Genomic DNA, 50633 nt, shown 5'->3' on the forward strand with positions numbered 1-50633 from the left:
CCCCCCCCCCCCCCCACACACACATTCTCAGTTCCTTATTTGGTCCTCCCTCCCCTCCTCCCCACCCCCTGCCTCCATTGCCCTCCCCCGCTCCTGTCCTGCAGCCTTAAATACATCATTTAATCTACTCCACAATTTCAATTTCACACCATTGTCAGCTTGGATGTCTGACGAGGTGGTGAAGACCCCATAGGCAGCGGGCAGGGGTGACAGGCCACCAGGCTTCCTCTCCCCCCCCCCTCCTTTGAGCAGCTCCCAGCCCAGCCTGGGAGGGATTCCAGAGGGTTCTGTCTCCTCACGGCAACTGTCAGTCAGCCATGGAGATGTTTCTCTTGTCATCAGTGTGAAATTACCAGAGTGGCCTCATTATCCGCTTACTCCAAATTTGGAGGCAATATTTCTGTTTGATGGATAATAATCCCCCCTTCAAACAAAAATAACATCTCCTAGGTAGGGGAGGAGTCCGGGAAAGGAAGGTGACAGCTGGGGACAACCCAAGACGAAATGAATTACCTGGGTGTTTTGATCGAGACATAGATATGCAAAGTCCTTCGCTGACCTGACCTAACACAGAGCCTACCTTTCCTGAAAACTATTTAATTTTTTTTTTCCAGCTGGATCCGGGGGCAGGACCTTAAATACGCATTTCTTCCTCCGTCCCCATGTCCTTAATCTTACCTGAACCTCATTAGAGGCGTCGTTGCCATAACAAAAAAGTAATCGGATGAAATGGACAGGAAGGAGTACCAAAGCCTTAGGTTTATGCAGATTCAATTACCAGCGCTTCCCTCAGGCCCCGAAGGGGGTGTTGTCTGAACCCCATTAGCGATGGGGGACGTCGCCTGTTCTCACCAGTGGCATTGCAAAGCCACCTGACCCCCCCTCTCCATCCGCCCCTGTCATCACTGGAGAGTCAGTCCCCAGCTTTATTTATTTTTCTCAAATGGATCCAGAAATGGCTGGGGGAGCCACTTCCCAATAATTGAGCTCTGGTTTTGTCGGGAAAAGCCACACTCAGGGCTCCGAGTGTCCTCAGGCTGCTGTGGGTGGAATGAAGCCAAGATGAGTGTGTGTGTGTGCGCGCGCGCGTGTGTGTTTTAAAGAGAGAGAGACAGAGAGAGAGAGAGGGAACACTATACTGGGGAGGTGACACTTGAGACTAATCCCAGAGTAGGTTTTCTTACTGCTGTGTGACCTTAACTAAACCAGCAGCCTCTCTGAGCCTGAATCCCTTCATCTGCAAAACAAAACCTACCACACCCGCCTTGTGAGAATGGTATCACTAGAGTCCTTATGGGTAAAGTGATACAAAGCCGGGGACCCCCTTCATGCCCCCTCCCACCCTGCTGTGAACTTGGTGTCATCTTATCCTGGCCACCTGCTCTCCACACGGGGCCCCACCAATCTGCAGCGTGAGCTTGGTTTTGCCTCTTCTCTTAGTCTGTTTTCCCCTTAGCAAATGATGCAAAACGGGGCTGCCCGGGATCACTTGCGGGGTGCTGGGGAGCCCCCAGTGAAATGCGCCCTGTGTTTCCGGCTCTTTGCTCCTCGCCCCCACTTCCAAACTCCACCTTTCACCTCCAGGCACTGAAACCTTTCCTGGGGACGGTCTTTGCTAATGTAGCTTTCCAACTAGCTTTCCTGCTAAAAATAAAGTCGGTCTTGCATCTACAAGTTGAAGCGCGGTGTCTTTGAAGCCGGCTTCGTTGAAATTTGCATCTGTGTTGTGAATGGGTGTCCCGCACAAGACCCGGCGCATAGTAGGAACTCATTGAAACAATGAATGAATGAATGAATGGACGAACGAATGAATGGATGGATGGACGCTCTTGGCTCCCTGTGTGAACGAATGAATGATGAACGAACGAGTGAAAGCCTCGCCATCGGCAAACCGCCGCCTGGTCGTGATTTCCGTGGGACCCAGCTTTGCCTTCCCCACCGTGGTATTCTGAAGTCCCGGAACGCAGGCGCCGACAAGAGCCTGGGAAGAAAGGGGTTTGATCTGCACGCCGCAAACACCTCTTGCAAAAAGAGGAATAAAAAAAAAAAAAAAAAAAAAAAAGCCAGTTCCTTCTATGGGGGAAGTGAAGGCGTCACGGCATGTTAAATGTTTAGGAAGAAGGCGCCTGCTTGTTTTCCCTCCCGCCTTTTGCAGGCTGGAGGGGGGGGGTGCGGGGGGCGGCGGGGGGAGAGGTTCATTATTTCTCGGCGCTCTGAAGGCAGGTGAACGGGGAAAAGCAAACTGCAGCCTGGCACCCTGTTCCGCGGCTTTGAAAAATGTAGCGCTCTCAAGGCAAGGGAAGGGTTTGATGCAATTTAAAAAAGACAGACTCCCACACTCCTCAGATCCACACGTTCCCATTCAGACCTGGTTCCCCCTCCGAGGCAGCACTACGGGGGCTTTGCAGCCTGGCCTGGCTGTTCTGCTGACTCGAGGACCCCCGGCTCCCCATCCCCACCCCCGCCCCTGCCCCCACCCCGCTGGGGGGGGGGGTCAACCGGGCTGGGGCCGGCTGGGGGCACAGAGCAGTGACGCGGGGGCCCCGCCGCGCGTGTGCAGTTGGGTCGTCGCTCTCGGGGGGCAGGTAAGAAGCTGAAAACATAAATGCCAGGGAAGCAATAAAATGATGCACGTATGCGGGCCGAGCTAAAGAGGTCTGGGAATGAAAATGCCCATCCCTTCCCTCTGTAACGGGGCCGGTCCGCCAGTGGCTTGGGTTTTCTTTACCAGGTTGTATACCTCGTGTTACAAACAGGGGTGCGTGGCAAAGAGCCCGTTCTGGAACCGACGGAGTTTGGGAAACACTGGTTCATCTTCCCTCCCTCCCTCCAGCCCTCCCCCACCCTGCTTCATTCAACCGATAGTTTTTAAACACCCAGGAAGCATGCAGTTGTTAAGACAGACCCTATCCCTGCCCGCACGGTGTTTACCTTCTAAAGGGGAAGCCCTCAAACCAGAAAAACAAATGAACAAGTAAGATATGTTCCTCTAGTGACAAATGCCACGGAGTGGGAAAACCCAAGTGTGGAGCAGGGCGTGACACGTGAAGGTCGGGGAGGACCACTTTAGGGAAGGTCTGGTGAGGCCCTGATGCCGTGGTCCTGCCTGGGGAGGAGGAACCAGCCTTGCTTTAGGAAGCTGGAGCAGATTCAGTAAGGTTCTTGCCTGCAGGACTTGTCAGAGCCTTCAGTGCAGGGCAGCACCCAGTGTTCTGGACAGTGGGGAAACAGTGGTGTCTTTAGAAGCACTGTATTAAGGGAGCATCTGGAGGGCCTGTCTTGTATGGGATGCATGTGGGGACACCCCAGATGGGGGCTGGCAGCTTGGATCCCCTAAGAAGAGTGTGGTGGCTGTCGCGTTTCCATGGCTTGGCCCTCGAGTCCCTGAGCAGAAGGCCGTCTCCCATGCAGCTGAGTGAGTCCCTTACATCACCCTGAAACTCTGACCTGCAGCCCAGCACCAGCAAGCCCTCCGTTTGCTCCTTCCCGGCCAGTTCTCATGATGCACCGAGAGCGGAGCACCTGTAAACCCATTGTATTAACAAGACAACTGAGGCACCCCGGTCTCATGGACAGCCGGAGAATGAAGACCCATCTCTCTCCTCCAGCTGGCATGCTCACCTGGCCTCACCCTGTGCCCCTCTCCCCCTGCTCAGTGTGCTTCCCCGGGCCCATCCTCTTCTCCCTCCGGAACAGGACAAACTCCTTCTCACCCCCTCCTGGTACCACGTCATTTATCACGGCTTCACCTCCAACGTGACGGCCTCAGACAGACCCCCACCGGGCGCTGCGCCACCCCCCGTGGTTTTCCATCACCTTGCTGGGTTTCTGTTTACCCGAGCACCGATCACCTTTGGCAGTCACCTTCCTGGGCATCTGTGCAGGCCGCATCTGTTTGTCTGTGTCCCTCAACTGGGACGGGTGCTCCTGGGGAGCGGTGGTGGGCTCGGTGGCGTTAGCTTCTGGGGCGGTGTCCATCCGGCACGTGGCGGGGTGCCCTTGAGTCTCTGTGGACTTAAAAGAGGTTCAGAGAGGTTAAGGGCTTGCCCAAGAGCTTCCCGCTGGGAAAGCTGCACCCCCAGCCTTCCCTGCTACACAGCACACACAGCCTGCACTCCTTGTTATGCGGATGGGAAAACCCAAGACCAAGACCAGGGGCAAGAGCACGCCCCCAAGCCCCCTGCAAGGTCTCAGGTGCTCTTTGGGACTGAGCCTTCTGCCTGCCAGCTTCCCTCCTCCATCAGCAGAAACCTGATAAGCACTCCTCCGTCTGACTGCCTGAGCAGACCGGCCTTTGCGTCTGACAAGGAAGGCTCTGGAAACACCCCTCTAATTGCCAGGAGACCTCCAGGCAGGGATGGGGGGGCCGGACGTTGCATGGGCTTGCCTCAGTTTAGACACGCTCTCTCTGCCTCCTGGGCCCATGAACAAGATCAGAATGGAAGGGGAAAAGACATCACTCTGCATCACTTCAGACCTCCAATCTCTCTGCCCAAGCCTTCCCCCTACTCATAGGATTGATTTTCTCTGATGGCGGGAGGCTCAGGTGGGCCTGTGGGAAGGAAGGGCTTGGGGTTGACAGGCAGGAGGCTCTGCTCAGGGTCTGGGAACTTCCCTAGTCGTTTTTTTTTTTTTTTTTTTTTTCTCTTGCAGAATGGGGATCACGTTTCCTGCGTGCAAAGGCTTACACTCTGCCTATGCTCTGACTCAGTGATATTACTTAACAGGGGTGGGGTGGTGGGAGAAAAGGAGCATGAATATGTACCACAAGGATGTGGCTACAAGGAGGTTTAACACAGCATTACTTACATTAGGAGAAAACAGTTGGAAACAACCTAGCTGCCCAACACTCGGGGATTGGTTAGATACAATATGCATATGAATGGCACGGCACAAAACCATTTTGAGATTGGCTGTAGGAAATCATGGAATGACACGGACAGACGTTCTCCTTGTGTTGTGCCATGTTTTCCAAAGAGCCGGGTGCGCATCACGAAACCACAAACTATTTTTAGTTTCAAACAGACAGCACCTATTCACCAAAGGAAACACCTTGAATGATGTAAGTTGAACTGTAAACTTTGGATGTGTTGGGGGTGGGAACTGCACGTCATACAGATGTCCCGCTTGTCTGTATTTTTGATGCTTCGCTTGTGTGGTCATACAACACAGAAGGAAAGTTCCATGACATTCTCACCTCACCATGTTTTTTTTTTTTGAGAATCAGCATGAGTATGACACCCAAGCGCACTTACCTAGGCATAGTGTTGCCTATGGATTTGATGAATTATATATATAGCAACTTTCTCAAGGTTAGAAACAAGGGTGTTCTAATTTTGAGAAAATTTTTCGATTGGGGGTATTTCTAAGCGGCAAACTCCTACATACCTCACGAGGCCCAGCTCACATTGCCCTTCTTCAGGGAAGTCTTTCTACCCAGAATTCCTGGAGAGAAGGGAGTGGGCTCCTTCCTTTGTTTTCCCAAAGCATCAACTAACTCATGCTTAACCTGGAAAATTCATCTATTTATTTCTCTGCCTACCTTACCAGACCTGATGCCTCTTAAGGGCGGAGGCCATAACGTTTACCTCAGAATCATCAGCTTCCTACACAGCGCTTGGTATGTAGTAGGTGCTCAATAATTGCTTGTTGAAAACCTAGATGAATGAATGACGTTCATGCCAGCCAGCCTCCTTTACTCAAGTGAGGGCTTCTGAAAGCATGTGTGTAATCCCGAGCTATAAATTGAATTATATTTTTAAATGCGCTGGGGGACGTGCTATTTAAAGGAATTCTGATGTAAATCCTTTTTTATAAAATGAAGACATCTTGAGTAATGTGAATAATTGCTCCCTGACATATCTGTTTATAAGTTGAGATTTTTAAGGATCAGGAGACTGGTGCATTAAAAAAAAAAAATCATTTGACAAATATTTGCGAAGCACATAGTCTCTGCCAGGCTCTATGTTGGATGTGGGCATGACTGCCACAACTCTGGAAGACTCAACCTCCCTGGCAACACTCACTGGTATTGTCTCGGGGGCCCAGGGACCCAGCATCCACTGGCCATAAGTGGAATCCTACCTTCCCTACTTTCCGGCTGTGAGTCCCTCAGCCACTGACTTCCCCTCTCTGAACCTCAGCTACCACGTATGTGCGTGTACTAAAAGTACCTGCCTTCTAGCGGCCATGAAGATTCAAGAAGACAGTGCCTATAAACAGCTTAGAAGGTTGCCTGGCACAACACGTAGTTTCTGTTAGCACAAGAAGGCAAGGCAGAAAATGTTTATGTGGGGTGCCCACGGTGGGGAATCGGTAGCTGTTAGAGCCTCACAGATGTGTGTGCCTTTGCCTTTTCGTACCAGCTAGGGGATCGTGCGATTCTGTGTGTCCATCAGCAAAATGCAGGCAGTGATACTCACAAGACTGTTGAATTGGAAAAAAAAAAAAAAAAAGCAAGGTAAATGTTTCAGCAATAATTGAATGAATATGAACCTTCCTTGTGTGTTCAAGACACAAGATTCTTAACCTATACCTAGTCCATCGCCCTGTCGGGCCCCCGACCTCCTGCTCACGGAAAAGGATTCTAGCTCAGGAGGGTGCTGTTTCCCTCCTTCCCCGGGGGTGACTTCTCCAGCCGTGCTCAGCTCTGAGACTGAGCCCCGTGGTGCCCATGTCAAAGGAGTCATGGCCACGCGTACCATGTGCACGGACTAGGCACGCAGGGTAAGGTGGAGGCTTGTTAGCACTTGTCCTTACAGAAGATAGACGGCCCCAGTTGTAGACATAGGATAACCACGTCAGGTGGCGATAATGAGTTTCGCCCCCACTTTGTGGATGGGGAGACTGAGGTTCCATGTCAGAGAGCTGTTCAAAATATAGCAGAGCCACACTGATCAGCAGTGTAAGAAAACTCCAGTTTGGAAAACAGCACCGACAGGGGTTGCCTTTCTTTACAAAACCACGGCTGTCTTCAGGAAAAGTTTCGTTACAGGCCACGAAGGAGTCTACTTCCCACGGGCTGCCCCCTGAGAGCGAAGTATGGGCCTGGGGTCTGCAGAGGGGATGGGGTTTAGAAAGCCGGATAGCATCCCCCCGTGAGTCTCATTTCAGGGAGCTTCCCAAACAGTCCCGTTGTGCACTATAAATGGGAAAGTTATCGCCAGTCCGGTTTCTGGTCCCAGGCTGCTGGATGGACCCTACGAGATGGGGTCCCCTGAGGTCATCTGATCCAACCGTTCCCTCCAAACCCTCCCTCTGTCCCGATTTACAGATCATGGGCGAGACTGACTGGGGCCATCTATTCAGTGAGATGAGACACCAGGGCTCACACCTCGCTGGGTCTCCTTCCATCCTCATGAAGACTTGATACAATACTTGGGGTGAACCTAGGCCACGGTCATGTATTTCTCTAACGAACGCGGACAGAACATTTATCTGTGAGTTCTAGCGCTCTCCAGACAGTAGGTCACTTCATCCTGGTCACAGCAATCCTTACAAGTAGGTACCAATATTCTCCCCATTTCACAGATGCATAACTGAGGCATGGAGTTAAGTCCTTGGTCAAGGTCATACAGAGCCAGTGAGCCACAAGTGGCCGGCTCCACGGGTCTCCATCCAAACCTCCGTGCTGTGCGGTGCACAGCTTCTGATGCACAGAAAGAAACGCGTTCCGTTTTGACTTCCCTTTCATTTTCTTCTGACTTCACCAAAGGGAAAGTCTCGACTGGGTGTTACTCCATTGTTAACACCTCTCCGATGCTTACCAATATTTTTTAACAAAAAGAGGGCAGGCCTTAGGCTCAGTGCCTTTCCAGAAACTGTGCTTAACGGGAAGTGTTACTGAAGTGGTTATATCCGTGACTACATTTGTGAAACGCTACCCTTTGTAAAAACAGATTCTGAGGGATTTAGAGACTGGCTCCAGACCTCAGAAAAGTCAGGACGCTCAGCAAGAACTAAAAAAAAAAAAAAGGAATAAAATGGCGAGGGAGAGAGAGAGAGAGAGAAAGGTCTTTTGACCACCTGCCATCTTGGGCTTTTTCAATCCAATTCAGTTCAAAAAACGCTTCAACAACCAGCTTTAGAACGGCTAGCAAGAGGGATGAGAATATGTGAACACAGTGAGGATCTGAAGCGTCATATAAATGTGATGCGTCGGGATTTTATTACTATTATTGTTGTTTTTATCGGGGAGATGATTCCTTTCTCTAACCTTCTTTTCCCTCAGACACTTTATCCCGAAAGGGTTACAATCCCAAGAAAAGCTTTTTTCGTAAGCACAAAGAACTAATATTAGCAGATTGGGGTTTCTGTAAATATTCATTGTAATCTGTGACTTGGTGAGTCTCGTGTTCTACCCTCCTGAAAGCTGCACATTTATAACTTGTGAATTCATAAATATTTACGAATTCACACAATCATCCCTGACAAATTATTTCATCTGACAGCTCCACACAAGCTCTGCCTGGTTTCCTGAAATTCTGATCAAATCTCGCGGAAACTTCCCGGGTGACAAGCAGCGAGTGAGCACAGCTAGAATCACAACCAGATCCCGTGGACCTGAATGGGTCAGTCAGCGACATGCACACCCACCACCATGGCCACCACCACCTGGGCGAGAGAGATTTTGTCATCTGAGGGGCCGCCAGATGTTCTCAACAACTGCACGTGTATTTATGGCAACGCGTCTTCGGAGGTGTCAGAAAAAAACACACAAAAACCAAGACGGGACCTCGTCAGGAGGAGGGACGTGAACGCATGTGGGCGGAGAGAGGTGGGGTTGGGAGCCGGACAGTCTGGGTGTGAATCCACAGTCGGCCAGGGTCCGCCTGATCTCGAACAGGCTTCCGATCCTTGCCAGACTCAGTTTCCTAGATTCGAATTTGGGGTGATGAGAGCAGGGACACGACAGGGCTGTGGTACCAATGACAGATGCTGCTGGCATAGCCCCCATCCAGGGTCTGTCACGTAGCTTGGGGAGTCCATACATTTTGGTTTCATTATTACCCTTGCACGTAATGGTTCGAACAGCCACAATCTCCGGCATGACCACGTTCTCAGTGATGTTTGAAGGCACGCGAAGGAGGTCCTGCTCCAAAGCCCTTTTCCTGTGTCGTCACCTACGGGCGCCCGAGAGGGACACCCTGAGGACGAAATCACGTGACTGCCACACGTGGGCTGTGATCCGCCCACTGGCGTTTTCTTCCAGCCGCCCCATTTGCAAGGACGAAGAAATAACTTACCTCTTTTTTCTTTTTCTTTCTTTTTCTTTTTTTTGCCCCCTCCCTCTCCGATTTGATGATTGAATGGCATCCTATTAGATGTGAGTTGACCTCCATAGGAGTGGAAATACATCCCCACCGTCACCCCGGGAGGCCGAATCCGGGTGCCCGGAGGCGTGTCTGGATGAGAAGATCCAACTTTGGTGGCGGGAGCTGAGTCTGCCTTCTGCTGCTCCGTCTACACAGCTTACGCAGCTCATCCATTACAGTGATTACGGGTTTTGTTTGCACTCAAGGCCAGGCACAGAGCTCCAGCTGGGGCAGTTATAAAGGCTCTGTGAGGGGCGCCTGCATGGCTCAGTGGGTTAAGCGTCTGACTCTCGGTATGTCAAGATTCCTGAGTTGGAGCCCCGCCTGGGGCTCTGTGCTGACACTGTGGAGCCTGCTTGGGATCCTCTCCCCCCTTCCCTCTCTCTCCGTCCCTCCTGCACCCTATCTCTCGGAATAAATAAACTCTCCAGTATCTTCCTGCAGCACCCCGCAGGCCCTGTACTTCCCTGCAGCTGCCCTGATGCCTTCTAGTTCTGCCACAAACTGGAGCTCATTCCTGCCTCAGTGTTCTTGCACTACTGTTCCCTCTGCCTGGAATGCCTTTCCGTCCCGGGCTCCAGAGATCTGCCTCCTTCTTGCCATCGAGGTCTTCAGTGAACAGCCACCTCCTCAGAGAGCCCCTCCTCGCCCCCTTTCCACAGCCATCACGTTTCCCCAAATTTTCTACATAGCACTTATTAGTGATTACTGATTGTTGTTTTTTCTTACTTGCCATCTCTCTCCCCTTACTGTGAGGTCCACCAGGGCAAGATCTCCTCTGTCACCCACAGCCGTATCCCTACTGCCTAGAGCATCATCTGACATTTGCTGGGCACTCAATACATGTTTGTTTTATGGAACAGAGGAACACAGTTACAGATAGGACACCCACACCGGATTCGAACGATGACAGGTGAACTCAACTCTACCACATCCTGGTTTTGTGATCTCGGGCAACTTAAACCCCGATGAGCCTCAATATCTCCATCTGTCAAATGGGCATAGTACTTAGACTTCTCTCCTACCATTGTGGGATGTTAGAGGCTCCTGATGCGTAAAGGTAGACTAGCCCAGTGCCCGGCATGGGGAAATTCTATGTGGCTCATGATCTATTTGCAGTCCAAATTAATACTATGTAACCGATGGAGTCCCCAATCTAGGGACTCGAAGCATGGGGCCTTAAGGACTCTGTATTTGTTTTAGCCTCTCTGACCTCTCCCTGCCCATCAGGCTTCCAGAACCTTCCAAGTGTACTTCCGGGCCACGGTTTAGAGGAAACACATTTGCAAGTTAATTGCAATACCAGGGCTCCCACAGGTAGGGCGGTAGGGGTGGAGGGACATCACCACAGAGATGCCCGATGTGAACATTCCAACAGGAAGCCAACATTCCACAGGAAGACCGACTGTTGAGTTGAAGCTTCGCGCCCGAACTTTTCCAGCCGCAGACGGTCTCCGGGCGAGGCCATGGGTGTGCGCAGTCCCGAGCCGAAGTGCACAGGGGTGTGGGCGTGCATACATGCGTGCACACGCTCACACATTTCCCAGCATTACTTTTCAGCAAAAATTAAGGAACAGGAGATTCGTTTCTTCCTCAACTTCCGCCCTTTCAACATCTGCCTGTTTGGGTAAATTTGACAAGGATTATCTCTTTTGTTTTCTCTCTCCTTTATCGTCTCTTTCCCTCCCAAACCCAGAAATTCCGTGAGAAGTGTTTTTAAGAGCGCTGGCTGACAAGTGTATACACGCCGTCCGCAGCCAGGGAGCAAGCAGTGCAGTCTCTAACTTGTTAGACAGGAGCTAGATTACAATCATAAATAAATGATTTGCTGTCTCCTTGCATTCAGACTTGTAGCTTTTAAAGTGTGCCTGTCATCGTGGAATCAGATTTAGTCAAATGCTGTGTTACTGCAAAATTATCCTATCCTTACCTTTTTATTCTCCTTATAATGGACAGTTAAATTGGATTTTCAAATTTGAAGTGCATATGTTTTTCAAATCCCCAGAGGCTGTCTATTTTTTCATTTCTAAAGCAACTCACTAATGTTTATCATTACCACACAGAAATATTACAATTCTTAAGGGGCGCCTTACAAAATCAGCGCAGGAGAAATGCGTTTTATCGTCTCAAAATGAAACCAATTTCTCAGCTGATTTGCAATTTATTTACATGTTAGCATTTGATTTCCGGCTGATTTATAACCCCACATGGCTCTGTCTCGGGGTTTATTTAGAAAGCAGACAACGGTGGTCGGGGAAGGCTGCAGAGAGCTGCGTGGCGTGGGATGCCTGCTTCCCCCCCGGCAGGAGTCAGCGATGCCGGTCCTGAGTCTCGTGGCTTAGTTCCACCATTAGCAAATTCAGTGCCCCAGTATGTGCAAATGCACGGGGTTCTAGGCCCCGTGACTGCATGGAGATGAGAGGCTGAACGACAACCTTCCCAAAGGAATAGTTTTCTTCTTCTGCAGGGATCAGGGGTTAGGTGAAGGAAAAAGAAGGAAAAGGTTGGGATATAGCGGGTTTGCATTTCTTAGTTCATTCACATAACTCTCATGGCTAGGGAGGTGCCTGGATTCAAAGAAGTATTGTAACTTACAACAGGAAGTTTACTGGAGTTTATGACTTCATCTGTCTGATTATCCGTCCATTGATCCATTTTTCCATTCAGCTATCCAGCTATCCCTCCGTCTTTCCAACCATCCACACATCTCCTTTTCCATACTTCCCACCCCCACCCCACCATCCATCCATCCATCCGTTCATACATACATAGACCCCTCCCTTCACTTATTTCCACTCAATCCATCCATCCACCATCCACCCATCCACCTATCTATCCTCCCACCATCCATCCATCCATCCATCCATCCACCTGTCCCCCCACCCGCCCATCCAGCTATCCATCTGTCCATCCATTTACCTGTCCATCCATCCATCCATCCATCCATCCAACACACAGTTACAGCCTTCAAGCTGAGTGCGAGGGGTGTAGAGATGACTAAGAAACTTACAGGATCCTCACAGACCTCATGGTTAAGTAAGGGAGACAAACACATACTCCTCAGGATCATCATGAAGCTCAGATTACTTAACGGGCATAAAAGTGTGCCATAAACTCTAAGTCGCCTTAAAAAGCATAACCCACATGTGGAATGCTGTGATGTGCTAGAGCATGGTCTCTGGTCAGCCTGCTTCCTTCTAGCTGGGAAACCACTGGCAAACAACATGACCTCACCAATCCTTGGTTTCCTCATCTGTAAAATAGGAAGAGGGAGTAATAACAATGATGATCCCTACTTGGCAGGGGTGTTGGAATGATTTGATGAGACAAGCCAGATAAAGTGCTTAACGTAATGTTGCGGCCACCGTACTTCACAAATGGTCTTCTCTTTCTTCTTCTTCTGCTTATGATTATGACCTCATTATATTACATGATTACACAGTGTTGTATTTTATTATATTCAGGAGGAAAGAGTAATTATGTCTAACTGAGAGAAGATGAAGAAAGACGTTCCAGAAGAAATCACTTCTGAGTTGGGTCTATAGAAGAGGGAAGTTTTTCTCAGGTACCAGAGGGAGTGACATTTCCATCAGTGAGAATAGCACACTCAGAAGCCTTGTGATCTGAGGGTGCAGCTGGAGATTCAACAAAAGGGGAGAGATGCATGGCAGTAGCATGGGACCCTTGGGGGAGGAGAAGGGAGGAGGTAAGTCTGTTGAAGAGACCTCAAAGCCCCTGCATATTAGGATACAGAACTCGGTGTTGTCCTGAGAATGTCAGGCAGCCATTGCAAGGGCTCAGAGATTGGCATCTTAGGGAGCTCTGCCCTGCAGAGAATAAACTTGGAGGTAGGGATCCTGGGGTGGGGCCTGGAGAGATAGCCCCCTGGGAAACAAATGAGGCAGGACCCAATGGGCTGATGCAGGGCTGTTCAGAAGGGTGGGTTCGAGAGAGGTGGGTTTTTAAGTAGAATCATCTGGGATTTGGGGACCCATTGGAGAAAAGAGGAGGGATAATGGGGGTTTCACAGAGATCTCGAGGAACACCCTATCAGAGGCAAAATCCCTGGGACTGAGATGAATTTTCCTCCTCACTTTGCTTATATCTGCCCATGCCATGCAGAGCTACTCTGAATAAATTTGCATATATTTATGCTGCAGGCAGCCAGCACTCACTCCTGTAAAAGGAGCATCTCTTTCTCTCTCTCCCTCCCTTCTTCCCTCCCTTTCTCTCTGACTATGTGCACACATCCAACACAATTTCCCTTCTGGGCATAGAATGAGGAGCCAGGAACTTCCAGGGACTTCCTGAGTGAACTTGGACACATCTCTTAACTCTCCCGGCCTTGGACAGGAAAATCTTGTGTCTCTGGGGTCTCTAATTCTAGGATACCGGGAGGAGAGTGGGTTGACAGGAGACCTGGTTCCCAGTTTATAAGTTGTGTACCAATTAGGACAATGTGTGTTGCGAGTAATAGAAAACCTGATTCAAATGACCTTAGAAATGAAGAGTCCAGAGCTTATGTAATAGAAAAGTGAGAGGCTTCAGCTATTAAGTAAAGCTTGGTCCAGGAGCTCAGTGATGTCACTCATTAAGACCACTATTATTTTCTGTCTCTCATCTGTCTCTCATGGTGCCAGTTTCACTCCAACTCTGGTTTCTGCAGATCTCTTTGTAGAGCTCACAAGCAGATGCTTTTATGTTTCTCACCCAGCAAGAGGAAAGCCCTGAGATCCACTGATTGGACGGCTCCGTTCCTACGCCCACTTCTGAGCAAATCTCTGTGGTCAGAGGGAAGGAGCATTCTGATAGGTCCTCCTGAGTCACATGCTCATGAGTCTCCTCATGGAAGCCTATGCCTCCCAGAGCAGAAACCAGGGATTTCTGGGAAAGGAGGATTCTGGGACAGAATCAGCTCGTGTCCCAGGACACGTGTCACTGGGGAAAACTTTCTACCTTCTTTATTTCCCAAGGAAGGAGGAGATAACTTCAAAAACAGACATAGTCTCTGGCTGATTATCCATAAACTGAATGGGAAGAGTCAAATAATAGGGCTTTCCTCGGGAACTTTACGTGTGCAACGGCTTGCCTCAAGGCCAACTGCCTGTAAGAAAGTAAAAGGAGTCACTGTCCCTCCCAGGGATCTAGACTTTGTAGTGTCCACTTAGTGGTCTGGGTCGGACCCCTACTGACCCCCTATTGACCACTAGTATCAGCTATGAATGAGGGGCTCACAGATGGCCATGGGTGAGTGGGATTCAATGTTGGACATGTTAGCACAGGTCAGGTTGTGCTGCAGTAACAAATAATCCTCGGTCAGCGACCTGACAAAGTGAATGCTTGCTTCTTATTCTCGCGAAGTTTGTGGTGAGTTTGGATGAGTCTCCAGGGCAGCTGTCCTTGGCATGGCAGGTCAGCCACCCCGGAGGCTTTCATCTCATGGCATCTCCGTCACACACATGTTTCCACAGTGGGGACAGAAAGAATGGAGGACCAGGCTCTGGCTCTTCATTTCCTCTTCCTGGAAGTGACGCACTCCATCTGCTTATGTGCAATTGCCCGACTGCAGTAACCTTCCCAGGGTTCCTGGAGGACAGGTGAATTAGAAATACTGGGGAGAAGTAAATGTATCTGTCCCTGAAAAGGGGGACGGTTGGGACCTCACTCAGACTCACCTTCAGTGTGCCTTCCATTCATCCCAAGGGCGAGAAGAAGAAACCGTCTGTTGTTATCTGCTCTCCACCAGGTGCTCTGGATTAAGGGATGAGCTGCCTTCTAGCAGTTCACATTCAATTTGGGGAGACAGGGCCAATCGTTGTGTTTTTCTTTAAGGAGAGACAGAGACAGAAAAGTAATTTTAGAACCTCCTTCCTGAGCTTATTGTGAGGATAAAAAAGGATATGAAGCATATGACATCCTTGGCACATCGCCCAGCAAAAGAGTTCTACAAATAAGAATTATTATTGCCATTTTACAGATGAGGCAATTGAGGCTCATGGTGGTTGAGGGACTCTCAAGGTCACTCAGCGATGGTCACCCAGCGATTGGTTCACTGTAGAGTCTTCTGTTAGTAATCTTGCCCTTGACCTAATTCACATTCTGCCCGAATGAGAGACCTCTCTCTCCCTCTTGCCCTGCTCATTCAAAACCCACTGAGGGTTTTCTGACCAGCTTTGGGCACCAAGGTCCTCTAATTAACACAGAGGAATGCTGACCCTGGTGGGCCCCAAAGTGAGATCCTCTGCCATTTGCTTGCATTTTTATCCATATTTATATCCTTCTGTAACTCCCAAGTCCCTCCTGCAGACAGCCAGGGTTTGATGGTGGCATCTGTCGTTTCAAGAAGGGAGACGTGTTCTCCCATTTCCTGACCGAGAATGTCTTGGGAGTCCATTCATGAAACTAAGATACCCACATTTTAAGATGGCACACTCTTCCTTTCTAAGATTCCATTATTTCTTGGCCCTGGGGCTTTGGCTTCAACTTCTGAGACTCTATCCCAGTGCCGTCCAAGAGAACTTTCCGCAACTATGGGAATATTCTCCACGAGTGTCGACCGGTATGATAGCATGGTAACCAGTCGCTCCATGTGGCTACTGAGCATTGAAATGTGGCTAGCTTTGAGGAGGAACTGAATTTCCATGGTATTTAACTACAATTAATTTGAATCCAAATAGTCACATGTAACTGGTGGCCGCTTCCTGGGAACCAGAAGTCTTACTCTTATTCCAAAACTCTTATTCTGATTTTCCTTAGTGGTTTGGTTCTTACTTGCCCTCAAGAAACACAACTGAAGAAGTTCTGGGCAACAGTTTGGGTCACTTAGTCTGGAATCTAGTAAAAGAAACATAAATATTACATATATCGGTCAGGCTAGAAGATAGGACACTACAGTAACAAGAAACCACCCACTCCCCGTGGCTTGAAGCAGCAAAGGTGTGTTTCTTACTCATGCCACATATTCATCTCAACTTGGCGAGAAGATCTGCTCATCATTGTCATTTCAGTACCCAGGTTGATGGACAGTTGCCTGTCTGAATGCCAGAAGGAAAAGGGAGCTGTGTAGGGTCCTGGATTAGTTAGCAGATTGACCCCAGAATTGACATCTTTCAACGTTTATTTATTTTTGGGACAGAGAGAGACAGAGCATGAACGGGCGAGGGGCAGAGAGAGAGGGAGACACAGAATCGGAAACAGGCTCCAGGCTCCGAGCCATCAGCCCAGAGCCCGACGCGGGGCTCGAACTCCCGGACCGCGAGATCGTGACCTGGCTGAAGTCGGATGCTTTAACCGACTGCGCCACCCAGGCACCCCCAGAATTGACATCTTTCAGTTCTGTCCCCCATTCGTTGGCCAGAATTATTCATGTGTCTCTATCCCAACTCAGGGAGGCATAAAGTGCAACCCTACATGCTCAGGAAGGGAGGATGGCAAGCCAAAAATTTCTGGTCATCTGCACTAATCAGGACATAGTATGCAAGGTCAATTTTGACACACGAGTAGAAGGAAAGGGCCAAGTCTGGAGAAGAAATAGCCAAGAATGCTTTCAGGAGCACTGCATTGGGAGTTCAGACCAAAGACCCAAGTCCTGGGCTTGTCCCTTATTAATTCTGCGATCACCAGTCTGCACCCTGCATTACCCTCGGCTTCTTAGGTCTGCACTTTGAATGTATATACAGCAGTGTAAGAGTTACTGGGATTTTTTTATATTTACTATCCTTCCCTATGCCTGATGGAAACAAGACCCTGGATCCCTGTAGTCGGGACTACTATTGGCCATCCATGTCTATTCACCTCTTCTTTTTACCTAGAGAACACTTATTGTACAAGAGGTGAGTAATAACTTACCCCACTCCCTCCCCCCAAAAAAATACCCAACTCTACATTTTCCAAGCTTATCTGCATCTGGGATGGCCATGTGACAACTTCTGTCCAATAACTTGTAAGTGGAAGTGATTGCTGGCTGTGTTTTCAGGAAAGCTCCTGTTGTAAAGTGGAGTCTGCATCCCTGGTCTCCCTTTCTTTTAGTCTGGGTGGAGGGTATGATGGCTGCAGCTCCAGCAGCCATTTTGAGAGCATGAGGATACACACTGTAAGGATGACACTACGCCAGCCAGAAAAGGCCTGGATCTCTGACAACATCATGGAGCTGCCACCTTTCTGACTTCTTTCACAGGTGGGATAAGTAATCCCCCATCGTGTTTAAGCCATGTCTAGTTGATAGGAGGAGATATTCACCACTACGCTAATGAGGAGGACGTGGCTGTATTTGGATTTTTGATTCCATGTGAGCAATCCCTGATCGATATAATATTGCAGGAATAGATTGCTTTCATGGTGACCAAGAAACAGCTGTCTTCAGGGGGTGATAAGGAGAACACAGGCCCGGGAACCACACGGATGCGAGTTTCCATTCTGCTGCTCACGAGCTGTGTGACCTCAGGCAGAAAATCAGCCTCTCTGAGCTCAGGTCTCCTCATTTGTGACCTGGGGATGATAATGAAACACACCCTCCCAACATACACGTGGGGTGTCACATCCCCATTTAGTTCCTCAAGAAGCCCCAGGAGGGGGTGTTTTCTCATCTGCACTTTACAGATAAGGTAACTAAAACAGTGAAGCATGTATCGAATAATTACTAGGAACACATGTTGAATGTATGCCTCAGGACCCGAGCAGTCCCTAAATAGCAGCCATTTTCCACACCATCGACATGGGTTTTAGAACATCGGCCTATTACCTGGTCACCAGAGTCATTATTGACTTCGTGTGTTTAACTTAATTTTAGCTACCACCACTTTTTAACACTGTATTCTCATTCTAAGCAATAAAATATGCCTGGAACCACAACAGACATGCGCGCGTGCGCACGCGCACACACACACACACACACACACACACACACGCATCTCTATAAGAACATATGGCACTACCTACCAGAACTAAACACATATTTATGCTATATGTTTCTATGCTGTACTTTGGCCCAGTGATTCAAGTCCTGGGTACCCAAACTATAGGGAAAAAACATGCTTGGAACCACCAAAAGACACAAGATTATTTTATAGCAGCTCTTTATTTGGACAACTCAAATGCCCATCCGTAGTGCAATGGATACATAAATTGTGATATCGCCATGCAGCGGAATACTACTCAGCAACAAAAAAGTACAGATTCCTGCCTCATAGCCCAACATAATGAAAACGTTATGTTAAGTGAAATGCTGACACCAAGGAATATGTCCTGGCTAAGTCTTATCTGACGAGGTTTGGAGATGGGAGAGAAGTGACAGAACTCAGGATAATGGTTATATCAGGGCAGGTATCGGGACAGGAACGGGCACAAGGGAGCCTCCTGGGGATCTAGAAATGGGCCATGTCTTGACCTGGGTGGTGGACATGTGCTTGCAGAACTTAAGTGAGTTGTTTACTTCTTGTCGGTGCACTTTGCTATAATTCAGTTACGCCTCAATAAAAAAAAAAAAAAGTCTATTAAACTTTTAAATGTTTATTTATTTTGAGAGCGCGAGAGAGAAAGAATCCCAAGCAGGCTCTGCATTGCCAATGCAGAGCCCAACATGGGGTCTGAACTCATGAATCGTGAGATCATGACCTGAGCCAAAATCAAGACTTGGATACTTACCCAACTGAGGCACCCAGGTGCCTGTAAGATTTTTTTTTTTTAAAGGATCAAGAGAGTCACAGGGCCGTGTGGAATCATCCTGCACTCTGGGAAGCAGAGTGTTCCACACAGGGCTGGGCACACAGGATGCTCTTGGTAAATGCCAATCGAATGGGACACGTTGTGGCCACCGGGACCCATACCCTGCAGGAGAACCGTCCAGTTCTGCACCCTGGCCCTGGTCCTCCCGAGCCCTGCCAGGTTCCATGGGGAAGGCTGGGCTCCCCAGCAGCTGGATCCCTCTGTGCCAAGGCTCTGCAAGTTGATCTGCCTCTCTTTACCCCATTACCCCCTCCACAATAATCTCACAGCTCTCTCCTGATGAGGGCGTGTGTTCTGGCCACATGTTAAGCTTTAAGCAGACCCTGGTACTTGAGGGAAATTCTCTCCTTCACTGGCTGGAAAGGCACAGGGAAGAAAGGGAAGGTGGTGGGAGGCATGATCCCGATGTGTGTGTGCCCCGTTAGAGAGCGTCTGTGTAGGAGGAGTGGCCTGGGGGGTGGAGAAAATTGTTGAGAAGGGACAGTGTCAGGAGCAAAGTCTTTATGATCATTCACCTTTGAGGTCTCAGTGTGTGTGTGTGTGTGTGTGTGTGTGCAGGACCAAGTGACAGAAATAGAAGAAGACGGTGATGGAGAGAAGCTGAGAGAGGAACAGGCAGAGAGCGAGAGAGATGGGGCAGAGATTTCCTCTAATGCACAATCTCTTTGCTACAAGCTTTTCAAGGATTCACCAAAACATTTGGGACCACTGTCCCCATTCCTCAAATCCACTGGCTACAAAACATTAAGACAATTGCAGAGTCCAAACCAGGAAATGTTTACCAGCTGTTGATGAGATATATGGCATTGTATCAACCAAATAACGTTCACTCAGCTCAACTCTTTTTTTTTAATTTTTTAATGTTTACTTATTTTTGAGAGAGAGAGAGAGACAGAGACACAGAGAGACAGAGACAGAGACACAGAGAGAGAGAGAGAGAGAACCAGCGGGGGAGGGGCAGAGAGAGAGGGAGACACAGAATCTGAAGCAGGCTCCAGGCTCTGAGCTGTCGGCACTGAGCACGATGCGGGGCTTGAACTCACGAACTCCTGAACCATGAGATCATGACCTGAGTTGAAGTCGGATGCCCAACCGACTGAATCACCCAGGCACCCCACCACGCAGCTCAACTCTTAGAGGGTCATCTCTGGAGCGCATGGAGTCCAGCCTGTGGACAGTTTAACATCCAAGTGTTGCTAAGAGAGCAGAGCTTAAAAGTTCTCATCACGAGAAAGTAAATTCTGTAACCATATGGTGACCAAGGTTCACCAAACTTATCGGGGTGATCATTTCACAATGTATACAAATATTGAAGCATTATGCTGAACACCTGAAACTAGTATAATGTTGTGTATCAATTATACTTTAAAAAAAACAAAACAAAACAGAACTTCAGAGCCAGTGTTCTTGACCTCTATGCTTGAGGTTGCTGTTGCCTTGCTGTCCGCCGAGGGACACTGGGATGAGCAGGGGACAATGTCACCTGGGGTGGTGTGGCACAGCCCCGGGGGGGGTTGACATCTGGGGGAGATAAGCCCAGCTGTCCTTCCTCCCCCCCCCCTTTTTTCTCTGTGGCTGCTGCAACAGATGACCATCAACTTGGTGGCTTAGAAAAACCAAACTTTATTGTTTTCCAGTTCTGGAAGCCAGGAACCCGAAATTAACATCACTGCACCAAAATCGGTGTCAGCAGGTCCACGGTGTGTCCAGAGGCTCTACGGGAGGGTCTGGCTTCTTCCAGCTTCTGGTGGCTACTGATTCCCTTGGCTCGTGGCTGCATCACTCCAATTTCTGCCTTTGTTGTCACATCACATTGTCCTCTGTGTGTGCAGTCTCCCTCTGCCTCCCTCCTACAACAGATGTGATGGCACTTAGGATCCACCCAGATATTCCAGGATCACCTCCCCATTTCAACATCCCTAATTTAATCCTATCTACAAAGGCCTTTTTACTTACAAGGTAACATTTGTAGCTCCCTGGTATCTTTAGGGACTGTATTTCAGCCTACACATTACCCAAGGGTTTTTATCCGGGATCATCAGCATGAGCTATTGTATTCCAAACCTGCCTGCCTTCTCCCACTGACCACAGGGCCTTGACTCTCCCGTGTCAGATTCTCCCTGCTTTTCCCCTCAGCATCAGTTTTGCGAGGCTGGTGACAGAGACACAGAGGAGGCTGCCTGGGTGGTGTCCCCCACGTGTGCCCCCAGAGCTCCGGAGCTGCCTGCACACAGCCAGGTCACCCCTGTCAAAGCCTGGGCTGAATGCCAGAGCACCAGGCCCAGAGAGGAGCCTCGTTTGTCCAGAGACACAGCAAATCGTTCCTTCCTCCCTTCAACAAACCGTCACTGGATCCCTTCCAGGTGTCAACCTCTGTTCCGACTGCTGGAAACAGAGAGGTGACGAAATCTCCCAGCCTCTCCCCTGGACCTCCAATCTAATCAAGAAGAGAAAAGGCAAATTAAGCTGGCCATTCATTTCTAAACATGCACAGCAAATGTGAAGATATCATACAGAAGGATGCGTGAGTGGGGAGGGAATAATTTCCCCTGCAAAGACTTGGGACGGTTAGCTTCTGAAGGCTCCGGGGGGCGTGGGGGGTGTTGCATGCAGCCCAGGTGGGTGGCAGCCAGGGGGAAAGGAACATTCCAGGCCAAAGGAACGACATGCAAAGTGGTCTAGAGTCTGAAAGGGTGAGGGGGGCTGAGGGAGCTCATATGGCACAGAGCTCTGTGTTTGGGCATCCTTTGCTGTCTGCAGTGGGTCGAGGGTTCTGGGATCGATTAGCGATGCCTGCCCCCGGCACTGCGTAAAGAAGCAGTGGTCTGCATGCCATGGACTCGCTAAATCTGGGCTGGTGGCTTCGTAAACGAGTCCTCTTCTCTGGACTCTGACGAGAAAATCTTCCAACTCTGAGTGGCCCTCATTATGCGGTGAGGGAGCTGACAGATTTTTATGAAGAAGGGTGACTTGTTTACCAGTTGGGAGTCTTTCTGCCTCGTCTTATACAAAGCATCTTCACATTCCATCTTGTTGAGTTTCATAGCAGAACTTTACAAAGCAACCATCCTACCCGAAGGTGACCAGCTCGTTTTTAATGGAAAGCAGAGGCATGAATCAAGCAAGCAAATATTCTCAACCTTATTCCCCCCAACACTACCCTTTCTGTAATTTTTTTTCCAGAGGAAAGGTGAGAGGAAGTCTTTGGGAAAACTGGCCTCACCATCAGCACATCTCAGACCCTCACATGTCTGGCTCAACACCCCCAAGCAGCAAACCAGTACGTGCCACAGAAAAAAAAAAAATTCTAACAAGACATTAATAGATAAATAAAAATAGCTTCCACAAGAAATGACGAGGACTCACGCAACAAAATGATTTCTTTCTGTGTGCGTAAACTCATGAATAATCAAATCGCACAGTCCCCAAATGAGCCAAGTACAGCTCTTGTCAACCCTTATCCCAGTCTCCTCCTGGAAGGTCACCTCGAACCTTTGCAGGCCGGGGTGGCTCTGCCCCTCACGGCTCTTCCTCCCACCCCCTCCTAGCATTCCCACCTCCTCCTTATAGGGGAGAAATTAATTCCCAGTGCTATGGAAACGTGCAGAAAATCTGAATGGCAGGCTGGGGCAGTGCCCATGAATCATCAAGCAGAAAGGGGAGTTCGATAAAATATTGGGGGGGTCCCCAGGCCACGGCTTTTGTGAGCTGAACCAGAGCCCTTGCTTCAAGCCTTTTTATGTGTCACATTTTAACCTACCAGCTGCCTTGAGAAGCAAGATGATCTCCCCTGCCTTTTTTCTTCTTCCTTTAAAAAAATTATTTTTTTATTTTTTTATTTTCCCTCATGTGTTAAGGGAGGAAACAGTGACAGGGACAAGTGACAGCTCGCTAATTATTCCCTTACTGCCACTGCTGTTCTGGCTTTGGACGCATTGCTCATTTCTCCCCGTCTTCGCACTGAATAATGCATGGGTCCCTATCTGTATTCAAGCGGCACCTCCGGGGACCGCCAGCCTAACTAGCTGATAACTGATTCAGTTTGTAAGCAGGGCCTCTGGGAGTTGCAAGGAAAAGTAGCCAAGAACAAATTTAACACTTCTTTCTCATTTCTTCAGAACATCAAGGAGAGGCAGGTTGGGAAGCAGGTGGGGGTATGTGCTGGGCCCTTGGAGGGCACTTGACCTCAGGTTAGGAGAAGACAGAGTTTTGGCTGTGCTGTGGGGAGGGAGGAGAAGGAGGAGGAGGAGAAAGTTAGTTGAAGGCTTGCTATATGAACTAAACATCTTGCATGCATTGTCTCTTTCAAAGACAAGAACCCCTTGATGGCAATGCATTAGCAGATATATTGGTTAGCTTCTACCATGATAATGCTGCGTAACAAATGACCTCCACATTTCAGTAGCTGTCAATAACATATATTTATTTTTTCTTGCTCAGGGGTCTGCAGGTGGGTCAGCCTTGCACTGATCTCGGCTGTGCTCAGCGGAGCTTGGCTGCAGACTGCAGGTGTGGCTCAGATCTGCTCCATGTGTCTCATTCCGGGGCCCAGCCTGGAGGAGGAGGCTCCTTGATGGCAAAGGTGCTGTCACATCTCTAGCCACTGCCTGTATCACGTCTGCTAATAGCCCATTGGCCAAAGCAAACCACACAGGCAAGTCTGGTGTTGAGGGGTGATGGAGTAAGTGTCCACCACCCTGAGCCCATGGCTGGGGTGTAGAGGTCTAATACTGCCATAGACGGAATCTCCAGAACAATCCCTTTTCGAAATCAGAACCTTTCATCCCACTGCCCGAAGCAAATACAACATTTACAAAAAGACTTATACCTGTTAACCTCTAGATTGGGCTTCTCATTAAATGATACCAGGGTCTGCAAATCAAATGATAGTGATAATCTAAATGGCAATTTTTTACCCAATGTCTACAGTGCCAAGTACTGTTTGAAGTGCTTTTATATATATCGACTCATTTTCTCCTCCTGTGAACACAAGAAAGTAGGTACTATTGTTACCCTGTTTCACAGATAAAAACAACAGGCACAGAGAGGTTAGGTTATTTGCCTGAGGTCACACAGCTGATAAAGACCCGAGCCAGGGTTGGAGGCCAGGCTGACTGCAGACCCTCTAGTTAAAAATGGATTGTCATATAAAAGTTTGAATTTTGGACGTAGATGCTATGGTTGAAATGTCAGAGTGCAGTTGGCCTGGGGAAATATAACTGGGAAGGGTTAGGGTGGTATCTGGGCCAGGACCAATCAGTCTCTGGGGGTCTGGACCTGCTTGAGAAAAGCCACTCGCACCCAGCCCCACCCTGTAGGTAGAGGGCTTCCTGAGTCTCCCTCTCTCTCTAGGTCAACCTCAGTCTTGCCAATGGATGATGTGCTCAAGAACCTGCTGGTGGAATTGCTAACTTTCTCCCACCAGGCTGGGTGGGCCAGATTTCTCTGGGAACTATGGGTGCTGGAACAACACCTGGCTTTCCATCACCAAATGCTCCCCTTGCCCCGCTTAGACCGGTGACCGCCATCCCCCTTCACCCTCCCCTTCTTCCCCGATTGGATCTGGTGGTGGCTCTTGTTTATGGGTCTTGCTTTACGAATGACAAGGGGACAGGGTAAAGGTGCACCCATTTTGAGGTCAAATGTCTATCATCTGGTCCACTTTTAGAATCAGAAATCTGATCCTTCATGAGATGAAAACGGGTGCCATCTTGATTCCATGCTCTAACAAGGGTCGTGCCCGCTCGCAGGGCTTTGGGTTCTTAGAGCCTCACACAGTGTGGGGTGCATCGTAAGAGCTCGGGGACCCATGGGTGAATGAATGAATGAATGGCTGAATGAATGCTCATCTGCTCAGATAGATGCTTTTCAGAGAAGTGAAGCCATTTCAAAAAGACCATTCTCTTGTTCAATACCTACGGAGCACCTACCATGCATCGGGCACTGTTCAGAGAGGCTAGGTATCCAAAATCTTTGCTGTCGTGGACCAGCAGATACCCAACATAATGTCAGGTGGTGAAGAATAAGGCAGGAAGGGGGGAGGGAGCGTGGTGAGGGCTAGCGTAAGCATTCTCCCCTTCTTGGGCGTCTTCTCCATCTCCACTCCAGGCACTGTGCTAGACGCCTCATAAAGAGCTCCCCCACCGCCCCGATTGTATCGTCATCATACCCATTTTACAGACAAGGAACTGAGGCTTTGATAAGAGCCTTACTTTGGTAGTCACACTGCGAGGCTACGAGAGACCCAGTCTGCCTGCCTTGCCTGAACTGGGCAGGCAGGTGGGGTTCCCTGGCCTTCCCAAGGCTGGCGGGTCAAGGAAGCCAGGTGCTAGGGGTGGGAGGGCTCTTGGGACCCCTACAGCTGTCCCCTGCCTGGGTGTGCCATCTGCATCCAGTTGCCCAACGTTGTCTCCTGGGGCAACACTGGGCTCTCTGTCACAGGAGCCGCATGTCAAGGCAGAAGCGGGGGAGGCAGGCGGGCGTTAGCAGGTGGTTTAAAATAGCAGCACGTCCCCATGGCTGCAAGAGCTTGGTTCTCCAGCCTGGTGAGAACACTCGGGGAGGAGATTCCTCAGCCCGGCAGCTACCCCTTCACAGGTGGCCCCTTTGTAAGGAGCCAGAGAAATTGTGCTCAAGTGCACGGTCCCCCCGCCCCTTGCTCCCAGGGTCTGTGGGATGAAAGCCGCACTCCGCTCTCCAGAACCTTCACAAGCTGCCCCTCCCAGCTGTCCTCACACTCCTTTCTCTGGTCACCCTTGCCATACTGCATCCAAGACGTCCCTTGTGCCATTGCTTTGGCTGGTCAGGCTGCCTGGAAGGTCCTCTCTGCTATCTTCCCCACCTGGAAAACACATGGAACGCAGCAGGTGCTCAAAAAAACGCCAGTGGGATCCACTTATACGCGTTAAAATCTTACCCTTCGCACTTGGCTCACTTGTCAGTACCTCTGAAGAGCCTTCTAGATTCTCCCAGGGGCACAATTCCTCCTCCTTCCAAGACTCTATGGCCTACACTCGGATCAGGATTGGAGAAACCTCCAGTGCTCATGGCTGTCTCCAAGCCCACTGACTAGGTTGGCTGCTGCACTGATGGTAAGGGTCGCATTCTCTCAAGCAGGGGTGGCAGATAACGGGCACATCACGGGCACACAGGCCAGAACTCTCCTAGCCACGCACCTGGCAGACATTGCTAATCAATCACAGCCCCTTTCTTCTCAAGCCCTGGAGCCCCAGGCAGCCATGAGCAATTGACTGGAGTTGGCATCAGGATGATGCCTTAATGGCTTCCCACTCCCAAGTGTCATTGCCTACTGTCTTTAGATAAGTGGCCTCTAGAAGCTTGCCTTCGTGGCCTCAGCCATCAGACTGGGAAGCTCTTGGGGGCACGACAGGGACATTCATTTCAGCAGCTCCTCCTCCCGGCACAGACCCTGGAGAACACTAGGCACTGAAGAAATGTCCGTCAAGTGCGGGAATCTGGGAAGTGGGGACAACCCATCACGGTGTGCTGATACATACAGAAATGCCTCACTAAGTCCACTGCAAGTCTTTTGGGTCCTTCTTCCCACCCTCTCCCCCTTGGTCTCTGGGGAGCAGTCAGGAACCCGGGAAACCCAAACTGTGGGTTCGTTGAGATCAGTTCCAAATAAAACAATGGTTTCCCCAAGACTAGCTGCACAGAGACACAAGGTCAAAGATAAAAGATCCTTAGAACACGGAGGAGAGAGAGGGAGCACCCAAGAAAGCAATCTTGCCAGGTCCTGTCACCTCCCTGAACCTCAGTGTCCTCATCTGTAAAATGGGGATAATCGGACTGCTGTGAGATAATGAATGGAAGGTCCTCATTAGAGTATGATGATGCTGTCACACTGCTCACAGAGATCTTTTCATACAGGGAAAGCTGCCTTCAGAGAATCTTGAACTCCGGCCTCCCTCTGATTCCCATCCTCCTGGGACCTCTCGCCTCTGGGAGAGGTCCCAGAAAGGAGGCCCAGGAGGCAGGGACCCCCAGAAGAGGAGGGCTTCGAGTTCTCTGAAAAAGGGAAGAGAGGGAGTCCTTCCCCTGGGCGTGGAATGCCATTACATCATCACTCTGTGGTCCCACTTTACAGACGGGGAAACTGAGACCTGAGAAACAATGAAACCAGCCTAGTGTCATGGAATAACAATTATCTGCATCTGAACCCATGGTATTTTGCAGAGCCATCCTGTTTATTGGAAAGGTACCCACACTTATAACTCATTCATTCATTCATTCATTCATTCATCTGTCTTCAATTATATTGAACATGTTTGGGAGGAGTTCACAGTCTAATTGGGAGAATGGGGTGTGATCTGACATGCTGTTGAATTACTTCAGTATCATCGGAAGGGTAAGCTAAGTTTGGGGATAACTTCACAAGAGGGCTATATTGGCTGGGTTTTGCAGTACAAGTAGGAGTTGGTGAGGTAGCTAAAAGGAGGAAGGGCATATCAGGCAAGGCAGATGGTAGGAGCAAAGGCAGGGATCCATGAAAAAGCTTGGTGTGTTTGGAGACCATTTGGCAGACTTGTGCGCCCCACCTTAGGGACTATGGTGAGGTCCCTCCACGGCATTTGGGCTTTTCCCTGTGGGCATGGGAGTCATTGGAGGTGTCCTGGTTCAATTGCTTACACCTCAGCTCCTACTTTCCCTCGCACTCAGCTGCCTGGTGCCAGCCCCGGGATGGGGCAAAGATCAGCATGGACTTTCTGCACCGACCATGCTGCTTCCCTGGAGAGACCCATGCCTAACTTCTGCTCCAGGAATTTAAGCCCCAGAGACCCCCAAAGCACAGAATCCCACTGCTGAGACCTCTCCAGCTCACGGACCTGAAGATTTAGTGAAGTGCACCATTCACCTGTCCATTTGGTCGTTTGGTTAACACAGCTGAAAAGCCCCTAGTGGATGATGTATTGGTTAGTTACAGCTGCGGAACAAACCACCCCCAAATCAGTGTATCACATCAACGATATCTTACTGAGCAGTTATTTGTCTGGGGCTCATCTTGTCGGAGTCCGTGTGTGCATCCTCTGGTCTGCACAGGGCTCTGCTCCAGCCCAGGCTTGCTGGGGGTGGGGTCCTGTTCCATGTGTCTCTCCTCCTCCTCCTGGCAGGCTAGCCAGTGAGCAGGGGGTTGAGGCAGGCAGAGGAGGTGCGGGAGGGACACAGGGGAGTGTCGAGGGAGCTCTGGGATATTTGGCTGTGAGAACTCACAGAATCTGTGAGTCCGAGTCTCTGTGATGGCCCTTACGTGCTCCCGAGGGGCCGGCCAGGCTTGTACCGGTGGGGTCCCCAACCCAGGTTGTAATAAGGAGGGTCAGGAATGCCCAGACAAGGTCATGTCAGGAGTGGAGGAGGTCCTCATGTTATTGGCTGCTCCCTGTTTTCCAGTCAATGCTTGAGGCTGAGTCCACCTTTTCCAACGGTCAAGACCCCACCCCGGATCCACTCGGTCCAGCATCCCCCGCTTCAGAACCTCCCTCCAAGGGCCGCCAAGCTCCCCCTTTGCTCAGTGGCAACCCCCTTGGGGAGGAGGGAGCAGATAGCAGAACGGTGCTATTTACAAGCTTTCAAATGGCTTATTGAATCATAAGCTGAAATCACAGGCTGTAACCAAATCAGCGAGGACCAGATTCAATAAAGTAAACAGGGAGGGGGGATAAAAAAAATCCCACCTAGAAGCTTGTTAAAGCCCTTCCCTGCCTCTCCCGGCCTTGGTTTCTTAACGTCTCATTGTTTCTGGCGAATAAACCCAGCCTGGTCTGGTTTGATTCCAGTGGCTATTAATTCCATATGTGGTTTATGAATGGAGGAAAAGGCCATCATTACGTGCTCTTGGAACTTGAAAAGAACCCAACGGGTGCCTCATCTGTGCCCTGCTGGAGCAGCCAAGGACTTTGCTACAGCGCGTGGGTCTCGAATCCTAACAAATGAGTACTTTTCGGATGGGGGGCCGGGCCGCCCACCATGTGCGGTGGTGACGGTGAAGTCTCCACGTACAGGGTCCCTGCTCCTAAGGAGGTCCCAGAGACACTCAATGACTCCGCGGGGGTCCTGTGTGTGCACGCGGGACTTCACCCTTTATAAAGCACCTTTGCACATTTTACCCGAGTTATGCTACGAGCTCAGGACGCATAACGCCGGCACAGCGCCCGTCCCAAAAAAAGACGTCCTCGAATATCAGCTCTTGTTGGTGTTACGAGCGGTATTTCCTATTAACTGCAGGCCTACTGTGTGCCCGACGCTAAGCGTATGTTGCCTCCAATTCAGTCAAATTCTGCAAACCTGGCATTGGTGTGCCCGTGTTACAGACGAGGATCCCGAGATGCAGCCTGGCCCAAAGGCATCAGCGGGGAAGGACAGATGTTGGAGTCAACCTCAGAGCCGCCAGGCTCCAAAGCCATGTCGTGTGCACAGACACTAACTCTGAGAGGGAGGCAGGGCACTGCTTACTTTTACTCTGCTTATCAGGCAAGTAACCCGGTGTCTCAGAGAGGTTAGGTGACCGCAGAGTGCAGCAAAGCCGATCTCAGGGAGACGTGACGATGCCCTTTTCTGAACTAGCCGCGCAGGCTTTTGTTACTTTAGAGGTCACATCGGCGCTGGCCAGCTGCCTCACTTCACAGATGGGTAAACTGAGGCTCAGAGATGTTAGTGCCTCGTCCAAGGTCGTTCAGCCAGGAAGTGGCCAGAGCTAGGATCTGAACCTACAGCTGCCTGTCCCCAGAGCTTGTATCCCCACCACGGCCATGCCCAGTTCTGGAAAAGCAATTGTGTGGCCCAGATGCCAAGCCCCTTGTCCCCTGGATGTGCCTGATGACAATGCCCGCCCTGCTTTGACGGGGGGCCGACTACATCCTTCTCCAGCTTGAAACTGGATTCCCTGATCTAGAATCCCCTGATTGTAGCCTTGACCTTAAGATTTAGATCAGGGGGCGCCTGGGTGGCTCAGTCGGTGAAGCGTCCAACTTCAGCTCAGGTCATGATCTCACGGCCCGTGGGTTCAAGCCCCATGTTGGGCTCTGTGCTGACAGCTCGGAGCCTGGACCCTGCTTCAGATTCTGTGTCTCCCTCTCTCTCTTTGCGCCTCCCCCGTTCAGGCTCTGTCTCTGTCTCAAAAATAAATAAACGTTAAAAAAATTAAAAAAAAAAAAAAAAGATGTAGATCAGATTCAGAATAGCAGAATACTTAAGAACCCGGGACTTGGGTTCATTTCCCAGCTCTACCTACCTCTGTTTGTGAAACTCTGGTCAAGTTATATTCTTTTCAAGCCCCCAACTTTCCCATCTTTAGAGATGATGGTAGAGGCGTGTTTCTTCCCGGATTATTGTGAAGTCAATACACACAGCTAACATTCAATGAGACGTTTCTAAACACTGTGCACGTGTTCGTCTCCCCAATCCTGTACTTACCCCCACATTACCGGTGAGGACACCGAGAGAGTAAGGTGACTTATCCAGGGTTGCATGGAGTTGGAGTCTGTACCCAGACCCAGGGTGTTCCCGAGTGCCCTGGTCACCCAGAACCCTCAGCTGCCTCTCAGTTAAATGAGGTAGTGTCACAGCCCACAGGAAAAGCAAATGAGGGTCCCATCGTTTTTGTATCCCGGAGGATGTTAATGTTTTACTGTGCAGAAGGAGGCTTCCAGTTAACAACGAGCAAAGCCTCCAGCTGCAGGGCTGGTCCTGGCTTTGAGGGAGGTTTACCTGAGAACCACACTCCACCTCTGGAGCACACCTATCTGACCCGGGCCCCTGGCCAGCCCTGCTTCCTGCCTCTACCCTCCATTGAAACTGCTGCTTCTTCCACTTCTGAATGTGCCCTGTGCACTTTCCTGGCCCTGAGCCTCGCACCTGCCACACCTGATGCCTGACTTTGCTTCCCTGCCCTGGACCCCCAGCAAGCACAGACTGAGAGAGTCAGCTCAAAACACCACCTCCTTCTTGAAGCTCTGGAGACGCACCCCCAAGGCAGGATGAATACTCCTCTCTCTGTGCTTCCCGCGGGGTGGAGTGGATCCCCCTTGGATCCTCACCCATCCTGGTTATGATGGCAAGTCTGTGTGTCTGTCTTCCCCACCAAGAAATCCTTGAGAGCCGGAACAGGGTTGCGTTCATCTCCATATTCCATCTCTATGGAAATGGAATACAAAATGTTTATTGAATGAAAAAATGGGACAATGAATGGACGAATGAAAGAATGAACGAAAGCATGGATGAATGAATGAATGAATGAACGAATGAACGAATGAATGAGGTTTTCCGCCTGGCTGGATTATAGCTGATGTCTAATCATCCATCATATGGGACGTGAATTCTGCTCCCAGCAACCTCACTGCATTAGAAGAGGCACATTACTTTTAAGTACCCCAGTTTCCCCATCTGCAAATGAACAGGGCACTGACTAGCCCGCCTCCAGAAGCATTTTGTGATTGCAGATTCTTCCTCTCCCCTCCTCCCCATGCCTCCTCTCCCAAGGTCCCATCACGGTAGTCTGGCTTCCCTGCACCCCTTCTCTCCCTAGCCCCCTCTCCCCCATCACTAGCAAGGGTCCGGAGATTTCCTACGTAAATCCCACTTCTCCCCAATCCTCGCTGCTTCTCTGTGCCGGGCCCGCCTGTACTGTCGCCTCTTGCCTGGATGCCTATAGTAGCCCTCAACATATCTCTCTTCTGCCCTCCAGCTCCCTCCACGCACTGCACACTCCGCAAAGAGTGCAGTGTTTTCAAAACACACGCTCCCTGGGTCCTGCCTCGGCCCTGGTGCAGGGGGCGTGGCTAGAGTCCCTGGAGCGGGGGCGTGGCTAGCCGGCCCCGCCTCCCGCTTGGGTTCTGTGGCCACAGTGACCTTTTCTCTCTGACTGTGGCCGCTTACCTTGCTTGGTCCATCATACCAGCTTTTGCACGTGGTGCTCCCTCCGTCTGGAAAGTTCTCTGCCTCCTCCCCATGATCAGATTTCAGCCTGCTTATCAGGAGCCTTAATCGGAGGACGCACAGGGAAGCCTTGCACAAAGGCCTCCCCAGAGGAGATCAAGCATTCTTCTTACATCAGCTCTCGGGGCTCCCATTTCCTCCGTTTCTCAGCCTTTCTCCCGGTTCCCAGTTTGCTTTTACTTGGGAGAGTTTACACATTTGTCTCCACCCCTGGACTCAGATAAAAGATACCTAAAAGCAGATCATACTCTCCAGACACTATCTCCAGCACCCAGCCCCACGCCCGCAAGTACTCACAAACATCGGAAAATTGGATCGACGTGTTCTCCAGCTCAAGGGTCTTGTAGTCCCTGCCCAGACCTCAGTTTCACCAACTCTGAACTGGGCTCAGGATGTCCCATCTCCCTGTACATGCCGGCGCTCTGCAGGAAGTCTCCAGAACCACCTGGAGCACAGCGAGGCGCTCTGAGGTCTGGAAAGGACCTCAGAGCCTCATGGGGTCCTCATGGGGGGGACCCAGGCGTCATGATAACCGGGCCACCTCTGGATTTCGCGGCCATCTGCTTGGCTCGCTGAGCACTGGGAACCAGAGCCAGGCCCCCGCGTCCTGTGAAGGGCTGGAGAACAACGTGCTCTGTGTTCAGATCCGCAGAGGGAACAGAGCGAGGTCACTGTACCCTGGTTGAGGCGGTCATGCTCTGTAAGCGCTGAAGCCGGGAGGAGGTGCCGAGGGGCTTCTCCGGAATTTCCAGAAGAAACTGCGGGCGTTTGTGCTTCGCCCACAAGACAAGCACCACAAGCTTGAGCTTTTCCAGTGTGGTTTGGCAAACCGGATTTTTTATAGTCCCCAGTGAAAACTCTCTTTTCTAATCAGATTACATTTAAACAGACAGTATTCTTGTTTATCTGCAGTTGGTGTTTATTCCTTTAGAATTATCTTCCAACGCCTGGCGTGTGCAGGCGTTGCCTCACATTGCCGTCATGCGGGCGGGCAAGGCCACCGTCTTTTCTGGGCCCAGAAGGGAGCCTGGAGATAACAAAACCCATGGTTTTGGGGGTGCAAACGAGCAAAGGCCTCTGTGGGAGCAGCCTCGTCGGGGGAGGGGGGTGGGGAGCCAGAAACCCTTCCCTCAATGCTTCCCTGAAGAAGCATTTTTTTCCATTGCACTACTTTAATGGTAAAATTTACTGTTTTAACCATTTTAAGATATTTTATTTATTATTTTTGAGAGAGAGAGAGCATAAGCGGGGCGGGTGCAGAGAGAAGGAGGGACAGAGGATCTGAAGCGGGCTCTGTGCTGACAGCAGCGAGCCCAATGCAGGGCTCGAACTCACCAACCACAAGATCGTGACCTGAGCCGAAGTTGGACGTTCGACTGAGCCACCCAGGCGCCACCCACCGCCCCCCCCCACCCCGCTCCCCACCGTTTTAACCATTTCTGAGCATGCTGTTTAGTGACACCAAATACGTTCACACTGTTGTGCAGCCACCACCACCTTCCTTTTCCAGAACTTGCTCCTCTCACAAAAAAGAAACTCTGTCCCCAGTAAATTATCATTCCCTCATCCCCCTCTCCCCCCAGTCCCTGGCACCCACTATTCTACTTCCTGTGTCTATGAATTTGACTCTGCTAAGTACTCCGTATAAGTGGACTCACACAGTGTTTGTCCCTTTGTGTCTGGCTTAGTGCACTTAGCATGACTGTCTTCAAGGTTCATCTCGACTTCAAGGTTCATCTCGTCTTCAAGGTTCATCTTGTCTTCAAGGTTCATCTTGTCTTCAAAGTTCATCTTGTCTTCAAGGTGTCTTCAAGGTTCATCTCGTCTTCAAGGTTCATCTCGTCTTCAAGGCTCATCTCGTGTTCAAGGTGTCTTCAAGGTTCAAGGTTCATTGTAGCAGGTGTCTGAATTTCCTTCCTCATTAGTCTGAGTCATAATCCACTGTAGGGACATACCGCGGTTTGTTTAACCACCGATGGACACTTGGATTGTTGGCTATTGGGGATAGTGTTGCTGTGAACTCAAGAGGTGCTGTTTCAGTCCAAGTCCGATGCCTGAGAAGGAAATATCGGCATGCATGGAGATTAATGAGCCCATGAGGTGCGGTGGAGAGGGCTTTCGCGGGGTGGGGGGGACTTCTGGTTGAACCCCAGTGCTGCCATTTCCCGGCTGTGTCAATTTCCTCACCCGGAAGAAGAGGGAAAGAACACCCAGAGCACCGAGGGTGGTGATTGGCACAGAGCAGGTGCTCAGTAATGTGGGAGGCCTTACTCATTTCATGCTCCCGCCCAGAACCACCGTGCGCAATTATGTTGTTCGCCGCCTACGGGCACCTGGTCCAGGTACTTGCGTTGCCGGTCTACATCCAAGGGACAGCTTCCAGCCACACAGAGGCTTCTACGTGCTCTTGAAGTCCCCAGTCTCGATCGGCATAGGCACACAGGCTCGTCCCTAGTCTGGCAAGGCACAGCGAGGCTAATCAACCAGCGTAAGGCCACACGGCAGCACTCAGAGCCTTCTCTGGTATGAGGACCTGGCGCTAGGCCGGAAGAACAGAACAAGGTGTGCAACCGGGAGCCTTACGCAGGCAAGCGGAGGAGGGCCCTGGACTCCCCTCGGCGGCTCCCCACCTCCCCCTCTCGCATTAAGAAGCAGAAACCGAAATGAAAGCTAAAAACTCCATCTCGTTCATGGCCAGGCTCCACCTTGGGGAGGTGGCCTCAGAGTGGCCACCGAGACAGGGCTCTGCGTTGTGGACTGTGCCCCCCTCCCAGCCCCCTCCCCAACTTGTTCCTTCCATCCTGGGATCATTTTCCAGACAGCCCAGAGCCCAACCCGCCAGACTATTTAGTCTGGGTTTGGTGACCCCCGTCTGACTGCAGGCAGGCCGCGCTCAGGTTTCACGGCCTCCTCGGTATGATCACTGCAGGCCCCCTCCTGGCTGGCCCTGCCCTGGCTTCCTACACAAACACTTACCTTCAGGCAGAGGATTTCCTGGAACACGTGGTTAAAGCAGCCACCGGCTTCCAGAGGGAGCTCTGAGGCCCTACAACACAGCCCTCTGTCCAGAGTCCTGCGGGCCCCCATTTGTCACTCTCAAACACTCGGACTTAGCTGGATGGCCATCGCCGTAACCTCTCCCCGACTCCCTTGACCCCTGACTACGGTATACGCAAGTTCATTAGCAGAAAAAAAAAAGCGATACGAATTCAAAATGCTTTCCCATCGGTGAATGGGCACTAGAGCAGCTATTTGTTCTTGTCCCATGTCTCAGATGGGGAAATTGAGGCCCTGGAGAACGAAGGAAAGGGATGAGCCCAAGCCCATGGGACGTGGCAAAGCCCGGAATTGAACTCGGATCTTTGGGCTTTCCGCGTCACCTCGACTTCGAAGCGGTTCCGTCTCTGCTTCTCCTCTCTCCCCTATCACCACCTCTCGTCCCTTCTGGGCTCCTCACTGTCTTTTAGCAACGTTGTCTGAGAATCTCCCAACACCTCCTGAGACACTAGGGAATCGGGTGTCCTGGAAATAGAACTTCCTTATTCTTGTCTTCTTGGGTGCGGTAGCACAGTCGAAGGAGATGTCGGTGGCCCCCGCATCCTGGAGAACTCCGACGTGATAAGCCAAGTTCCTGTAAAAACCTGTGTGTCTGGCACTTTGCCAGAAGCGCTGGCAGTCACCAATATTAATGGCTCCTATTCTGTGAGCGCTCAGGGTGTGCCAGGCACTGCGGGAAGTTCTTTATGTGCGATTCTTTTGGGACGCTGAGGTAGCCACTCTGTCTCCTCTCCGTTTTACAGCTCAAGACACTGAGGCCTGGAGCGGGCAAGTGACTTGGAGAGAGTCACACGGCCAGCAGGCAGAGGAGCCTGGACTCCAGCCCAGGAGCCACACTTTTCCCCTCCAGAGGATTCCATTTCTGGCTCACCACTCTCGGTTAGGAAGGAGGGAATGGGGCGTAGGAGTCTTTTATACACGTCTGCGTGGGTTTCTCTTTTTCCCCTTCACCGTGAACGCGCTTGGTTTTCATAATGCTAAAAACAAAGTGACATAATCCACGATAACAACAAAAAGAAGCAACATGATCCATGTTGGTGCCCAGTTGATTTTCCTTTAAATGCGTTGCATGTAACCAAGCCCTCTTTACGTCCCCCTTCACGCGCGCACCGGGGCTAACTGCTGTTGACAGTTTGCCGTATATTCCTGCAGATTTCACCCCCTTATCAAATGCTAATATATATGCAGACGTATCCTTTTATAGGGCTTTCGAAGCTGTACATATTTGCAATATTTGATTTTTTAAAAAGTCAATACGGGATGCATTGCTTTTGCTATTGGGAAGAGAATAAAGATATTAAAAATTAAATCAAATTGCAAAACATCCCCGGGTTGGGCCTCTCAAAGTTGCGAAGGCAAAGTTCTCTTCCGGCAAGTCCCACGCCAGCAAAGCTGGATTCCCCCCAGAGATGCCCAGGAGCCTGATGGCTGGCCCTTGTGCTCGGCTGGGGACGAGGACTAGGGGGACGCATCCGATTCCCACCTGCTCGTCTAGCCACCCCCTCCCCGCTGCCCCTGGTCGATAAGCATTGTGTACAGTTTGCTGACTCAGCAAAACACACCCCTCCTGCTAGCTCTCTGTTCGGATTGCAAGGTGATTGCCTACTGGCCAATTAATTCTGCTTTAATTGCTCCGGCTCTAAAACACAGGCCTAAACAGCTAATCTGGCGGGGGAGGGGGGAAGCAGCGGGGGGGTTCCCCTAACCCTGCAGATGCTGCTCTACCAACTCTGGGGAGATGCTGGAAGAGTCTGGGCAAAAAAAAAAAAAAACCCAACGTATCTCTGCAAAGTCCTCCGGGTCATCTGGAAGGAAGGGGCCACAGGCCAGTGGGGGGTGTGGCCCGGAAAATGAGCCAGAAAGCAGTGGAAAGGTGGTGGTGGGGGGGGGTCTAGCCCCACTTCTGGCATTTATTACTGCCTGACGTGATCTCGTTTTTTTTTCCTCCTGTGGTCTGCCTTCCCCACCTCCCCCACCCCCCACAAATGTCAGCTGCCGGAAGGCAGGGGCCCTGTCTAGTTCAGGGCTGTATCCAGTGCTCAGAGTGTCCAACATACAGTAGGTGCTCAATAAACAGTGGCTGATTTCAATGAACATATCATGCCCTTCCTAAATCATCCCCTGCCTGCAGCTGCTAGCGAAGTCTCTGGAGAATTGCAAGAGTTCAATGGGGAAACTGAGGCCTCGGGAAGGGGGTTGGTTTCATCAGGCCGGTGCCTGGCTCAAGCCGCCTTTCAATTTTGCTCTGTAAGGATGGTCTTTTTCCAAATCGCCCTGTCACCTCTGCAGGACTAGTGAGTGAGCCTGTCACCGGCTGTCCAGAACAGGAGGGGACAGGGAGTATCTGTGCCACTTTCTTCTGAAAATGGCATCTGTATCAAACTACTCCTGGACCTCGCAGCCGGCTCATTACACACCAAATACTGAGTTCTCTCCTCGGTCTGTGCCTGGGGGGCCACTTGCGGGGAGGGGGGGGGCACTTAGAACTGGCTCTCCTGGGGATCAGCACAGCCGGCCCTTGAGAGGAAAATGGTACGTATCTAATCTCTGACCTTCGAATGAGGGCAGGGACTCATCAAAGATTTCAGATGGAGGGACAGGGCCTCCGCCTAATTCTGTCCTCACCTCAAGCCATTCTTGGCTGTGGATGCCCTCCAGGGTAGCCGGGAAGGTGGGGGAGAGGGGGCCGGGAAGGAGGAAGGAGGAAGTGAGGCAGGAGCAAAGGAGAGTAGGGGAGCCAGCAAGGCAGGCTGGGAAACAGCACAAAGGGGGCAGGAAGCAGAGGAAAAAAAGAAGACAATAGACAAGGATGCCAGCCCATTTGGGGTGGAGGGACGTGCAGGAGGAAACACACAAAGCCAAAACAAAGAGCAAGAAATAAGGGGTAAAAAGAAACTCAATAGGGCTTGAAACAAAGCCATGGAAAAAACAAAGGGAATGAAAAACACCAGCAGCAGCACCAGGAGAGAAGGCAGTGGAGGCGTCCAGAATGTCATCTGCCCATCCCGAGGGGCATCTGGGCCAACCGCCTGGCCCCAACCTCGCCCAGGTCCCTCACCCCAGCACTGGTACCCACCAGCTCCCAGGAGCCTCTGGGGCAGACAGCTGGGCCTCCTCCCGCCTCCCCAGCCCACCAGCTCTGATTGGTCAGTTTCCCAGGGCAGGGAGGCGGGCTATGCCCACCCATCTTTGCCCCAGAGACCCGCACGGGCTTCCTGAAGTGTTCTGAGCCACCCCGAATCCTCCCTCCCCTCCTTCCCCACCACCTAGAAAGCTGTCCAAGTGGAACAGCCTGCAGCTATTACAATAAACACCTCAGCCGCAACCTGTCTCTCATTTGCATATTAGCAGCCTTAATTCTGATGAAATATGCAAATGTATGCAAAATGAAATTCATCTCATAATGACACAAGGCGATTAAACAATTTTTATGCTTAAATATTCTGTTTAATGAAATCAAACAGACCTGCGCGTGTGACAAATTCTCCACAGCATGGAGAAATTAGGGGGGATTAAAAAAAAAAAAAAAATATATATATATATATATATAAAAGAATACCAAACCACTAGCACCCCCAGCACAGCCTAGATCTGCTTCACCTTTTTGGTAAAATGAAAGGGGGGAAAAGCGTGTTTTTGATAGCCAAATGAACTGAAAATTATGTTACTGAAAACTGTTAAAATAAGTTAGAAGCAATATGCCTTTGTTCCAGCCTCTTGCAAGTAACCTCCAAACCCCACCCTGCTCCACCACAATATGGCCATAATGTATTTGTCCTCCAAGGTGCTGGAGGGAAAGGAGGCCCACTGGGCAGCAGGGAGGCCGATTCGGGCACCCTCTCAGTGCCAGGGAAATGGAGCCAAGAGCCCTCCACCCATCTACCACCGGGAGGCTGGCCAGCAGTGTCTCCCAGACAAACTTTCTTGCTCTGCTCACCTGGGCAGAGCATGGTCTTGCCCTGGCCATTGGGAGATAGTTTGAGGGCATTTGGGTTCTTAGCCTCGTTCGAGTAAAATCTATTCTGGTATTTACCTGGAGGAAAAGGGGGAAGAGTCAAGCAGGAGAAGGAGGAGAAGAGGCAAGAGGGGGAGGAACAGGGCACAGAAAAAAGGATGAAAAGGGGTAAAAGATCGGGGAATGGAGAAAAGAGGGAAGGAGACAAAAAGGATAAAGAAAAAGAATCGGTAATGGCTAACAGGTTTGATCCATGGCTGTGTGTTTTTGTTTGTTTGTTTTTGTTTTTTTTAATATTTGATCTCCTGGTCTCTTCCTATCAACCCTGTGAGTTGGGTATTGGTATAACCAGCCAAGGTTCAGAGAGGTTAAATAAGTTGCCCAAAGTCACACTGGCTTATCTCTAAGCCAAGGGAGAATTCAGAATTTGAATGCAAACACAAAGGATGCTGAAGCTTTCTCCCAGGGGGTGAGGGTGGGAGGGAAGCTGGTCTACAAACTCACCTTAGGAACTCTGGGATATTTGGGTGAACCACCAGGAGTTAATTTCCCTACTGACCCTTGGGCTCCTGGGAGAAATCCATTTGGGGATCGAATGGGGGCCCATGGCACTGTGTGAGCAGTAGTAGGTTAGTCTTCTCTGTCCTCCTCATAGATAGGGCCCCCGCACCCAGCCCCCTCTATTTCATCACCTTTTAACTACTGATTTGTTTGTTTCCATCTTCCAAACAGAATGTGCTTTCCAGCCCGGGCAGGACTCCCCACTGGCTCACGCTTGTTCCTCTTGTGTCTCGACTTGTTTCCCGGGGTCAAATTCACCCTCAGCGTGGCTGGGAATGCTTCCCCAGCGTCCCCTTCATTTCTCAGTCCTGGAGTAGGAAGAGGAGCTATGTCTGGAACCCTGGGCTTCCTAGGGGTGAGTGACACCCAAGAGGAGGGAGCAGCTCCTTTGAAGAGGAAAGTCTTGGTAACCAGTAACAAATGAAAGCCTTCAGCTCCTATGGGGCTGAGATATCTCAGAGAAAAGTTGAAAGCAGGTTCGAGATCCATCTGTCTGCTCTCTCCCCCACCCCAGCTCCACGCGGCCACCTCCCTTTCATGGACTCAGAAGCAGGAGGCGGGGGCCAGGGAGACTTTGCTTTTACCTGTGCCCTGTGACCTCCAGCAACCGGCCTAACCACTCAGTCTGCCCAGCTGAGAAATGGGAGGGACCTCTTCCCATAATTCCCGAGTTCTCTTTTGTTTCTGATATTTTAGAATTTTTCTTCAAAATCCAGAATAGGCAACTTAAAAAAAAAAAAAAGATAATAAAGGCAACCACAGCCTCCACATGGCCATGATTTACCGAGCACTGCCTGGGCGTAATCTGCCACTATTCTAAGCGCTGGCTTACATTTATTATTGCTTAATCCTCACGCTCCTGTGAAGGAGGAGCTATTATCATCCCCTATGAGAGTCAGAAACATCGGGTTGTTGGTCTGAGGTCACCTAGCTGGTGAAGAGGCAAGCCTGGGACTGAAACCCAGGCATTCAGGCTCCAGAGGCTCCTTCTCTAGTAACAGCAAAGGCTAGCATTTGGTGTATGCCTGGCACAGCGTGGGGCCCTCTCATAGCAGTCCTGGGAGGTAGAGAACACATTTATTTCTGTGTTATAGATGGAGAGATGGAAGCCCAGAAGAGGCCATGGGCATGTCCAAGGTCACACGAGCAAGCCCCTGGCTGTGCAGACAAGTATCCAGGTACCCCAGCTTGGGGCCGACAACTGTGCGAGCAAGAAAGCTGCCTGGAATCCTCCAACTGATTTCTAGGGATTCTGGGCCATTTATCATCTCCATCCCCTCCTGGTCCTAAGGTTGATGGACTTTGAGACAGGGATATTTCATTAGAAAATTAGGAGAATTATTTATAATTAATATTTCAATTAGAAAGGATATAATTGAGAAGATATTAGCTTCATCACACGGCTGGTGACAGCCCAAGGAAGCGAGGGCACGTTGCTTTCCTGGGGAGTGAGGTGGGCCCATCTCATCTGCTTAATGAGGGAGTCACGTGGCCCTGGAACAGGATAAAGAAAAATGTTCAGTTCAGCAGAGCATCACTGTAATAGGACATCGGTACCCCCATGTCTCTGTTTCCATGCCTGGTACTGAAGGAGACAGCTTAATATGGTGGTTGCTACTTTAGCAAAAAAGTTATGAGAATAATATTTACAATTCCGAATTCATTATTCATTCAAGAAATATTTATCTGCATGAAGCTCTAGGGACACAGAGCTAAATTGGATATAGATACTCCCTTCAAGCATGCCAGTATACTTGGAGGTACACACTAGGAGATTACAACAATAAATATAAATGGCACAAATACAGGGCAGAAACAGGCGAGGCATTTCTTCACTGTGGGGTATCAGGGAAGGCAGCCTGGAGGATGTGTTAACTAAGTCTCCAGATACATCTTGGAGCTTTCCAGAAAGGGAAAAGGACCTCCAAAAGAGGAACTAGCATGTTCAACAGTGTGGAGATGAGAAACTGCAGGGTGGGTGGGAGGTGTGCGTAGCTCACAACTGGTGCTGGGCAAAGCCCTGGGGAAAGAGTGGCAAGAAACGAAGCTGGCGAGATAAGAGGGAAGACCAGATGGGAGGAGGTCTGCATGCTTATCTTTCCTCTGCCACTGGGTAACCTTGTGATCTTGACGAGGTCACTTCTTCAACTCCCAGAGCTTCCCTTTTCTCAGTTTTGAGAAGGAGGAAGGATAAACCCTCAGCCTGTTGTGAGCATCAAGCATGCCTGGGAGTGCTTGCTCTGCCATTGCCTGCTCTCACCCTGTGTCACTGAACCTCTCAGATCCCCATGGGAGATTATCATCAGAGACAAAATCAGTAAGGAGAAGATGATCCCCTATTTAGGCATCCAGATGCTACTTGCCTCTCTATGCATGAAAAATGAGTAGCACCAGCTTGCCCAGGATAAGGGTTTCTGAATAGAAACCAGAGCCCTGCACCCTCATCTCTCACCCCTGCCCATATGCACCCAACAGTCTCGTGTATGAATCCCAGAAACCACACTCTGCATGCTCCCTCCCTCTTCAGAAGCTCCCAAGGCTATAGGAAGTGAGCTCAGGCAAAGCTGGCAAGAAACCACCACCTTCGGGGCATAGCATGAGATCCTGGAGAGGCAGGACTGTGGGCACCCTGAGATCCTGCTTCCCTCTCTGTGTTGGCCTTTGCTTCCAGCCGATTGGATACAGATGGTCCTCCTCCTAGGCGAATCTGTGAGCTCACCATGTTTTTCCCTGAAAGAGCAACTTTCCCCCTTAATAGAGACTTTGGGGATAAGACACAGCTCCTTCCATCTCAAGGGGCTCACAGTCTAGAGGGACTAGAGTCACTAGAGACGACTTTTACTTTCTTCCTTCCACTTTTCGATGTCTCTCCATCCTCCCTCTCTTCATCTCTCTGTCCTCTCTCCCTTCCTGCTGTTTTCTCACACAATTGGAAAGTGTTGACTTTACAAAAGCACTAAAGCTATTTCCAAAAACAATATCAATTGTCATTACCCTGGGACGCTTTATCGCCAAGCTCCCTGTCTCCTGCCAGTGGAGGGCTGTCAGACCATGGGGCCCTGGGCGGGACAACACCCTAGAGGAACGCCCAGCTCTCCCTTCTGAACCCTGATTCTTAGCAGGTGCTCTCAACGCCTTCCATTCACCCAGACTCCTCTTTGAACTCTGTGCCTTTGAGGTGACTGTGACGCAGAGCCAGTTGTTCAGAATATCCATTGTCCCTCTCTCCTGCCCCCATCCCAGCAGGAAACAGTCTGTTCTCCCCAAAAACAGATGCCAGGAAATCTGGACAGAGTCCCACTTAGATTTAGGCCCATCCTATCCTTCCATCAGATCGGCTGAAAGTCAACTTTTCCTCGGAAACTGACCAAAAATATGAAGAATAAAATCCCCAACAAACCCCAAACTCCCAACCACCGCTACGTGTCTGCTTTTCCATGGCAAGGACAAGCAGAGAAATCTGATCCCCCCACGCTTCACGGGGCCAAACTAACTCCGTGTGGATTGTCCATGAGGAGGGCTGGGCTCCGTGCTGAGTATCCTGCCTGACGAGGGGGCTTAATGATTTGTGCAGACCCACGGCACTCCAGCCAGGGCCCGGAACACTGTGCATTGATTCCGGGGAATTGAAAGTCCCTGCTCCTGTCCCCCCGGGTTTTCTTGCATTCCTTCTTGTTGACTGGTTATCCCTGTTCCTCCAATGACATCCAAGAAGTGTGAGAAAGCCCGAGGTGGAGATAATCACTTTCCCAGGCTTTAATTAATTTGGTGTCATTGGCTAATTAGCTGTGGGTGTCATTCAGTCCATTAGAGACTCTAGGGTTGCTCATGTTAGGAAGGTCCTCAGGGCCATCAGGCTCCATCCCACAGAGGCAGGGATCAGACTAAGGAGGAAAGGGAGTGGCCCAGGGTTGCCCTGCAAGGGAGGGGCTAGCCTAGGAGTCGAGGCTGGGTCTCCTGATTTCCAGCCCTGTGGTCCAAGCCCTAATGCTCGCTCGTTTAATTTAATTTATTTTCATTACACGTGCACTGCATTTATGCATTGCATCATCCCACACTCCTCCTGTCAATAGACTCCAGTCACATCCAACTTTCAACATTTTCTGCAAACTCATAACTGCCTCAGGACCTTTGCACTTGCTGTTTCCACACCCTTGGCTCTGCATGGTCATCTCTTTCAGTTTATTTGGGTTTTAGCTTAACTGTCATCTTTCTGAAGGGCATTCTTCATAAAATCTATGTGGCAGACAGATCCTAGGGTGGCCCCCAATAATTTTTTTCTTTTCTAAGTTGAGATATAGTTGAAAAACAATATTATATTAGTTTTGTGTTGTACAACATGGCTCGATATTTGTATGTATTGCAACATGATTACAGCAATAAATCTGGTGAACATACCTCACCATCCATCATCACAGGTTTTTTTTTCTTGTGATGAGAACTTTTAAGATTTACACTTTTAACAACTTTCAAATATATAGTATAGTATTATTCATCATAATCAACATGCTGTGTCCATTAAGTCCCCAGGCCTTATTTATTTTATTACTGGAACTTCATTATGTCACCTGTTCCCCACCCTGCCATCCCCACCTCTGGCAACCAGCGATCTGTGCAATGTTTCTGAGTTTTTTGTTTTTTTTATATTTCACATATAAGTGAGATCATACAGTATTTGCATTTCTCTGACTTATTTCACTTAGCATAATACCCTCAAAGTACACCCATGTAGTTGCGAATGGCAAAATTTCCTTCCTTTTTGTGGCTGAATAATATCCCATTGTATATATATATACCACAGTTTCTTTATCCATTCATCCACTGCCGGGCACTTAGATTGTTTCCATATCTTGACTATTATAAATAATGGTGCAGTAAACACAGGGGTGTGGATATCTTTTTGAGTTACTGTTTTTGCTTCCTTCGGATTAATAACCAGACATGGAATTATCAGATCATTCGGTTATTCTTTTTTTTTTTTTTTTTTTAGTTTGAGAGACAGAAAGAGAGAGGGAGCATGTGCCTGTGCAAGTAGGGGAGGGGCAGAGGGAGAGAGAGAATCTTAAGCAGCCTCCACACCCAGCCCAGAGCCCAAGGCAGGGCTCGATCTCACAACCTTGAGATCATGACCTGAGCTGAAATCAAGAGTCAAATACTCAACCGACTAAGCCACCCGACACCCCATTCCCACTTTTAATTTTTTAAGGAACCTCCATACTATTTTCCACAGTGGCTATACCATTGCCTCCAGTGCCTCCTGGTGTGCCTACCTTGTGTAGTCACCTCTTTTTGAATGACGGTGGTGTTTGTGACTTGCTGCTAATCAATAAATATGGAAAAAGTGATGGGACATCACTCTTGTGATTAGGTTATGCTATGGAACAAAGGTGAGGCTATTCTGGTGCTTTTTTAATCAGGTAAAAGCCCTTAAAGTGGGGGGGGGGGGTGAATGCCTTTCCTGAGGCAAGTGATTCCTTTTGGTCCCTTATGAACTGACCTCTGAGACCTAGGGGCAGTCTCCTGCTGACAGCCAGCAAAAAGCTTGGGCCTTTGGTCAAACAGCCCCGGAACTAAATTCTGCCAATCACCTGAATGAGGGTGGAGGGGACTGGTCCCCAATTGAGCCTCCTGATGAAGATGCAGCCCAGTTGCAGCTTTGTGAGACCCTGGACAGAGCACCCAGAAACATTTGCATAATAAATGCACATTGTTTGCAACTGCTAGATGTGTGATAATTTGTTACTTAGCAATAGGTAACTAATGCAATTATAACAGGTATGTCCCCAGCCTTTGTGATGTTTCGAGCCACCTTTTCCATATTCATCACTGTACTTGCCACTGTCTGAGAGTGTCTTGTCTAAGTATCAGTTTCTTGCCTGTGTCCTGTCTCCCTGACCGTGTTCCATGAGGGAAAAGGGCCTTCTTTGTCCTGCTTAATTCTGCATTCCTGGGACCTGACAAGCAGGAGGTGTACAATAAATAACTGTTTAATAAATGAGTGAATGAGTAAAGCATGGGGTAAAAACATGATCCAGGAACAATAGAATAAAATATCAATACATTCAACAAAATTTTTAAAAATGCGTGGCAAAAATCTATACTGAAAAGAAAGACAAACAGGAAAATTCTTGGAATTTATATCACAGAAAAGGTCTAAATGTTATATTCCACAAAGAAGTATTGAATAAATTGAAATAAAAATGTTTCCAAAACAAGTGAAAAAAGATGTTCAACCTCACTTTGTAGTGAGAAATGCAAATCAGACCTGTGTCAGGGTCCCATTTTCACCCGTTACCTCCCGTTACCTCCCGTTACCTGGGCAAAACATCAGCAGTGCGATGACACCAGGTGGGCGAGGGTGAGGGGAACAGAGTCCTGGCCGCCTGGAAAAGCAAGTGCCATGACAGTGCCAGCCCAGGGAAGTGGTGAAAAGTGCTGGAAAGCACCCACACACCCCTCCTACCTCCCAGGGCCAGCTCCTGCCTGGGTTCCCTGTCCCCCACCTTGCTTCTCTGATGCTTCTTCCTTCCTGAGTGGCAGGTCTGAACTAAGAATTCTGGCCACCCTGCAGCCCCCTGAACTGAGCAAATCAAATGGTCATAGTGGAGCCCAGGGTCACCATGAGAGATGGTCACACCCCACCTTTGCTCAGGTCTGCAGAGGGAGGGACATGTACCTGTATAGTAGACAGATGAAGTCCCCTGTGGGAGGAGGCACAGTTTTGCAAAGGATGGGGACCATTCAGCTGGAGCTGGAGATTACAGAGCTGGGACCCAGACTTGAGTTCCAATGGTGGCTTGCAACTGGCCAATGGTGCAATTCCCCAGGGAGCCAGGGGGCTTACCCTCACCAACCCTCTGTTTTATATGAAACAGAGATACCAGACTTGGGCTGTCTGAAGCTCCTTCCAGCTGGGACAATTCTGTGGTTATCTGGAGGGCATTTGGAGTTTACTCTGGGCCCCTCGGTCTCAGACAGATGTAGACGTGTTGGAACGGAGCCAGCGCAAGCCAGCTGCTATGACCAGGGAACGTGGAGATTGGCTCTGGGGAAGATGAAGGTCTCTGACACCTCTTGTCCTGGCCAGGCTGTGGGGAAGGGATGGCTGGAAAATGTTGGGAAGGGGAGGACTGGGGAGGTGAATCTGTCTGCAGGGGGCAGCCATTGTAGGCAGACCCAGCCATCAGGGGGCCAAGCACTGGGAGGAAGTATGTACCGTGAGCCTGGCATGCACCCACAGACCGCAATGGCTTGGTAAGCTAAGCCATGGTGACATTCACCTCCTCAACAGCCACCACCATCCCCTCTGGCCTGGACCATGGTCTCCTAGTGGTATCCCTGTGTCCAACTTTGTCTGCACTGAACGTATCAGTCTGAGTGTTCTTTTCAAAACATGTCAAATCCCATCATTGCTGCGCTCAAAATCCTCCAGGGGCTCCCATCTCATCCTGAGAAAGGGCCAAAGCTCTTATGATGGCCACATCTGCCCCTTCACTTCTCTGGTCCTGTCCCCTGTTTCCCTCCCCTTCCTCGGATGCACCCCAGGACCTTTGTCCTTGCTGTGCCTCTGCCCAGACCTCCATTATTTTGGATGATCCCACGCCTCATTCCGTTGCTGCCACTGGCTCTCTCAGATGTCACTTCTTCTCTGAGCTCTTCCTGGCCACCCCAGCAAGATTCCAGCCCCTTCAACACATCTCATCCCCTCTGCCTACCTTTCTTCCAAAGCAAGTACCTTACTTACTGCCCTCATGTAACATATTCTATATTTTGCCTCATCTGTGCTCATCTCTCCCATCTGACTGTAAACTCCACGGGCGCTGTCACAAGTGCTGGAAAGGTAAGTAGTGCTCAGAAATACTTGACTGCTCCCCGATGGGCACTGTGCTGTATGCTTTTGATCTCATGTTTCTTTTTAACCTTCACAATGGACCAAGGATTCAAGTACAGTTCCCACTGTCCCTATTTTACAGATGGGAAAGCTGAGGCCCAGAGAGGTTGGATCTGGTGACGGGCCCAGTGCCTCATGGCAGGTAATGGGTAACCCTGGGTTTGGAACCCAGCCCAGTGCCACTCCCAAGCCCGGTCCCGCCCCCTGATGATAGGCCATGCTGCCTTTGACAGAGGTCTACTCAAGTAGCGGTCCATGCTAAGTGGCTCATCCTATCAGCCCACACCATGGCTCTGGGAGGTGACGTTGTTATCATGCTATTATAAGAATAGGGAAGCTGGAGACGAAGAGAGGGTTATCCAAGGTCCCAGCCCAAGCAAGGAATCTGGGTGTTTGAGCCCCTATGCAAGCTCACTCTCCACTTTGCCTCCTGCTTTGTCTGACCTGTAGGATGCTGACGTCTCCAGAGCCTCCTCTCCTATACCCCCGAGGCCTGTGGCTCCCCCCAAGGCTCACAGAATGGGAGGCAGGAGCCATAGAGGGGCCACAGCTGGGCAGCAGCCTAGGTAGGAGTGGAGGCTGTGACCGGGATTCGAAGTTGGTGGGGGCTGGGCTGCCCTTCAGACTTTTCCATCTCAGCCTCTGTGCTTGGCCATGCACCTGCTGTTGTGTGGTTCTGTGGCCTTCATGCCCGGGGTCTCTGCCTTGATGTCACATGAGCACGTGGGCCAGGGGCACCGCCTCCTGAGATGCCCCAGCAGGTCCTCGGACAAGGAGTTATTGGGTGGCAAGGCAAGATCCCGGAGCCCACCTGGGACCCCCAGGGGCTGCAGTCCAACTCTCACTCCAGAATTTTCCTTAAAGTCTCCAAATGAAGAGGCATCTGTGGGATTGTCCCTCCACATCCACCCCTGCATTCTGGTTGTGCCCTCAGGGACCCCATCTGGTTCACCCTGCTGACCAGGACCAGTGAACGTTCGATTCATGTCTGTTGAATGAATGGTAACCCAGAAGGACACTCCCTCCTCTGATAACTTCTTGAGAACTTCTTATTTTCTAGGTCGAGCACCAGAGCGCTCCTGGGTAGTAATTCACAAAGATCCTGGGAGGGCACCACAACTGCTTCCGCTAAGGACACTGAAGCACAGAGAGGCTTAGTAACAACTCCAAGACCACACAGCTGAGGGACGAGGGTAGGGGTCAGAACGCAGACATTTAGACTGTATGGTCTGTGCTCTTACCGGCTCCCTCCCAATACCACTAGACATCCCTAAGTGTCTTTATTTGGGGGTGGGAACTGTCCCTAGAACACTGTCCCCTAGCAGAACGTGCGGCCCCGGCAGTCTCCGGCAGCAGTGAAAGGAGCCGGGTTTTCCCAGGCCACCACACAGTCGTATTCTTTTCCATAAAGGCCATTTGAGAAATGAATAACTAAATGCGATGTCAGTTTTATGCCGATGGAAGATGTTGCACATAAAGAAATTCACAAATCAGGGAAATAGCCCTCATCCTTATTTTTCTATCATAAAATGTGGTCTCGGTAGGCATTACCTCCTTCCCTCCAGGGCTATTATCAGCTGCTCACCACCAGCGGGCAGGGCTTGGACCCTGGCTAATGGGACAATGCTCGTGTGGGCGGAGAGCACAGTATGTGTCCCGGTGTGGGGCACACTGCACCCGCCCCACCACCTTGGAGACTCGTAACTACGCTGGTCAACTCACTCTGCAAACCTCCACACACGTTCTGTGCCAGGCACTTTTCCATCCTAGAGACACTGACACAAAGGAGAGGAGAAGCGAGGGTCCTGTCTGTGCTAACACAACTGGCCCCTAGCCCAAGTCTGTGCTACCCTCCAAATCCAGGCGTGTATCAACTTGCCTACATCTTACTGCCTTAAGGTCAGAGCTGGCTGATTTCTTTCTTTGTATCAGGCAGCTTCACGTCTTGAAATAATGTGGAGGGGATGGGCTGTCTGCTGTCCAAATCTGACAGAACTTCCCCGGGAACAAAAGAACATTGCATTTCCCAGACTCCTTGTGGCCAGCGGGGTCATGTGACGAGTTCTGGCCAATGGGATGTGAGCGGGAGCGATGGATCACTTCCTCCTTGAGCCAGGCTGCACCTGGTGGCTCTCCCTTCCCCCACTTATGAAAGATGGTGGAGTTCAGGCTGGTTCCTGTGTCACCTCTTCAAGGACAACCTGCATTGGATTGTCACATGACTGAGAAATAGATGTTCCTTGTGTTCAGTTACTAAGATTTTTTTTGATGGTAAAGATATTCACCTCCCTTGACTAATAAGAATATTTCCAAGGGAGCCAGGGATGTGAGAAAGAACTTTGATTTGTAATGGAGGCCTCTGCACTCATTTAGCAACTTCCAGACCCGTTTCCAGATTCATCTGCCCATCAGCACTGGTCATTTGCTTTTTGTCTCCAGATTCTTTCTCTACCCATCTTTGCTTTGCTGTAGTTCTGAGACGGTGCCCTCTGTGGGCCACATGGGGCTGGGGTCCCTTAGCTTCTGGCATCTGGGTGGGCAGGATCAATGACAGGTGCCAGAAGGAGATCAGAGGCTGGAAGGGAGTGAAATCCAGTATTTATGATCTCCTTCTTCCCTCCTGGGCCCTTGTTTTGGCTGAGTTTTCCACCTATAGTGATAGCTCTGGTCAGGCCACAGTGTAGGTTCTGGTATATTTCTAACTTCTTCTGCCCTTCAACACCAGTAGTGGTATTATCTTCCTCTGTAGCTAGCCCCTGTGTGCCTTGACATTCCTTGTTGGTTCCCTAAGCCCTGCTCACACCTCTGTGCATGGTCATTTCCTTAATATCTCTTTAGTTACACCATTTGAGTATACCATTTATGTCCCATCCATCAATCCACTTATCCATCCATCTGCCTATCCATCTATCCATCCATGTATCCATCTATCCACTATCCACCCATCAATGCATCAAATATCCATCTATCTATCCATCCTTCCACTCATCCATCCATCCATCCATCCATCCATCCATCCTCTCATCCATCCATCCATCCATCTATCCATCCATCCATCCACTCATCCATCCATCCATCCACTCATGCATCCATCTATCCATCCATCCACTCATCTATCCATCCATCCACTCATCCATCCATCCATCCATCCATCCACTCATCTATCCATCCATCCATC

The 50633-nt window shown here is 50.1% G+C and overlaps 1 long non-coding RNA gene across 1 annotated transcript; it reads right to left on the reverse strand.

Moving 5' to 3' along the window:
• Nucleotides 1-20636: 20636 nt before the first annotated feature.
• LOC121022587 (uncharacterized) lies at nt 20637-32999 on the reverse strand. Its single transcript, XR_005787013.1, has 2 exons — nt 31932-32999; nt 20637-20887 (listed from the first exon to the last, which is right to left on the reverse strand). It is a non-coding gene; the product is annotated as an uncharacterized LOC121022587 (long non-coding RNA).
• Between the last annotated feature and the right edge of the window lie 17634 nt (nt 33000-50633).

This window comes from Herpailurus yagouaroundi, unplaced genomic scaffold, assembly GCF_014898765.1.
Source record: "Herpailurus yagouaroundi ecotype Mexico unplaced genomic scaffold, PumYag 428, whole genome shotgun sequence".
NCBI lineage: Eukaryota > Metazoa > Chordata > Mammalia > Carnivora > Felidae > Herpailurus > Herpailurus yagouaroundi.